At 46.0% G+C, this 71,025-nt stretch overlaps 2 protein-coding genes, 1 long non-coding RNA gene and 1 pseudogene across 10 annotated transcripts; 3 read left to right on the top strand and 1 right to left on the bottom strand.

Annotated features, from left to right (window-relative positions):
• Nucleotides 1-24,383: 24,383 nt before the first annotated feature.
• Nucleotides 24,384-48,685, bottom strand: LOC148121659 (phospholipase A2 group V-like). Of its 8 annotated transcripts, XM_087906983.1 has the most exons (8): nt 48,494-48,685; nt 36,002-36,113; nt 31,594-31,643; nt 30,283-30,369; nt 29,965-30,109; nt 25,579-25,685; nt 25,184-25,248; nt 24,384-24,895 (listed from the first exon to the last, which is right to left on the bottom strand). In XM_087906983.1, exons 5-8 carry the CDS (start codon nt 30,066-30,068, stop codon nt 24,638-24,640), a joined length of 534 nt encoding a protein of 177 aa, XP_087763109.1. In that variant the 5' UTR covers nt 30,069-30,109; nt 30,283-30,369; nt 31,594-31,643; nt 36,002-36,113; nt 48,494-48,685; the 3' UTR covers nt 24,384-24,637. The 8 variants fall into 8 exon arrangements, with proteins under 8 accessions (XP_087763109.1, XP_087763103.1, XP_087763108.1 ...); XM_087906977.1 differs by lacking the exons at nt 30,283-30,369; nt 36,002-36,113 and adding an exon at nt 39,593-39,666; XM_087906982.1 differs by lacking the exon at nt 36,002-36,113.
• LOC146894105 (uncharacterized) lies at nt 32,489-49,042 on the top strand. Its single transcript, XR_015738043.1, has 4 exons — nt 32,489-32,665; nt 44,324-44,444; nt 44,693-44,841; nt 48,765-49,042. It is a non-coding gene; the product is annotated as an uncharacterized LOC146894105 (long non-coding RNA).
• A 6,970-nt stretch (nt 49,043-56,012) lies between these two features.
• Nucleotides 56,013-56,167, top strand: LOC148121658 (U1 spliceosomal RNA; annotated as a pseudogene).
• A 744-nt stretch (nt 56,168-56,911) lies between these two features.
• Nucleotides 56,912-60,038, top strand: LOC125406362 (phospholipase A2, membrane associated-like). Its single transcript, XM_087906987.1, has 5 exons — nt 56,912-57,017; nt 57,678-57,729; nt 57,943-58,087; nt 58,391-58,500; nt 59,593-60,038. The coding sequence occupies exons 2-5, from the start codon at nt 57,687-57,689 to the stop codon at nt 59,733-59,735; spliced, it is 441 nt and encodes a 146-aa protein (XP_087763113.1). The 5' UTR covers nt 56,912-57,017; nt 57,678-57,686; the 3' UTR covers nt 59,736-60,038.
• The last annotated feature ends 10,987 nt before the right edge of the window (nt 60,039-71,025 follow it).

Raw genomic sequence — 71,025 nt, 5'->3', positions numbered from 1 at the left:
TTCCTGGTGCGGGACCCTGAGACCCAGTCTCAGGATCCTTTAAGAATGATGCCTTACTATGTCCCTCTCTCCCTCCTCCCTCTCTCATCAGACCCTAGCTATACCATGCTCCTGTCTGCTTATGGCATTGATAACACCTAATAAAACTCTCTTGAAGGATGGTTCTTTTCTCTCCTGCCCCCACCCCATTTCTTTCTCTAAAAATCCCCCTCTGTAATCCAGGCTGGCCTGGAACTTACTAGGTAGACCAGACTGGTCATGATTCTCCTGCCTCTGCCTCCTGAGTGCTGGAACTACAGACATGAGTTACTATACCTGAATTCTGTTTTCTCTAACCAACAAATTTAAATCAACCTGTGTGGTAGATAGTTGGCTTTGGACAGGTGTGGGGGGTGCGCGCTGTCAGTCTCAGCACCCAGGAAGCAGAGGCAGGTGGGAGAGAGCCTGGCTCAAAAAACAAGCAAACCAGCAGCCAGAGTCAAACAGCTCAATGGGAGACTCCTTTACAAACAAAAATGCGTTTGTTAAATGAGCTATTTTAACTTTAAGGGATGTGTGCTCCTCTGATCCCTTTCCCATTTGCCACTTTCCGAAAGAGAAGACCTTTCCTGCCCTGAGAACTGGGGAGATACAGACGGCTGCAGTTCCCAACCCTCAGCAGACAATCTGTGCTGTGGGCTGCAGTGAACAGCCAGATTCTCACAGGTCAGAGAAGATGCCTCTGCTTCCGAGAGCCTTCCAGCCATCATCTGATCCTGCCCTTTCCTTTGCAAAACAAACCCACTGGGTGAATTGCTTTGTGGTTTAAGCTTCCATGGCTAAGATAAATCTCTTCTCTTCCTCTCTGCGCAGGGGACAGATGACAGTATTATATAAAGTGATAAGCTGTTTTTTATTTGTGCCGTGTGTTTTAAAGTGGCAAAATGCAGCCAACGGGTTTGTTCTTGAGAAATGAATGCTGTTTGGTCGCCCACAGCTTTGAACTATCCCTTCTGTTGCTGGCTTGTGTATCCTTAAACAAAACAAAACAAAAACAAAAAACAGGGATGGGGAGGTAAGAGAAAAGGAAATAGTCAAAAAAAAAAAAACCCAACCAAACAAACAAAACAAAAAAATAAAACAAAAAAAAACAAAACAAAAAAAAAAACGACCCTGGACCCTCTCACCCCTTAGTGCCTGACCCAAGATTAAATGAGGTTGGCCTTTCCTATGCTGCCATCTACTGGATATGCCTGCATCTGGGGGCCCAGGGTGTAAATTATCTTCCAGTGCCCCTGGGACTCTCCAAGGATACAAACCATATGGTGTCTCCTTGCAATAACGTTTAATGCCTGTAGACATTGACAGCAAAACCAAAGGGCTGAGAGATGTCTGAAACTAAAGGCTTGACTGGGCCTTTTCAGATGCTAACTAGACAAAGGATCAAGCCCTAGGTCCTAGGTTTTCACATTCTCAACCTGTGGCTCACAACCCTTCGGAGGTCAAATGGCCCTTCCACAGGGATCGCCTAAGACCATTGGAAATATCATAAATTTACGTCATGATTCATAACAGTAGCAAAATTATGGTGATGAAGTAGCAACGGAATAATTTTATGGTTGAGGGTCACAACGTGAGGAACTGTATTAGGTAGGGTTGCATTAGGAAGGCTGTGAACCACTGTGATGGAAATAGTTACACTAGCAGCAGAGAATTGTCCACGAGATCCATAGCCAAGGAAACTTTGATACGTTTGGACGCTAAGATGCTGTTTACAGGGCCCAGCAGCGGTGGCATAAGCCTTTAATCCTAGCACTAGGGAGGCAGAGGCTGGCGGAACTCTGTGAGTTCAAGGCCAGCCTGGTCTACAGAGTGAGTTCCAGGACAGCCTGGGCTACACAGAGAAACCCTGTCTGGAGTGGGGGGGGGGACAACAAACAAAAAAACACTGTTTACAATGAATTTGCAGGGCTACAGATAAGAGGGGCAGAGACCCTGCTTGGAGGCCAAGTCCACTAATCCTAGCACCCAGGATGCTGCGCCTTGGGGTTGTAAGTCTGAGGCCAGTCTGGAATACAAAGTGAGTGCTCCTTTCCAAAGGGGAAATAGAAGGGGGAAAAAAGGAGGGAGGGATAAAGGGGAAGGGAAAACTTTAGAATAGAAGTGTTGGATCAGGAGCTCCAGTCTCACAGACCAAGCAGATCCTCAGCGGCTGACAGGTGCGCCCTATGTGACCTTGCCATTACTAAACAGATGCTAAAGGTCACCTGTCAACCAGAGTCAGAGGCGGCCTGAGAACAAGCAGGTACTCAGCACTAACTGTGCGGCATGGGGCTCTCCCCTGCTCTCTGAATCCATAAGAAGGGAACCCCACTTTGCTCTGTGGAACCAAACTCTAAAACTCCCGCCATGCTGCCTGTAGTATTAAATAACTTCTAATAAATCTGTTACCCACATGAGCAGTCTGGGGCCGGCCAGATTCAGTGAGCAAAGGGGCTGGCCACTAAGCCTAACTCTATGGTTTCCATAGAGAAGTCTGGTGTAAGTCTGATAGGTTTACCTTTATTAGTTACTTGACCTTTTTTTAAAAATTTATTTATTTATTTGTTTATAAAAATTTCCACTTCCTCCCCTCCTCCCCATACCCTCCCATTCCCCCCACTCCCTCTCCTCCTCCCCACCACTCCCTCTCCTCCTCCCTCTCCAGTCCTGAGAGCAGTCAGGGTTTCCTGCCTGTGGGAAGTTCAAGTTCCTCCCCTCTCCCTCCAGGTCTAGGAAGGTGAGCATCCAAACAGACTAGGATCCCAAAAAGCCAGTACATGCAGATAAAACAAGATCCAGTGCCCTTGTCAATGGCTTCTCAGTCAGCCCCCATGTCAACCACATTCAGAGACTCCGGTTTGATCACATGCTTGTTCAGTCCCAGTCCAGCTGGCCTTGGTGAGCTCTCATTCGATCAGTCCCCTTGTATCAGAGGGTGAACGCACCCCTCGCAGTCCTGATTTCCTTTTTCATGTTCTCCCTCCTTCTGCTCCTCATTTGGACCTTGGGGGCTCAGTCCAGTGCTCCAATGTGGGTCTCCATCTCTATCTCCATCTATTGTCAGATGAAGGTTCCCTCTGGTCCTGCCTTTCTTGCTCACGTTCTCCCTCCTTCTGCTTCTCATTTGGACCTAGGGAGTTAAGTCCAGTGTTCGAATGTGTGTCTCTGTCTCTATCTCCATCCATCGCCAGATGAAGGTTCTATGGTGATATGCAAAATATTCATCAGTATGGTTATGGGCCAAGGCCAGTTCAGGCACCCTCTTCTCTGCTGCTCAGGGAACAATCTGGGGACCTCTCCTTGGGCCTGGGAACCCCTCCAGAATAAAGTCTCTTGCAAACCCTAAAATGGCTCCCTTAGTTGAGATATATACTTCCCTGCTCCCATATCCATCCTTCCTCTCTCCCCTCCTCCCATTCTCCCAAGCCATCCCCAATCCTCCCCCTCTCCCTTCTCTCTAACCATCTCCCCTTACTTCCATCCCCCACCCCCCGAGCTCCCAAGTTTGCCTGGCAGTCTTGTCTACTTCCAAAATCCAGGAGGATAACTATATGGTTTTCTTCAGGTTCACCTTCTTATTTAGCTTCTGTAGGATCACAAATTATAGTCTCAAAGACCTTTAACTATGGCTAGAATCCACTTATGAGTGAGTACATAACATATTCCTCTTTTTGGGTCTGGGTTACCTCACTCAGTAAAGCATTTTCTATTTCCATCCATTTGCATGCAAAATTCAAGATGTCATTGTTTTACCGCTGAGTAAAACTCTAATGTGTATATGTTCCACACCTTTTTTAACCATTCTTCTATTGAGGGGCACCTAGGTTGTTTCCATGTTCTGGCTATTACAAATAGTGCTGCTATGAACATAGTTGAACAAATGCTTTTGTAGTATGATAAGGCATCTCTTGGGTATATTCCCAAAAGTGGAATTGCTGGGTCCTGAAGGAGGTTGACTCCCAGTTTCCTGAGAAACCGCCACACTGATTTCCACAGTGGTTGCACAAGTTTGCATTCCCACCAACAATGGATAAGTGTTCCCCTCACTCCACATCCTCTCCAGCATAGGCTATCATTGGTGTTTTTGAGTTTGGCTATTCTGACAGGTGTAAGATGGTATCTCAAAGTGGTTTTGATTTGCATTTCCCTGATCGCTAAGGAGGTTGAGCATGTCCTTAAGTGTCTTCTGGCCATTCGAAGTTCATCTGTTGTGAATTCTCTGTTCAGTTCAGTACCCCACTTTTTAATTGAGTTAATTAGAGTTTTAGTGTCTAGTTTCTTGAGTTCTTTGTATATTTTGGAGATCAGACCTTTGTCTGATGAGGGGTTGGTGAAGATCTTCTCCCAGTTTGAAGGTAGCCTTTTTGTCTTACTGACAGTGTCCTTTGCTTTACAGAAATTTCTCAGTTTCAGGAGGTTCCATTTATTCATTGATTCTCTTATTGTCTGTGCTACTGGGGTTCTACTTAGGAAGTGGTCTCCTGTGCCTACATCTTGTAGACTACTTCCCACTTTCTTTTCTATCAGATTCAAAGTGGTCGGATTAATGTTGATGCCGTTAATCCATTTGGACTTGAGTTTTGTGCATGGTGATAGATATGGATCTACTTTCATTCTTCTACAGGTTGACATCCAGTTATGCCAGCACCATTTGTTAAAGATGCTTTCCTTCTTCCATTGTATACCTTTAGCTTTCTTGTCGAAAATCAGGTGTTCATAAGTTTGTGGGTTAATATCCGGGTCTTCTATTCGATTCCATAGGTCGACTACTCTGTTCTTATGCCAATACCAAGCTGTTTTCAATACTGTCGCTCTGTAATAGAGTTTGAAGTCAGGGATGGTAATGCCTCCAGAAGTTCCTTTATTGTATAAGATTGTTTTGGCTATCCTGGGTTTTTTGTTTTGCCATATAAACTTGATTATTCTTCTCTCAAGGTCTGTGAAGAAGTTTGATGGGATTTTGATGGGGATTGCATTGAATCTATAGATTGCTTTTGGTAGAATTGCCATTTTTACTATGTTGATTCTCCCAATCCAAGAGCAGGGGAGGTCTTTCCATTTTCTGGTATCCTCCTCAGTTTCTTTCTTCAAAGACTTAAAGTTCTTGTCAAATAGGTCTTTCCCGTCCTTGGTTAGAGTTACCCCAAGATATTTTATGCTATTTGTGGCTATCGTGAAAGGTGATGTTTCTCTGATTTCCCTCTCTGCTTCTTTATCCTTTGTGTATAGGAGGGCAACCGATTTTTTGGAGTTGATCTTGTATCCTGCCACATTACTAAAGGTGTTTATCAGCTGTAGGAGTTCTTTGGTAGAGTTTTTAGGGTCGCTTATGTACACTATCATATCGTCTGCAAATAACGAAAGTTTAACTTCATCCTTTGCAATTCTAATCCCCTTGATCCTCTTATGTTGTCTTATTGTTAATGCTAGAACTTCAAGCACTATATTGAAGAGGTATGGAGAGAGTGGACAGCCTTGTCGTGCTCCTGATTTTAGTGGAATGGCTTTGAGTTTCTCTCCATTCAATTTGATGTTAGCTGTTGACTTGCTATATATTGCTTTTATTATATTTAGGTACGATCCTCGTATCCCCAATCTCTCCAACACCTTTATCATAAAGGGGTGTTGAATTTTGTCAAATGCTTTTTCAGCATCCAATGAAATGATCATATGATTTTTTTCTTTCAGTTTATTTATATGATGGATTACATTGATAGATTTGCATATGTTGAACCAACCCTGCATCTCTGGAATGAAGCCCACTTGATCATAAAGGATAATTTTTCTAATGTGTTCTTGGATTCGGTTTGCCAGTATTTTATTGAGATTTTTTGCGTCAATGTTCATGAGTGAGATTGGCCTGTAATTCTCTTTCTTGGTTGTGTCTTTGTGTGGTTTTGGTATCAGGGTAACTGTAGCTTCATAAAAAGAGTTTGGCAATGACTCTTCTGTTTCTATATTGTGAAATACATTAAGGAGTGTAGGTATTAGCTCTTCCTGGAAGTTCTGGTAGAATTCTGCATTGAAACCATCTGGTCCTGGGCTTTTTTTCGGTAGGGAGATTTTTGATAACAGCTTCTAATTCTTCACGACTGACAGGTCTATTTAGATTGTTCACCTGGTCTTGGTTCAACTTTGGTATATGGTACTTATCTAAAAAAATGTCTATTTCTTTTACATTTTCCAATTTTGTGGCATACAGGCTTTTGTAGTAAGATCTAACGATTCTCTGAATTTCCTCTGTGTCTGTGGTTATGTCCCCCTTTTCATTTCTGATCTTATTAATTTGCATGTTCTCTCTCTGCCTTTTGATTAGTTTGGAGAGGGGTTTGTCAATCTTATTGATTTTCTCCAAGAACCAGCTTTTTGTTTCATTGATTCTTTGGATTGTTTTCTGTGTTTCTATTTTGTTGATTTCAACCCTCAGTTTGATTATTTCCAGTCTTCTACTCCTCCTGGGTGAATCAGCTTCTTTTTTCCTAGAGCTTTCAAGTGTGCTGTTAAGTCTCCAATGTGTGCTTTCTCCGTTTTCTTTAATTGGGCACTTAGCGCTATGAACTTTCCTCTTAGCACTGCTTTCATAGTGTCCCATAGGTTTAAGTATGTTGTGTCTTTATTTTCATTAAATTCAAGGAAGATTTTAATTTCTTTCTTTATTTCTTCCTTGACCCAGGGGTGATTTAGTAGTTGACTGTTCAACTTCCATGAGTTTGTTGGCTTCCTGGGGGTAGCATTGTTGTTGAATTCTAACTTTAATCCATGGTGATCTGACAAGACACAGGTGGTTACTAATATTTTTTTGTATCTGTGGAAGTTTGCTTTGTTACCGAGTATGTGGTCAATTTTCAAGAAGGTTCCATGAGCTGCAGAGAAGAAGGTATATTCTTTCCTATTTGGATGGAATGTTCTATAGATGTCTGTTAAGTCCATTTGATTCAATACCTCCAATAATTCTCTTATTTCTCTGTTAGGTTTCTGTCTGATTGACCTGTCCATTGGTGAGAGAGGTGTGTTGAAGTCTCCTACTATTAGTGTGTGTGGTTTGATGACTGCCTTGAGTTCTAGGAGTGTTTCTTTCACATAAGTGAGTGACTTTATATTAGGGGCATAGATATTCAGGATTGAGACTTCTTCCTGATGGATTGTTCCTGTTATGAGTGTGAAATATCCATCTCCGTCTCTTCTGATTGATTTTAGTTTGAAGTCGATTTTGTTAGATATTAGAATGGCCACATCCGCTTGTTTCTTAGGTCCATTTGCTTGGAAAACCTTTCCCCAAACCTTTACCCTGAGTAGGTGTCTGTCTTTGTGGTTGAGGTGTATTTCTTGTAAACAGCAGAATGTTGGATCCTGTTTTCATATCCAATCTCTAAGTCTGTGCCTTTTTATAGGTGAATTGAGTCCATTGATATTAAGTGATATTAATGACCAGTGGTTGTTGACTCCAGTTATTTTGGGGGGGGGGTAGAAGAGAGTATGTGTTTCGCTTCTTTGAGTTGTGCTTGTGAAGGGTCGCTAACTGTCTGAGTTATTGTAGGCAGTGTTGGGAATGTTGGATTCCTTGGGTTGTGATTTTCCTTCTAATACTTTCTGTAAGGCTGGATTTGTAGCTGCGTATTGTTTAAATTTGTTTTTATCCTGGAATATTTTGTTTTCTCCGTTGATAGTGAATGATAGCTTGGCTGGGTATAGTAGTCTGGGCTTGCATTCATGGTCTCTTAGTTTCTGCAGTAAGTCTCTCCAGAACCTTCTGGCTTTCATGGTTTCCTCTTTTCTATCTAAATAAAAAGGAAGGTTTTACCTTTAACATAGAAAGATTACATATAATGAAACAGGTTTCAAGCAAGAATTACAGTTACAACATTTATATCTTCTCTATCTTTTATCATAAGAATCAATGAAAACTATAATTATAACTATCTATTCTTCAACTCCATCAAAGACCACAGAAAGATATTTATAATATTACCTAAGTTAACAGAAAGTGCATTGTAAACAACTTGCAATGTTCTAGAATTGACAGAAACATCTCACTGCCTGGACAGTCACCCAAAGTTCTTCTGTAACATTGGGGCATTGTGAATTCAGCCTACTGGCCCATAGTATCCAGCAGACTTTTCCATGAGGCAGGAAATCCAAAGGTCTGTTCTGCCTTTTAATGGCAAAGTCAATCAGTTGCTTTCTCTGTGTCCTGCAGAATGTCTGGCAGACTCTTTCATGAAACAGGAACCTCAAAGGACTGTCTCACCTTCTTTAGGCAACTTCAGCAGTCATTTTTCTGGGAGTCCTGCAAGTCCAGTCAAACAGTTCAGGCAATAGCAGTTTCTTGCCCAAATGGCTAACAAACTCTGTAAGAAGACTCAATGCCCATCAACCTCTTGAAACAATCAGTGCTGCAAGAGGCAAATGTGTCTCATTGTCATGAAAAGTCTAAGAAACCATTTTAAATGCCATATTCTGTAGTCTTTTAAAGAGCAGAAGAATATCTATCCATCTGAAATACTTTGTTGGGGGCCAGCCTTGACAAAAACACCTTTCTCCAGAGTGGAGACATGGTAATTTAGAAATATAGTAAAGAATATGAAGACATGAATGAAAACAATAAAATGCAGAAAACTATAGGATAGCATTTGCGGGGAATTTTTCAGTGAGTACTGAAAAGTCACTGTGTTTAATTTCCAACTGGTTAATATACCCCTGACTCCAAAAAGTAGGAGTAAAACAGAAGACTGCATTAACATACCAACTGAAAGTCATGGGTTACATCCATCACATTTAACTCGCTAGACTCATAACCTAGACCAAACACTCTGTAGGCAAACTACTCCCTGGGTGGAATCCCAAGTGATTTCCCTTAAGGGAACTGGAACTTAGTTGGCTCCTTAGACTTTTGTTTTAGGTAGTAACCAACTACTTCCCTATTTCAGGAGCACAAGGTCTGACAACTAGCCACACCTGTTGACAATTGCCTTGATGAGCAGAACTGATTTACTACTAGGTGGGACCTTTTTTAGAAGCACAATAACCTTGAATGAACTGGAAACAAGTCCTAAACTCTCTGACCTTTGGCCTCTTTGGGCCTACACAATACATCTCTGTACATCTAGAAAACCTAACATGACTACAAGTTTGACTATTATGGTTGACTCACTATTAACCTATATTTCTTAATTATACATTACATTTTTAAATGAGCTGCACAATCACAATACCTTAATCAAGAGCAGAAATATATATATATATATATATATATATATATATAAATTTAAGATATATATCACAAATTTAAGATCAATATATCGCAAATATAAGATATATATGTATATATAACAAAATTGTACTATATTTGTATTAATAAACCAAGATCTTGACCAATGCAAACTATTGATCTCTATATCACATCCCGCTTTAAATGTAAAGACACATTTAGAATCAATATTTGGGAAATTGGGCATAGTACTCTCCAAACTTCTTTCTGCTTATTTTGGGTGAAGTAATTTTGGGGAATTGTTTACGGCAACCTTTCAGAGGGTTTTGGTCCATAAAACGACATTAGTCTGGAAGCAATCCACAGGTTCTCATCTTCTGTGGAAACAAAAACAGAAACTCTTTTTCAAAGCAACAAATTCTTAGACCCAAATTTTGAAGTCAAGATACCTTTAAAATATATAGGTTGGTTTAGATTAGCAGCCCATACCAAAAAAAAAGTCTCTTTGTACTTATCTCATTCACAGTCAAAAAATTCAAAGAAAACACAATAATAAACATAATCCAGACTCTCTGTGTATATTCCACCTTCATGTGGTTTATTTTTTTTCTTTACCCCTTTAATCTGTGATTAAATCTGTACTCTGTGCCTTGAAAGACTTTGTTTTAATTTTTAAAACCATTTACTTCTTTTTATAACTGTCTATATTCTTTTTCTTCTCTTTCTCAAGCCCATGTGCATTTACCCAACATTGTGATCCATTTAGAGGTCTTTTCCATCTGGATTTGTATTTATTTCATGCATCTCTGTAATTATATTTTGACCAGGACCACTTCTTAAAATGCTAAGCAGCATGGCTAGGACTAAGGATGCTTTGCCTTTTGGCTCTACCCAGTCCAACATGGTGGAGGTCTTCACTGCTTCTGAGACTGCCTGGTGGGAGCCACGCTCACCACCTCAACTCTGGTAACCAGTTGGCCCATGCTGCCATCAAGTAACTTGCAGCATGCTGCCCACAAACCCCATTCAAGTGCTCGGCCTCCTGAAAGAGCCAGAGTTCATGCTGCCAGCATGAACCAGGAAGCTGCCATTTTAAAACCTCATGAACTTTTCTGTTTTGTTTTGTTTTGTTTTGTTACCACTGAGTCAGGAAGACCTCTCTTAAAGGAGCCACAGTACTCCTACTCCCCCCAGCAAACAGAACCCATAAAAAAAAGCACTCTCAGGTTTTATGAATGTAGTCACCACATTGGTGCCAATTTGTTGGGGGAGGTCACTTGTTCATTCCCAGCTGCCCAGAACTGAAATAATCACACAGAAATTTGTATTAATTCCAATACTGTTTGGCCAATAGTTTAGGCATATTTCTGGCTAACTCATATCTTAAAGTAACCCATTTCTATTAATCTGTGTATCGCCACATGGCTGTGGTTCCAGTGGGATCCAGTAGAGGTATCTGTCTCTTGTGGGCAGCTACATGGCTTCTCTCTGACTCTGCCTACTCTCTCTCTATATATTTTCCAGCCTGGCTATATTCTGCTAAGTCATTGGCCGAAAGCAGCTTCTTTATTCATTAAGCAATAAAAGCAACGCATATACAGAAGGACTTACCATACCCTCCTTTGTTGTTGCTATGATCAATGTACTGACAAAAGTAACTTCTGGGTGGAGGAAGGATTCATTTTAGCACTGTTCAGGGTACAGTCCATCGAGGTGGGAAGTCAAGCCAGCAGGAGCTTGAAGCAGCCAGGAAATCAGAGGGATGGATGTGTGCTTGTTAAGCCCAGCTAGCTTCCTCAGTTTTATACAACTCAGGAGCCCCAGTCTAGGGAATGGTTGTACCCGCAATCAAGATGGGTTTTTCCACAACAATCTACGTAATCAGGATCATTGCAGGCATACTCTGAGACCCATCTCCCAGGTGATTCTAGATTCTGTCAGGGTTGACAGCTAATATTACAGTTATGAAGAGGAACAGAACACACTACCCAAACAATATGCTGCTTCGATGTAAGGACTGTGTACCGGCAACTGAGAATGGATAGATTAGAAAGAGAGCACTTGGCCCTCCCCTTATCAGACCAGCAAGGTACCAGTTTCCCTTTGGGAAGGGGGCCCTTTCCTCTTGCGCTGTGGAAATCGGGCATGAACATCAAGATGACTTTACACATATAGACCTTAGTTTAGAAACTGTTATCTTTCATTACCTGCACTTCCTGATAATTTTGTCCTCAATTCATCATCCCTTGAAGACCAAACTTCTCTTTCTTAAAATTCTATAGATGTTAAACTTCATTTTACACTTCCATGAATGGACATGCACACACGTACTTATTGTATATATTATATATATTTATATTATACATACATACATATTATATATATTTCCTACCAATCTGTCTTTTCCTAGTCCAATTTGCTGGTCCCACAGTGACTGAACACAAGAGGGTAGAGAACATTTTCTCTCCAACAGTGGCCAGTAATTTCCCATCAACTTTCAAGTGACTAAGAAAAAGAAAAAAACTCGTACTAATAGAAAAATGACTAGATAGCCCCAAACACGTTACACACTACTGGGGAGATGTGCTGCATGGAAGACTGGCAGAGAACACCCCTGTCATGGCCATCTATGGGGCTCAGTCCCGTGAGCAGCTTGTCAGTGCTGGGGTCTCCTCATTTCCAGGCTGTAGAAGCATGGATAACAAGTTGTTGGCACTTTCTGAGCCTCAGTTATTACCCAGGAAGAAGAATTACAGTCCCGTCCCCACTAGTCTCCAAGTGTTCCGATGAAATGGAGTGTGTTTCACAGTACAGAGCCCAGTGTGGAACCCAGCAGCTGCAATCATCCTTGTTATCATCAGTGTTGGAGGCCACGGGTGATGTGTTTTATTGGCACTTTTTATGGCCGTGTCCTTCCGTCCTTCCCCGGGGCTCATTGCCACCCAGAGCAGCTTATTTGAGCTCTCTGAAGTGATCCAGCAAGTCACAGAGGAGTGATCGTTCTGCTGCCACTGTGACTTGGAGAATCAAGAGTAGCTCACAGATGCCACCAACATGTACTCTCCTGGGAGAGCAGCTACACTGTCCTGGTCCCTTGAGTTGCCCTGAAAATAGACTACAGGGAGCGAACTTAGATTGCTTGGACTGTCAACTCCAGGGTCAGAGAGCCTGTTTTGAGTGCTACCTTCATCACAAATCCTAGTGCAACCTTCCCCAAGACACTTCTTTCATCTCTCAGGTTCCCTCTCAGTCAAGTGGGCTTCTGGGAGATTCAGTCCAGGTCAGAATACTTGGAAAAGGACAACCCAGTGCTCCACACTGGGCTGAATCTCTAGAGTTCTTCATGTTCCACAAGGTGGCAGGCCTGTCTAGATGGAGCCATGGTCTGGAAGGTAATGACAGGTTCACAGTTTACAGCCCCACAGGTTTATTGGGACCCGGAGTAAACTTGGCACCCAGCAGCTGGTTCGCTTTGACTCATGGAAAACCAGTCGCACAACATTCTAAATTTCCCAGATCAGCAGTTCAGGGCTGATGACTCAACAAATTTTTGGCACCGAGAAAAACAGCCTTCAGAGTCTCAGAGCTGGGTGCTCAGACTCGACAAGTCTGATGGCTTGGCAGATTCCCAGAAACTCTGCAGAGGGGAATACATGACTTTAAAATGCAACCTTTCTTTTCTCTGAGTTATTTAGTGTTCTCCTAAGCTTCTTGCTGGGCTAGGAAAAGATCAGTAGTAGCATGATGGGGAGCGGGGGGGGGGGGGGGGGGATTGACCCTATGACCCAGAACCATTTAGGAAGGGTAAGGAAGGGCTAGTGAGATGGCTTTGTCTCTAAGCCGCTTGCTCCACGTGTGAGTGAGGTGAATGAGGACTGAAGTCTGATACCCTAGAATTTGTGTGAAAGATCCTTCACAGTAGCGGCTGGCTGGCACCCCAGCTGAGGTGGGCATGGGTGGAACCTGATGCAGGCTGGCTAGTTGGTACTGCTGAACTGATGAGCTCCAGATGCAGTGAGAATCTCCCAGCATCAGTATCACCTTCTGGCCTCACATACATATGTACATGTTGTGGGAGTACCTTCCGCTGCTTCAGCCAATAGTCGCTGAAGCACGAGCCCACGGTGCTGCGGGAGCGCCTTCCGTCAGCCAATAGCCGCTGAAATACCAGCCCACTGGTATTTCTTTTAGAAAGAGCCACAGGTCTCAGCTTGGGCCTCTTGGTTCTGGCGCTTGGTTCCGGCTCCTGTTCCCAGCTCCTGCTCCAGCGACTAGGCTCCCTTCCTGGAGGTTTATGGTGTATGTAAGTTTTACTCCCCAAAATAAATACCCCCTTAAAACATAACTGGTGTGGGATTGATTCGCCATTATTTGGCGCCCGGACATGGGCCCTTTTTCCCACCTCGTGGTGCGGGCCTAGCAGCCTGAGCGCACACAGCACCTTGGCGGTCCCAGGGTCTTTACAGTAAAGCCTGCACTGGATCCCAGCTACATTCAATAGAATTGGGCTGGGGACTTTCCGGCTTCTGCAAACACCGCGGAACTTGGGCAAGTGGCAACTCTACCCCCACTCAGGCAGTGTATACTCTGCCCCCCCCCCCCCCCGCTGAGTTTGGCTTGCACTGCTAGCCCGAAAGTAACCTCTGGATTTGAGTGTATATATATTTCAGTGTATATAATCTTTCCGGGTCGGTGCCACTGCCACGTGGATTAAGGTGCACCCCCGCCACTTACTGGCAGGCAAGGGTCATTACAAGTAAGATTTTTCTTTTCCGTTGAAAACAAATAAATAAATACAATTTCTTTTGATTGAACATGTCAGAAAATACTACTATCCAAAAATTCAATGGCCTTTTTAATTGCGCCATGGAGGATATCCTCCATGAGGTTTCTGATATTCCTCTTACTTGGCTATTTCTGGGACTTGTCGCTTTTCTGGTGTTTGGATATTTTATAAGGATGATGCAGTCCTTCAAGATTGAATCAGCAATGCTGAGGGCAGAGATTAAAACCTTAAGGATAATTCAGACTGACACCAATCACCTCAAAAAAGAGTTTGGAGATTTCAAGGAGTAGACTAGATCAGAGTTTGGAGTTTTCAAGCAGGAGACGAGATCAGAGTTTGGAGTTCTCAAGGAGGAGACTAGATCTTTGTCTGATATGACTCGGTCGACTGACCAAAATATCAAGAAGGTACAGTCTGATATTGCTTCTTTAGAAGGGAGCTTCACTGCTCTGGAGGAGGGGACAACCAAGATGATTCGTAGCCTCCAGTCCATGACTGTAAGTGCTGAAACATTAGCTGAGAGGATTAAAACCATTGAATGTGAAAATTGGACTTTATCAAAAGGATACGATAGATTAATTGACAGGATTTCCATACAAGAAGGCACAGTACATGCCATGAGGATTATGTCCAAGGAGGATATGGTATTTCTAAAAGACAAGCTCCACGCCTTAGAATTATCAGTGAAGGCGATTGTGTCCAAGGAGGAAATGGTGTCTCTGATGGACAAGGTCCATGCCTTAGAATCATTAATGTAGGCTTTGGAGCATAATACTGGACAGGAGATTCAGGACTTACAGAAGGCAATGGTGAGCAGATTTAATAAGATTGAGGAAATCCTAGACTCTGAAGAACAGGAGCAAAAGGTAGAAAGGCAACATTTACCTCAAAAAACTCTCAGTCTACATAGAGTTATACCTGCCTTTCCAGTAATAACATCAGAAAAGATAACTGGCTCCAAAAACCCTAAGGTCATTAAAGAACATACATGGGAGCCTATACGTATGAATGATCTGAAAGAATTTAAACAAGCAATTGTGAATTATGGACTACATTCATCCTTTGTTAGGGAGATGTTAAAATCCTGGGCTCTGAGCAGCAGGGCCACCCTCAAGATTGGAACAATTAACGTGAGCTGTCCTAGAAAATGGACCTTCATGGCATTTCAAATGCCTATTCAAACAAGAGGCCAGAATTTTACAACAACAAGAATCAGCGAAAGCAATTGAGGTTTCTCTAGATCAAATTCTAGGGGAAGGACTTTACTCTGATCCTCAGGAACAAGCTCTTTATGATGAAAACATTTTATCCATATGTGCTACAGCAGCTCTAAGGGCCTGGGACAGGGTTCAAGACTTAGGTCAGAGAGTAGAATCATATATCAAAGTCAAACAGGGTCAGAGAGAACCCTTTAGTGACTTTTTACAAAGACTAACTAAGGCTGTACAAATAGGGATACCTGATCCAGAAGCAAGAAATATAGTAATTGAGTCTTTGGCTTATGAGAATGCCAATGTAGAATGCAAAAGGATCCTGGGGCCTTTAAAGATCAGATCAGTGCCTTTGTATGAATGGGTTTTACATACAATGAATGTTGATACATTTGATTATGGCAATGAAACATGGGTGCAAGAAGCAATTTCCAAAGGTAAAAGGAGACATCAGATTACAAAATGCTTTCATTGTGGCAAAATGGGACACATGAAAAGGGACTGCAGACAATGGAATTCCAGGAATAATGCCTCTTCTAGGAATAACAAGAATAGGAGGACTCAGCCTTCTGGTTTATGTAGGAGATGTGGAAAGGGCAGGCATTGGACAAATGAGTGTAGGTCAACAAGAGATAAACAGGGTAACCCGTTGCCATCGGGAAACTCAATAGGGGGCCTCTCGACTGGCAAATGTGGTCCAGTCATTTCTGATCACTGCAGAGAACATGCCTCTTCAGGGAAATTAGAATGTCCCATGCCTGCTGTTAAAAGCAATAACGGCCTGAATGATGAGTTAAATGTGGTGAATGAATCAAGAAATCTAAGAGGACAAAGTAAACGGATATTCTGGCAGACTTCTACAAATGAACAAAGACCACAGCTAAGAGTGTGTGTAAATGGCAAATTTATTACTGGCTTACTGGACACAGGTGTGGATGTAAGTATCATTACTCCAGAATCTTGGCATCCGCATTGGCCTCTTCAGGAGGTAGATATTCAGTTCTTAGGAATTGGAACCCTATCTCGAGTAAGACAAAGCACGAGATGGGTCAATTGTATAGGTCCAGACAGACAAATAGGAAAACTAAGGCCATATGTAGCTAATATTGCAGTGAATTTATGGGGCCGTGACCTATTGCAGCAATGGAATACCCAAATTAACATTCCTGCTGCTTCCAGAGCCTATATTTCTGAGGACAATATTACAAGATATTACAGATGGCAGAAACCAGCCATTAGAGCTATACAAGAACACAATACAATTGATGGCCCTTCAGAGGTACCAGCAGCCATGCCTCTACAATGGTTGACTGAGAAACCAATATGGACTAAACAGTGGCCTTTAGCTGAGGAAAAGTTACAGGCTTTAGAACAGCTGGTACAAGAGCAATTAGATGCTGGACATATAGAAGAATCTACCAGCCCTTGGAACTCTCCTGTATTTGTTGTTAAGAAAAAAATCTGGTAAATGGAGAATGGTGACAGATCTTAGAGCTATCAACAAGGTTATTCAACCAATGGGCCCTCTGCAGTCTGGAATTCCTCTACCCTCCCTGTTACCAAAGGGATGGCCTCTTATAGTTATTGATCTGAAAGATTTTTTCTTCACTATACCTTTACAAGAAAAAGATAGAGAAAAGTTTGCCTTCACAGTGCCTACTTAAAATAACTCTCAGCCTGCAGGGAGGTACCAGTGGACCTTCCTCCCACAGGGAATGTTAAACTCTCCCACCCTGTGCCAATATTTTGTAAGCCAACCATTGAAAATTATACGCAAACAATTTCCTAAGTCCATAATATACCACTATATGGATGATATCCTGATATCTGATCAAAACAAAGATACCTTAGAAAGGCTGTTTGAAGAAGTAAAACTAGTATTACCTAAATGGGGATTGCAAATTGCTCCTGAAAAAAATCAGAGGGGAGATTCTGTTAATTATTTAGGTTATAAAATAGGTTTACAAAGAATTAAGACTCAAAAGGCACAAATCAGGAGAGACCGATTACGAACTCTTAATGACTGTCAAAGATTATTAGGAGATATTTCCAGTCTACGACCAGCTGTTGGGATAACACCTGATCTAATAATTCATTTAAACAAAACCTTAGATGGTGACAAAGATTTGAATAGTCCCAGAGAGTTAACAGCTGAAGCAGAAAAGGAACTGACAATGGTTGAGGAAAAATTACAGGAGGCACATGTAGATACGGTGGATCCAAATCTTAGTTGCATTCTAGTCATAGTGCCTTCCAGAATTTCTCCTACGGGAATTTTAATGCAGAGGGAAGATACTATTTTAGAATGGATCTTTTTACCACACAAACCAAGTAAAAAATTAAAAACTTATGTGGAAAAAGTCTCTGAATTGATTATAAAAGGAAAATTGAGACTTTGTCAATTAGCAGGTGTAGACCCAGCAGAAATTATAGTGCCTTTCACTGAAGATGAGATTAAAAAGTTGTGGGAAGACAATGAACCATGGCAAAGAGCTTGTGCTAAGTTTTTGGGAGAAATCAATAACAATTACCCAAAAAGCAAGAGACTTAACTTTATAAAGAGAAATTCTTGGATCCTCCCTCGAATTGTCCATGATGCTCCAATAACTGGAGCCCGTACATTTTATACCGATGCTAATAAATCAGGGAAAGCAGGTTACAAATCAGAAGAATTGAGTAAAGTGGAACAAAGTCCTTATGATTCTGTCCAGAAGGCAGAATTATATGCCATCCTTATGGTGCTTAGAGATTTTAAAGAACCTCTTAATATAATTACTGACTCACAATATGCAGAAAGAGTTATTTTGCATATTGAAACTGCTGAATTTATACCTGATGATACAGAACTGACCTCATTGTTTATCCAGGTACAAGACATGATCAGGAACAGGCTCTGCCCTATGTATATAACGCATATCTGATCCCATCCCATACGGGTCTGCCAGGTCCTCTAGCACAAGGTAATGCAGATATTGACCAATTAATGATTGGTATTGTGCTGCAGGCATCTGAATTTCATAAAAAACATCATGTCAATAGCAAAGGCTTAAAAAAAGAGTTTTCTATTACATGGCAACAAGCTAAGGAGATTGTAAAGAAATGCCCTACTTGCTCTTTTTATAACCAAACACCATTGCCTGCAGGGACTAATCCAAAGGGTATTAAAAGGAATGAAATTTGGCAGATGGATGTGTTTCACTTTCCAGAATTTGGCAAATTAAAATATGTACATCACACCATTGACACGTACTCAGGTTTCCAATGGGCAACTGCTTTAAGCTCAGAAAAAGCTGATTCAGTAATCACTCATTTATTAGAAGTTATGGCCATCATGGGTATACCTACACAGATAAAGACGGATAATGGTCCAGCTTATATTTCTAGGAAAATGATTTTCCCTAGAACGATTTTTTGCTTATTATAATATTAAGCATGTTACAGGTATACCATACAATCCTACAGGTCAAGCAGTTATAGAAAGATCAAATCGAACTATAAAAGATATGTTGAACAAACAGAAAGGGGTGGAAAATACCCCCAGGAATAGGTTACATAATGTTTTATTAACCTTGAATTTTCTCAATGCTAATGAGAAGGGGACAACGGCTGCAGAAAGACATTGGATATTTGAAAAGTCTGCTGAATTAAATCAACCAATGTATTTCAAGGATGTGCTGACCTCACAATGGAAGCCAGGAGATGTGCTGCGTTGGGGAAGGGGTTTTGCTCTTGTTTCCACAGGAGAAGAAAAATTGTGGATACCACCAAAATTAATAAAGGTTAGATCTGAAGAGAAGAAACCTCTTGGAAAGGAGAAATGACAGCATCTACAATGATGATGACCATACAGGTGGTAAGAAAAACATAAAATGAGGGCAGGGTTCTGTTCTTGTCTCCACAGGAAAACACTCATCTTTGGAAAATTCAAAGGACCCTGGATGTTTGAATACTGACAGATGGAAAAATAACTACCCAATATGGATTATCAAGAAAACTGAATAGGTTCTGTGAGTATGAAGCTCTGGAATATACTAAATCATATTTCTGAATTTATAGAGCTGGTTTTAGAGTTGGACTCTTGGCTCGGTCCCTCTCTAATTCAAAGCCTGTTGTTAAGAGAAAAAAACCAGAGTTTCTGGAGTTTCTGTCTTATGTCAAGAGCCATGATATGAGACAGAAAGAAATATGAATTTAGAAAACATCTTTGCTTTTCTTCATATCTATCATACTTTTCATTGAATATGTCTATCATACCTTTCATTGAATATATATTTGTATATGTCTATATAATTAATGTTTAAGTTTTCCACAATGAACAATGAGTTTTTCGTGCACTGACTTTTGAAGTTTCCAGGAAGAAGATGGGACCCCCCATAACAACAACTCCACTCGGTTGATATGACGTCATGATACTGATAGTACTACTTCAAGTCCTGTTCCGGGTATCAGCTACACAGATGATTCCAACTTGGTTAGCTGAAATGGTGCACATCTTGAACAACATTCTGGCCAGACCTCCGCAAAATACTCAGAGACTGTTTGCAATTTTAAAAGACATTGATCTTGAAATTTAACCATCATTTTACTTTCACAGGATCCTCCAGAAAGAACCTTACCCCCATGACAGCTAATTCTAGACGATGTCCCCTCTCTCAGCAAAGTTTGTCCTCGGGTTTAGGAACAATATTTAGGGATTGATTATAATTAGTATACGGTTGAGAGTTGGGAAAGGAATTTTATAAGCTCAGGGATCTTTTGGAAAAAAAACGGGGGATAATTGGATAGATAATTATGGTATTTGTGAGTTATTGTTTATAGATAATTACATCGGCATATATTGAATATTGTATGTATGCATGCATCTACCTATTAAAAACATTTTTATGTATTGATATATATTGTATTGATATATGTATGCCATATTGCAGTGTACATTTCTACCTCTGATTATGATACTCATATATTGTTTATGTATTGATATTTATTGTTTACATTTGGAGGTCATTGTCCTCATTTATTGCACAGTTGTTTATTCTCTTAGTCATTAAGTTAGATACATGTTAAGAATTGTAGATCAATAGTCATCTATGTCTGTCATATTTATGGTTAGACTAATCAGGTTCGTTAGATACATAGAGATTATATATAAATAGTCTTCAACCTCTTCAAAGAGCTGTAGAAAATGGCATTTAATTTAATCTTAGTGTTCTGGGTAGTGAGACACAATCATTCCTGGCAACACCGACCTATTCCCGAGAGATTGTTGAGCACCAAAGACACTCCACTTGGAGCTTGTCTTCTTGGCAAAACTGGCCTCTGGGTAAGGAACTGCCCATACCTCAACTACTGACAAATACACGGCATCCAGAAATGGATAAACAGAACTGTCCAATCTTGCCAAAACAGGGTAAGATGGTTTTGAAAAATCTCTTGCCTGTTAAAATCTGGAAATGGATAAAATCCGGAAATAGATAAACAGAACTGTTAAATCTTGCCAAGACAGGGTAAGATGGTTTTGAAAAATCTCTTGCCTGTTAAAAATAATCTGTCAGTTATTCTAGGCCTTAGTCAAAGTTGGTTGCTTCAACGCTACAAACAGGTCTTTGGTGATTGCCCAGGTAGCCAGTTGTCTCTGTGATTTGTTGCATGTTTTAGAAGTTCTTTGATTGCACTTCCTAATTACTCAGGTAACATTATTTCCCTTCTCGGATCTTCTATGGGGTTGAAGACTAGATAAATGTAGCTACTTTCTTCTCATGACTTGGCCAAGTTATTTATTATACAAGACTTTAGCTAGTTAGAATAGGATATTTGTACTTATTGTATATAATTGTGTAGGTTTGTACTTACTGTATATAACCATACTGATGAATATTTTGCATATCACCATAGAACCTTCATCTGGCGATGGATGGAGATTGAGACAGAGACCCACATTGGAACACTGGACTTAACTCCCTAGGTCCAAACGAGAAGCAGAAAGAGAGAGAACGTGAGCAAAGAAGGCAAGACCAGAGGGAACCTTCACCCGCTGATGGATGGAGATTGAGACAGAGGCCCATATTGGAGCACTGGACTGAGCCCCCAAGGTCTAAATGAGGAGCAGAAGGAGGGAGAACATGAACAAGAAAGGCAGGACCGTGAGGAGTACGTTCACCCACTGATACAAGGGGACTGATCTAATGAGAGTTCACCAAGGCCTGTTGGACTGGGACTGAACGAGCACGTGATCCAACCAGATTCTCTGAATGTGGCCAGATTCTCTGAATGTGGCTGGCACAGGGTCTTTCTGAAAAGCCATTGATAATGACACTGGGACTTGTTTCCTCTGCATATACTGGATTTTTGAGATCCAGTCTGTTTGGATGCTCACCTTCCTGGACCTAGAGGGAGGGGGGAGGAACTTGAACTTCCCACAGGGCAGGAAACCCTGACTGCTCTTAGGGATGGAGAGAAAGGAGGAGAGGGAGTGGGGGGATTGGGAGGGTGTTGGGAGGAAGGGCGGAAATGGAAACTTTTATAAATTAATAAACTTTTATAAATAAAAAAATGCAATCCCCATCAAAATCCCATCAAACTTCTTCACAGACCTTGAGAGAATACTGTATATAATTTCGTAGTAGGCTTAGAACTCTCTTACTTAAACAAAATGGGGAGGTGCTGCGGGAGTACCTTCCGCTGCTTCAGCCAATAGTTGCTGAAACAGGAGCCCACGGTGCTGCGGGAGCGCCTTCCGCTCCGTCAGCCAATAGCCACTGAAATACCAGCCCACTGGGGCGTGGTATATTTCTCTTTTAAAAAGAGCCACAGTTCTCGGCTTGGGCCTCTTGGTTCTGGCGCTTGCTCCCGGCTCCTGCTCCAGCAACTAGGCTCCCTTCCCGATGGTTTATGGTGTATGTATGTTTTGCCCCCAAAATAAATACCCCGTTAAAACATAATTGGTGTGGGATTGATTCGCCATTATGCACACATGGGAATATGCACACGCTCTCATACGTGCACACACACTCACATGCGGGAGGGAGTAAGGCAGTTGTGACAGGCATGCACTCTGTTTTAAAAGCAGAGGGGCTGGAGAGATGGCTCGGCAGTTGGGAGAGCTGGCTGTTCTAGAGGACCCAAGTTCAATTCCCAGCACCCACATGGCTGCTCACAACTGTCCGTAACTCCAAGATATGACTCCCTCACACAGACATGCATGCACACCAATGCACAGAAAATAAAAATAAATTATTTTTTTAAAAAAAAACAGAGAAGTTGAAGACCACATTGTAAGAAATTATTCTGCCATAACAGATGAAGGAAGCTATAAATAAGCCCTTAAAAGGTAATAAAAAAAACCAATAAAGTGTACCTGTGTGGGTGTCACTTGTCGTGATATCTCCTGTATTCACAATCAGGACATGTCTCCCACACACTGACCTCTGGGCTACCGTGCCAACTTCAGAGATCTGGAAGATTCATGCCAGAAACTCAAGTTGCCCCAGACTCTAACTGCCTTCAGTATATCCCTCTGATTCTGGGACCAGTCTCCCAACGTCTCCTGGCCCGAGTGGGTAGGTAGAGGTTCCTCGTGGTCCCATCCAGGTGTGCTGCTGTTTCTCTAAGCTCACAGCATCCCTGGCCTGGCTGAGAATCTTTGGATACTGGGGCTCAGAGCTGGGAGGCCCAGAGACAAGGACCCGAGCATCTGCCATTTGGTAGAACTTACCAGCAACATGACACCTAGCCTGCCACCAGACTGTGACAGAAGCAGAGTCCAGGCCTCTTCATGACATCGAAACAGACAGAGGGACACTTCTGAGTTCCCCACAAACCCACTCTAGGCTGAGCTTGGGAAACAGTTCTGATTTTGAGAAAGAAAACGAATGTTTGGGTACATGTGTTTGTGCCCATACCCATGTGAGTGAGCATGTGCTTGTGTGCGCGCCTGTGTGTGCGCGCCTGTGTGTGCACGCCTGTGTGTGTGCGCATACAGCAACTTCAGTAGTCATTTCTGGTGCTGACTATTGAGCCCCAGGAATCTGCCTACCTCACCTCCCCACTGCTGAGGTTAGAAGTATATACCCCCACAGCCAGCTTTTTTATGTTTTATTTTTAATGAGTCCTGGTGATCCAATCCAGATCTTCATGCTTGCTTGAAGCTGGCTCTTTACCAGCTGAGCCATCTCTCCAGGCCCTCCCTCACCCCAATTTTGAAATTTCCACGTGTGAAATCAGCTTGTGAGGCCCACTCTGGTGTTGTTTAAATATAGTCGCTAGCGTATACCGAAAACGTGTGAATTTGGGGTGATCTCATGTAATTACCTTAACTTAGAAAGTGTTCAAACACTGGAGTTTTCTAAATAGAGACCTCAAGTGTCCTGCACATATTTTGGAGATGTAAGTGAAGGAGCCTGGGCCCTTCCTTGGGAAGATTCCTTCTTTATTATTGAACAACGCATCTCTCCTCCCTGTCATATTGGTGTGAGAAATCTCTGCCTTTTACAAAGTGACAGGTAATAGGGATTTTCAATGCCCCTAACTTGGTGAAAAATAAACAGATTGCTAACCTGTTCTTTCAGCCTCCTTGAGTCTCATTTAAACTGTGTCTCCCCACCCAGTGACATCTCAGAACTCCAGCATCCCTGTGCCTGCACCAGGTGAGCTCTAGGAGTCTCATTTCAGTTAGCTAACTGGCACCCTTTGAGACACAGTCTCATGTAGTCTAAGCTGCTCTCAAACTTACTAAGGAACAGAGGCTGACCTTGAATCCGACTCCCCTGCCTCCTCCACCCACCAGGTGCTGGGATTAGGGGTGTGCACCCATATGCTCCCGGAAAGCGTCTCATTTTCTATTTCAAAGAAAGTCAGAGGGATTCAGACTACCCAGAGGTTCGAACCCACCCAGCTGCAGAAGCCGGATGCTGCCCTCTCTAGCCAGGGTGAGTCCCAGGTAGTACAGGGCTGTGCTTCTCTTCCTCTAGAAGAAACATGAGCTCCAGGTCTGGTTTGAAGAAAGCCAAGGTTTAAGAAAATGAACTCAGATAAAACATGAAAGTCTAAAAAGGCTCTCACCTGTTTCCACCTCCATCCCTGAGGGCATGCAGGTGCTGAGGAGATTCACAAAGGTTTAGGCAATCCTACCCCAGCCCTATCTGAGGAAATGCTGGGGGTGTTTTCTAGCTTTGCAAATGGGTTTATTTAATATCTACAGAGCAGATTTATAGAGTTAATTTGGCTTCTACTCGAGTAAAAGGTCTCTGGAGGGTGATAATGACAGTTCGGTTCCAGAAATCGAAGGAAAAGTCAATACAGCGCTGGCCTGGAGCTGGGGGAGCTCCCAGGCCCAGAGCCAACTTCACAAGTGCCAGCTCAGCCATCCTGGGAGCTTGCCAAGCTGGGGTCAGAGTCCCTCTCTAAGTCCTTGGGTTAAGTCCTGGGGTGCTGCCCAGCCCAATGGAACACAGAAGAAGAAAGGTCCAAGACCTTGGGACGTGCATCAGGAATACAGCAGAGGGGGCCTCCACTGTGGGAGGAACCCCCAGAGCAGAGCCCACACGGGGCATTAGCAGAGGAAGTTGGGGTAAAACTGATAATCAGGATTGTAGTTCCAGAGGTTTCTCCGCAAGCAGTAGACCAGCGTCCGATCACAATCACAAAGCCTCGTCGAACAGTAGGACCCGTATTCTACAAAACAGACACCAAGTGCCGAGTAAGCACAGGAAAATTGTGCCCCACCAATACTGACTTGTTCAAAGTCATATCAGAGGGTGTCTTCTAGTCTGCATAGACCCCCCAATCTTTGTCCTGCTCTGAGGGATCCCATAGTGGGTGGAGGAGGAATCTGCTCCAGGGTGAGACAGAATCTGATGGCAGAGCTGTGGCTCCTGAGTTAGGGAGATGTGTAATCTGATGGAGGAGGCTCGGCTCCTGAACTAGAGGGCCAAGATCTCGAGGTTTCCACTCAGGGAGTACCTGGTCTGGTGGAACAGACGCATGTCCTTTGGGTGGAGTGCCTAACTTGAGGGTGGAGACAGTTTCTGTGGGAGACATTAAATAGAGATGCACCTGGGGCCTGGCTGTGAACTCAGGGCCCTGGCACGAGCCCCTCCTGCTGCACACTGGCAAACCTTTGGGCTTCAGTTACACATGGGAAATAAGGGAGGTGAAACCTACTCTGTCCAGGAAGAGGAAATCTGCAAGCCCATAGCACCTAGTAAAGAATGGGTCTAAACCGGGCCCACCCTTCCCCAGAAACCTAGAAAGACTGCAACAGCCTGGCCCCTCATCCTCACTCTGCCTCACAAGATACAAGCTGGCCCATCTCTTGGGCAGCATGACACCCTGTCTGAATGGGAAGCCCCCCTTACCGCAGGTGACCAGTCCCCCTGTGACTCTGTAGTCATAGGACTGAAACCGGATGTCACAGCCTTTCTTCTCCAGTTCCCCATAACAGCGGTCATGCGCCCAACAGCACCTGTCAAAGTGAGAGATGGGGACGCTGAGTGGACAGGCACCCCTCTGACCTCTGTACCTGGGAGAGATTCCAAGATGAGAGAAAGTTCATGTCAAATCTAAACGAAATCAGAGCCAGAGGTGCTTGAGGGGTGGGGAGACACACGATGATGTGGTGCTTGGCTGTTTAAGTTCTCTCTGAAGGACTTTCTAACCTCCCGCCCCTACGAGAGGGTCTCTCCTTGTCCTGCATGCACCCCAAGCTTTATGCAGCTTGCCTGAGAAAGTTGGGCTTTCTCTAAGCCCGTGACAGTTCAGGCAAGATGCTCTACATAGAAGGCTTGCCTAGTAACAGCACCTCCACCAATGAGCCAATGCTAGCACTTGCCTCTGGCCTCCACGACCAATGAGCTTGGCATCCAAGCAGCTTATGTAAAAGCTCTGGTTCTCCTGCTAATTAAAACTTCCCCTTATCTCACCCTCCTTGAATAGGCCCATGGTGTCTACGGCATGCATATTTTCCTTACAGTGCACCCTGTTCCCAAATCAATAGTCATTCTTTGGAGATTCTCTCTGAATGTTATTTAGCCTGACATCCCGAGTAGGTGTGAAACTACAACCATATCCTCCTGGCAGAAGCTGTGGCAGTGAGTGTGAACTGGCAGGGATGGTGTCACCCACTAGAACTGCCACTGATCAGAAGTCCACGGGCCCGCTTCTGCCTCCTGGTGGCTAGGTGGAGTGTAGGTGTGACGGTTTGAATGAAAATGGCCCCCATAGGCTCACAGGGACTGGCACTATCAGGAGGTGTGTTCTTGTTAGCATAGGTATGGCCTTGTTGGAGGAAGTTTCAAATGCTCAAGTTGGGCCCAGTGTCACTCCCCGCCTGGCCCTTGCTAATGCAGATGTAGATCTCTCAGCCACCTCTCCAGTGCCATGTCTGCCTGCCTGCTGCCATGCTCCCCATCAAGACAATACTGGACTAAACCTCTGAACTGCAAATCCAAATTAAATACTTTCCTTTATTAGAGTTGCCGTGGTCATAGTGTCTCTTTACAGCAACAGAACTCTAAGACAGAAGTCGGTACCAGGGACTGTGGTACTGCCCTGATAGGCTGGGCCATGCTTTTGTCTGGAGGAATGTGCAACACTTTGGGACTTGGCACTAGAAAAGTGACTGAACACTTTAAGCGAGGCTTAATGGGCCATACTAGTGGCTAATGGAAGACAGTGGTGCTGAGGGTGATTTGAATGGGGGAGGGGTTTATTGCAGTGTAAGAGGGTTCAGAGCAGAACATCAATATGCGGCCTAGAGACTGCTCTTGTGATACAGAATATGACTGCTTCCTGCCCTTGTTCAAAAAATATCTGCCTGAAGCTAAACTGAATAGCTATGAATTACCAGCTTTGGCAGTAATTTGGCAGAAAAGAGGTCTTTCCAAAACGACTTAATATTGATTGTGTTGCTTGGTTATTACTGGCCAGTCTTATGCAGGTTGCAAGCTGAGTAAGGAAAAATTGGGGGGAAAAAGTACAGTTTGAGGTGAAAGGGGGAACCAGAAAGTATAATGGAGCTAAGTCCTGTATTCAAGGAGATAAAGAGGTTAAAGAAAAGTCTGCTGCTAGATGGAATACAGAGGGTGGTGACCTCAGAGAAAGACCCCACCCAGCTAAGCTTCCAATTTGTATGAAGGAATTAAAGCAAAGTTTAAGGCCAGGTGTGGTGGCACACACCTTTAATCTGAACACTGGGGAGGTAGGAGTAGGTAGATTGTAGAGGTCAAGGCCAGCCTGGTTTCAGAACAGCCAGGCATAGGCAGTGAAGGAGACCATCAACACCAGAAAACTGGTGTTTGAACAAGGGGCCCATGTTCCAGCCCCAGCAAGCAGAACCTGGCAGCTTCAGCCACGTGGTTCTGGCTTTCGAGTGAAGGATACAAGAAAGGAGCTGTGCAGTCTCCCTCCCGACTAAGGAAGGCCACTGAGGCCAGGTTTATGTCAGCGGTGCCCCTGCAAGGAGGCCTGGAGGTGCCATTGTGTGAAGCTGTGAAGGTGAAGCCTGGATTGCCTTGGAGACCCCATGACGTTGGAGATGCCAGAGCCGTGGGAATGGTGACACTCCCCTATCAAAAGGTAGAATCCAGATCTTTCCTCTCTCTTTTCAAGTTGACACACAGTAACTAGGCATATTGATGGGCACAATGGGGTACTATACATCCCATTAAAACTGTTCATCTTGGGATACTATACATCCCATTAGAACTGTTCATCTTGACTGTCAGCTTGACCGGATTAGTAGCTGTCTAGATGATTATAGAATCTTGAATGTGTCTATGAGGGATTCTCTAGTGATTCGATCATGGAGGCTAACGAGTGGCTTCATCCACTGATGGATTCAGAATACGATGGCATTATTAGGATGAAGCCAAAGGTGGAAGCAAGACCTAGTTAAATGAAGCGGGCCACTGGAAGTGTGTCTCTGGTGATGATAACCTTGCCCTGTCATCTTTCTGTATCCTTCACTCTGCTTCCTGCTCACCATGAAGGGGCTCCGGTGGCAGATATTCCACCATCATATCCTGCCTCAAAACAGGCCCAGAAACACGGCCCCAAGTGGCCATGAGCTGAATGCTTTGAAACTGTGTGCCAGAATAGCTGATTATGTTCTTCAGTTGTTCTGACAGTTATTTCATCACTGTGTGTGTGTGTGTGTGTGTGTGTGTGTGTGTGAGAGAGAGAGAGAGAGAGAGAGAGAGAGAGAGAAGTAATTAAAGTACCCATGACACTGCATAGCCATCATAGCGATGCAAATCACTTACCCATCACCTCAAACACACATTTCTTTGTGGCGAGACCATCCAAGATCTCTCTTGGGCTGCTCATCTCCTGAGCTGCTCACTGCCCATTGACTGCAGTCATAGAACATCGATGCTTATTCCTCCTCTGTTGGATCTGTGCAATCATTGGCTAGCCTAGGTCTCCTCCTGATGCATCTGTGCAATCATTGGCTAGAATAGGTCTCCTCCCAATGCATCTGTGCAATCATTGGCTAGCCTAGGTCTCCTCCCAATGCATCTGTGCACTCATTGGCTAGCCTAGGTCTCCTCCCGATGCATCTGTGCACTCATTGGCTAGCCTAGGTCTCCTCCCGATGCATCTGTGCAATCATTGGCTACCCTAGGTCTCTCCTCTCTTGAGCATTTGTGGTTGGACCAATTAAGAGGGCCACATAAGCAATACCGTGGAGCGTCAGAGGCCTAGGACAAAAAAATACTATCTTGTACTGTTGTTGTTGAGACAGGGTCTTGACAGGCAACTGGGACTGATCTAGAACTTGCTCTATAGCTCACATCAGCTTCAAACTCTTGCTCTTACTGCCTCTACCTCTCCAGAACTGGGATTGCAGGCTCACACTCCTTCACCTTGTAGTTTGGGAATGTTTGTTCATAACCTCCCAAGAGTCTACCATGCTGTTAGAAAGTCAAGAAAACCCTGCAAAGAACTCATAGAAAGGGCCCGAGATTCCACCTATCAGACAGCAACAACCCAAGTCACAGCCATGATCCACCTGTGGTGTAGATCAACCAGCCCCAGCCAAGTTTTGCAAAAGGAAACTGAACAGATAGGAGCCATTCTGCCGTGGCCTCCCCAGACATCAGGTCCATGGGCAAAGTAAACAATCGTGTTTGCATTAAGCCAACACGTAAGGATCATTTGTTATATTGCAATAAACCAAGTGACAAATTAAGCCATTGAGATATTGGGACTCTTGGGAGTTACATGGCATATCTTTAAAAGCGGTTTAATTCCTCTGAGTCTTAGTTCTCCTTATTTTAAAGATTTATTTTAGAAGCCAGGTGTAGGGGTGCACTTCTTTAATTCCAGCACTAGGGAGGCAGAGGCAGACAGATCTTTGTGAGTTCAAAGCCAGCCTGGTCTACAGGGTGAGTTCCAGAGCTACATAGTGAGACCCTATCTCGAAAAAGTTAAATTTAAAAAAATATATATTTTAGTTTCAGGTGTGTGTGTGTGTGTGTGTGTGTGTGTGTGCATGCACATGTGAGCACTGGTGGCCAAAGAGGCCTGAGATATCAGGTCCCCAGCAGCTGGAGTTACAGGTGGTTGGGAGCTGACTAACATGGGTGCTGAGAACTGAACTCGGGTCCCCTGCAAGAGAAGTGTGCACTCTTAAGCACTGAGCCATCTCTCTGGTCTTGAGCCTCAGTGGTAGACTAGACACAGAATCAAAGGGGGTAATGAGAGCAGAGCCCAGGGCATTAAAGGTGGTAATGTCAACTCACCAACCAGTATTATCCTTGGGCATCCCTTTGCCGCCAAAGCCACAGTAGCAGCCATAGAAGCCAAAGTCCAATATTGGATCCATCCCAGTCACTTCGTCGATCATGGACCTCAATTCTATGAAGCCTCCGGGCACTGCAGGCACACCTGCAAAACAGCCCAAGCCTCCAGGTGACACTGGGCATGCTGCAGCAACCCCACTTGGGGGCCGGGGATGTGACTCAGTTGACAAAGGGCTCGCCTAGCATGCGTGAAGACCTAGTTTTGACCACCAGCACTTTGCAAACTGGGTGTGGAGCAGGCCTTTTCCTAGCACTCACGAGGTGGATGCAGGAGATCCAGAAGTTCACGGTCATCCTTGACTACGTAGAGAGTTCAAGGCCAGCCTGGGTTACATGAGATACTTTCTTTAAAAAAAAAAAAATCAAAAATCGAATTTAGAAGCAGAGTTTGGAGCCAGCTCCCTTGCGTCACAAATTGGGAAACTAAGACTCCTATAAGTCTAGAAGGAAGGATGTTGCCTAGGGTTTTCAATGTAAGGAGCCAGGGGCTCCTTTCCTGCCTTGGGTCTCAAGTTCCTCCTAGGATCTCCAGATAGCTGGAAAGGCATCAAAGAGCAGAGTTGCCCATCAGGGACTTGTATGAGGGGCTAGGGAGCTACAATGAAGCCTAAAGTCAGATGCATTGTACCAGGCCCTCAGACCTTAGCATGACTGACTCCATGAGGGAAGTACCACTTGGGCCATAAAAAGCAGCACATAGACAGCACCACCTGCCAAAATGAAAGCAACAGCCTAATTCATTAAAGTTCAAACTGGGAAAGTTTCTAATTGTACTAACCTTGCTTTTTACCTTCTGTTGGTTCCGCTTCGGGCTAACTGTTCTTGTTAACTGAAGTCGGTCAAGCCAGGATATGGTTTTTTGTACTTAAAAGCACACCCGGGGAAAAGTTCAAGGCTACACTGTGAATATCCAGTGTGGCTGCCAGCCCCACTAGTAGACGTTCTATTGACTTAAACCCAGGTCCAAGTAGTCTTCTCTGAGGGCTGCCCTGCAACTTTTCAGAACCTTCCAGATGGGGTAGTATGCAGAAATACTGAACAGAGAATGACTCCAGAATCATCAACTGGAGTCTGTCTGTCTGTCTGTCTATCTATCTATCTATCTATCTATCTACCTATCTATCTGTCATCGACCTAGCCATTGAACCTAATGCACCACTGTGCTGCAAGCGCCCTGCTGCTGAGCTGGCCCCCAGCCCGGGGCTGGGATATTTCTGAAGGATTTTGTGCTCTACTTTATTCTCGTTGTTTGTCCTTATTCTATTTTTATACTTCGGGGGGATATCTGCCTCCCACATTTACAAGCTCCACGTCTTCATGTTCATAGCCGTCACACCCTGACCTACAGTATCCAAATCCTGCCACAGCACCATGTCCACCAGTGCAAACGCAGGGGCCCAGGGAGATCAAGGCCTTTGCTGATATCTTTGTTTGCCCCGTCAGCACAGAGCTGAGGCTCAGACGTAGGTCTCTGAGCCTCAAAGGCTGCTGGTCACCTTTCTTTCCTCTACCCATCACTCCCAAGGCTGGGGGAGGAGGACATCCAGAGATCAAGGAGCCAACACTTACTGCAGACCAGGAACCAAGCCAGTATGAGGAGGCCCTTCATCTCTTGGGTTCTGGAAAACAAAACACATCCCATGGTGTCTTTTAAATCATCGCTGCTGAGGCCTGTTCGGTCCACACCCAACTCCAAATTAGGTCTGGGTGTTCCCTCCTTCATTGGGTAATCCACAGACAGCTCCAGCCGGAAAAGACAGGCAAAGCCTACAGGCCTTGATCCTCCGAATTCCCTGGAGACAGAAGGCCATTACTGACTCTAGCAGAAAGTGGGGATGACAAGTACCCCCTACGTTTGTGCCCTGGCAGATGTGTAAGTGGATATGGCTGGCACAAGATTAAGGGCAGGAACTGGCAGGCCCTAGGTCCAGCTAAGGATCAGTGTGGCGGGCTGTTGGTGAGGTGGCTCAGTGGGTAAAGGTGCCTACTACAAGCCTGGTGACTTGAGTTTGACCCCTGGGTCCTCCGTGGTAGGAGAGAACTGATTCCCACAAGTTGTCCTTTGATCTCCAGGAGCACACCTTTATACATACACACCGTGTACCAAACAGAATGTAAATAAAGGGAAGAGGAGCTGGGGCGCTGAGGGAGGAGAGAGCTGGAGCATTGAGAGAGGAGGGAACTGAAGCACTGAGGGAGGAGGGAGCTAAAGCGCTGAAAGAGGAGGGAGCGCTGAGGGAGGAGGGAGCTGGAGTACTGCGGGCAGAGGGAGCTGGAGCACTGAGGGCAGAGGGAGCTGGAGCATTGCGGGAGGAGGGAACTGAAGCATTGAGGGATGAGGGAGCTGGAGCACTAAGGGAGGAGGGAGCTGGAGCATTATGAGAGGAGGGAACTGGAACTTAAGGGAGGAGGGAGCTGGAGCACTAAGGGCAGACGGAGCTGGAACGCTGAGGGAGGTGTGATGGAGGAGGGTTATCTGTCTATTGTGTTATTTTCATTGGTCAATAAAGAGACTGCCTTGGCCCCTTGATAGGACAGAAAATTAGGTAGGCGGAGTAAACAGAACAAAATGCTGGGAAGAGGGCTATGAGCCAGACGCCATGGAGCCAGCCACCAGGTCAGACATGCTGAATCTTTTCCGGTAAGCCACTACCTCGTGGTGCTACCACGAGATTATTAGAAATGGGTTAATATCAAGATATGAGAGTTAGTCAGTAACTAACTCTCTAGAGATAATGGGTCAGGCAGTGTTTAAATGAATATAACTTGTGTGTTATTATTTCTGGGGCTAAGCTAGCTGTGCGGGAGCCGGGCAGGATGAAAAGCAGGCCTGCCCGCAGCTCCTTTCTACAGAGGTGGGCACTGGAGCACTGAGGGAGGTGTGAGCTGGAGCGCTGAGGGAGGAGGGAACTGACACTTGTATCTTGCTCCTGAAGTTCATGGGACTAATGTCTCTGAGCTCCCTGATGGTTATTTGAGGGCTGTAGCTGTTGGTTTGGGCACTATTGCCACACTGAGAATGGTGGCTGGCCAGATAGTTGCTCTGGAATGGAGTCCAGGACCCATAGTGAGTCCTGGCCTTTGGGGGCTTCACTATGGCTTTGTGGCCCCAAGGCACACTGCAGGTCTCTGACAGTCTACAGGTGTCACTGTTCCCATGGGAACAATGGGGCTCAGAAACTGCCCAGAATCTGCCAGAGGTCACTCAGCGAATGGAGTGGAATCAGAATGTGAACCCGGGTCTGGCCCCTCTCTACACTGTGCCAGCCCTCCTCCAGAGGTAATGTCTCTCAGTCCTGGCATTCTGTCTTCCTTGAAACTCATCCTCTAGGACTCTGCCTTAGTGTCTGTCTTTAACAAAAACACAGTTCCCGGCTGGAAGTTTGCTGGCAGTCCTGGCCAATAGGCCGAGGAAAGGTTTCCAAGGTGGCCTCTAGAAGGTTCCTCTGCCAGAAGCTGTCTGCTCTTCTCCACTCCCAGAATCCCTGACCCCTGAGTGTGCACAGCTTTCCAGCTGGTCTGTGGCCAGCTAGGACTTCCTTTCAGATGCCACACTGTCTCCAAGCCCCCCAAGGGGCCGGTGCTCTCTGCCCAGGTCCCTGGAACCCCGCAAAGGCCTGGTCTCCAAACACAGCATTTTAGACTCCTGGGACTTCTGGCTACTGAGCTGGCCTTTGTCCAGCAGCACCTCTGAGTTCCAAGAACATTCCTGAGAGTGCTGTCCCCACACAGCCTGTGCTCTGAGGCCTCCAGGCACCCAGATCCCCAGATCAAACCACCCGAGACACAAGTTCCCACAGTCATCCCCTCTGCTGCTTTCCTGAGGTTGTTCTGAAGTAAAGACGCCAGAGGCTACACACTGGGCATCTCCAATGTGCCAGACACTGTTCATATCACTCCCAAGCCAGCCATGGCCCTGACAGGGTACCTACAGACAAGCCGCTGTTTCTCCCCTTCAGTGGGATTTGTCCGATGAGAGGATGAATGGATAACAGTTGTTGATTTGACAGATTCAGGAACTGTGAGGCTCTGGCAAGGGGCTGGGGAGATGGATCCATGAGTTAAAGCCTTGTTGGGCAAGTATAGGGATGTGTGTGGCTCTAGCACCCACCTAAGGCAAGCTGGGTGTTTGCATCTGCCTCTACCCTAGTGCTGTGGGGCTCAGCCCTGGGATTGGCTGACTTATTCCAGATTCTCCAGATTCACTGAGTAAGTGACCCTGTCTCAAGGGAGTAAGGGGGCAGGGTGATAGAGCAGGTCACCCAGTAGTGCTCTCAGACCTCTGTGCTCACATATAGAATGTGCACACACGCGCGTGTGCGCGCACACACACACACACACACACGAGGGGGGAGGGGAGGGGAAGGAGGCAAGAGAGGGGGAGGGAAAGAGAGGGAGGGAGGGAGAAAGGGAGAGAAAGGGAGGGAGACAGGGAGAAAAGGAGAGAAGGAGGAAGGGAGAGAGGGAGGGTGGGAGAGGGGAAGAGAAAGAGAAAGAGAGAGACAGACAGAGAGAGAGAGAGACAGAGACAGAGACAGAGAGAGAGACAGAGAGAGAGAGACCTTGCATGGGTGAAACAGTTACCCAAAGATTTAGCCCAATCTGGTGAATCCCTCCTACTGACTCTTCACTTCTCTGAGTTACCAGGTGGTTAACTCTGTTTTTCTTTTCCTGATTTCTTTTAGTCTTAACTTCTTTCCCTCCCCTCCACTCCCCTCCCCTCCTCCTCCTCCTTCTTCTCCTTCTCCATCTCCTTCTCCTTCTCCTTCTTCTTCTTCTCCTTCTTCTTCTTCTCTCTCTCTCCCTCTCTCCCCGCCTCTCCCTCTTTTTTTTTTTCTTTTGTAGGGGTGTCCTGAAGTCCAAACTGACTTTGAACTACATAGCCAAGGCTGACTTTGAATTTTTGATCCCCTTCCCCCCACCCCTCGACTGCAGGCACGCACCAACCACTGGTCAGCTTATATGGTGCTGGGCGGCACCCAGGGCTTCATGCATGCTGGGCAAGCACTCTGCCAACTGAGCTACATTCCCGGCCCATGTATTTTCTTTCATAAAGCCTTGACATCTCAAGGATCTTAATGAATAGAAGGTGCCCATGTAGGCTAGCCAATTCCTACACAGCTAGCACCCGGCTCTCCTGTGGGCATGCTTTTCACATGCCAGTCAAGCAAGTCAAAACCTTCAGCCCCAGCTCCCACACACTTAACTCTCACAGGCCAGTCCAATCAATGTTAGCCCAATGGACCCTCGAGAGAAGCCCAGAGCTGCCCAAGCGAATCTCACTAGCCAACCCATTCTGCTCCCTCTCTTGCCCTTCAGACTCGCTCATGCCAGTGACAACCCCACCCAGTGACCCTTGGCTCTGTAGCCCTCTTCTCCTGTGTAGGGAAGACTCTTAAATAATCATTGTCTTTCTGACCTGCTCTCCTCACCCGGGACTCTACAGAGCTCCTTGGGCTGCACCATTGCTGTGTGGATAAGGGAGTTCCTACAAAAGAATTGCAAAAAAAAAAAAAAAAAAAAAAAAAAAAAAAAAAGACACGTTGGGGAGAGGAGCTGGCAGTAGGGCCTGGAGACAGCTGTCCAGCTGACCATCGGTAGAGCCCAGGGCAGCCCCGAGACAAGGCTGTGGCTTGTCTGTTTTTATCTGATAATCACAGGGGCACTGGCTGATAATTTCAGAGTGGAGTAGGGCTGCAATACTGAAAGGTGGGAAGGCCAAGGCAGACGTAAAGGAACACAGAGGAGAATGTGGAAACCAGGGAGCTGCCAAGGTCATGTGAGGAACAGGCCCTTCAAGGCCACATGAGGGAGCCCCTTAAGCCCCAGACCCCCACTCCTATCTCCTGCCTGGAAAAGAATACCATGGTCCAGTTAGCTTTGAGATGACGGCAGCACCCTGTGCTGCCTCTGCTCCCCCACAGAGGGGCAGGCCCCACTCACCCCTACTGGGAAGCCCCAAGAATGATAGCCTCACCTGAGGGCCCCTCTCTGTCCTCAGTTCCAGAGAATGGGCAGCAGCTGGGCCTGCTTGGTTTTAAGCCGGACTTGACGCCTCCCACAAGCTGCCTGGGCCACCTCCAAGTTTCCTGGGAACTCAAAGAGGCCCACTTCAAAACCCCCTGTTGCTCTTCCCTCTAGATTCTTGCTGCAGGCCTCAGGGCTGGGTAGCTTTCAGGAGAGATCTCTGAAGGGACTGGCTTGAGCTGACCTGGGTCCAAGGCTGTATTTCCCACCAGAGAGGGAGCCCTGGATCCCCACCCAGACGCACTTCCTCTGCGACAGTAGGCCTTTGTGGAATGATCCAGTCTCTGGTTCCTTGTGGTTTTCCAGCCACAACTTCTATTAGAAGCAAAATAGAAGCAACAACTTCTATTTTGTTCTGTCTTCTTCGGCCTCAGTTCAGAGCCAGGTCAACTCTGTCTTCCTTCTCTCCTTCAGCCTCAACATTCTCTGGAGCCTGTAAAGCCCCTCCCCCCACTCTGGGGACACTGCAAGATGCCACTTCCTTAGTCTAGATGGTACCACTGTTGACATCTGACTCACTCCCTATGGAATTCTTACACCAGCTTGTCCCCAGTAGCTATTTAGTAGCTGTGTGACCCTGGGCAAGTAACGAAACCTCTCTGTTTCTTCAGATGAAACACTAAACACAATGACGCCCCCCATAAGCCAGTTCTGGACTGTTGGGGAATATTATTTTCAGGTGTGCTGCTTTTGTTTATGCTGCATTTTTTTTAACTCTGTGGAGCTGTGATTATTTGCCTGTCTAAAACACCTGATGGTCTAAGAAAGCGCTGAATATCCGAGAGCAAGGCAGGGGCAAGGGTAGGCGGGGCTGGCAGACAGAGAGAATAAGTAGAAGGAGAAATGAGGATGAGGAGGAGCAACACGACAGCGAGGGGAGGTGGACATCAGGGGCCAGCCGGCCAGTCACCCAGTCACCCAACCAGCCATGGAGTAAGAAAGAAAGTCAGGCATACAGAAGTAAGGAAAGGAAAAATCCCAGAGGCAAAAGGTAGGCAGGATAATTTAAGTAAAAAACATTCAAGAAACAAGGCAAGCTAAGGCTGGGCACTCATGAAAAAGAATAAACCTCCACGTGTGTGATGGGGGACTGGGGGGCTGAGTGGTGGATCCTTTAAAAAAACCAAAAGAGTAAAGCATCACACAACACTGAACAAACTATTAAGTAATGTCACACAGAAGAGCATGTGGCTCAGTGGGTAATGTCACAGCTTCTACATCTTGGGTTCAAATCTAAACGTGGTCACTGACTGAAAACATCGTCTCAGGTAGTTTGCCTGCTTGGAGAAGCAGCCCTGAGCCTTAAAGGAATCAGTGCACATCTTAACACTGGTCACAATGGTCAAGGCCAAACGCTGCTAGCAAATGAATGATGGAGTGTTCTAGAAACAGTACAGCGTGCACTAGTGTGAATCCAGAAAGCTCTCTCCATCCATCATCATCACGGCCATTATCACCTCCTCCTTCTCCTTCCGCTCCTCAGTGCAGCTAAACTGGCTAGCCGTCAAGCCCCAGAGATACCTAGGACAATCAGTGTATGCCACCATGCCTGGCTTTATTTTAATGCTAGGGATCAAAGTTGGAGCCTCATTTACTTATTTACTTGTGTGACAAGCACTCTGCTGCCTGAGCTATCTCCACAGCCCTCCTGACTCTCTACCCTGCCCCCCTCCTATCTCTCTCTCTCTCTCTCTCTCTCTCTCTCTCTCTCTCTCTCCCTCTCTCTCTTTTTTGCAGGAGCAACAGCAAGCAATACTCATGACCACTTCTCTCCCTAGGGCCTAACCACAGGAACTTCTACATAGCCCTGGGAACTCAACTCCATAAAAAAATACTTGTCTACTGTCTGCCAGACACCGAAGGGGGTTCAGTGCTGAAGGAGACAGAGCCCCTGCCCTCTGGAGGAAAGAGACCATTAGCAAAGGCACATGTTTGGTAGTGGCATGCGCTGCAGCCAGCACCATCTATTCTGCGTTCTCTTCCTCCTCCTTGACCGAGTGTCTTCTCCCTGGGGAAGGCTGGGTGGGGATGCGTGGCCATGGGACATGCAGAGATCAGTGAACAGCTCGCAGGAGTTGGTTCTCTCCTACCAGGTGGGCTCAGAGACAGAAGTCACAGAAGCAGGCTTGGCAGCAAGGCTTTACCTGCTAAGCCAACTTGCCAGCCCCTCAAATCACTTTCTCTGTCACAAACACCTGCTGGCCTCGCCATTCGATATGGGACAAAACGGTCTAAGTAACAGAAGACAAGGACATACGGATGCGTGCTCTTACATGTAACACTTATAACAATGCAAAGGCAGAACACTGTTAATAAATGAGTGATGGAATGTTCTAGAAATAGGACATGGTGTGCCTGTGTAAATCGTGTGTGTGTGTGTGTGTGTGTGTATGTGTGTGTGTGTGTATGTGTACGCGTGTGTAGCAGAGTACTATCTGGCCTGTAGGAATCTCTATGTTTGGTCCGTAACTCCAATGGTTCTGGTGGCATGCATCTGTAATTCCAGCATCCGGGAGGTGTAGGCAAAGAGGGCCATTCCCAGCTACATAGCAAGTTCAAGGCCAGCCCAAGATATTGAAACCGTATCTCCAAACCAAAAAAAGTGCCACCTCCCTTTGCCTCTGATGGCCTTCTCTAGCTTTTATTTTTCTCTAAACATCCCATTTCTGGGGAGACACCTCCATGTCCCCTGATCTTCACCCTCCCTGGCCTGGATTCTGCACTGCTGCAAGCCTGGCACCCTGTACCTGAGGTTCACTCCAGGGGAGCCCAGGGCATTTCACCTCCTCCAGGCTCTCCCTCTGCTGGCACAAGCCACTCGGAGTCAGCCCCCTGTCTAGATCCTTCTCTGATCCTGCTACCCTACCCTAACACCCCAGACACGGGCAGACGCCCCACCACACATACACACCCTGACTCGCTCTCAGGAGTGTCTCTCCACTCACCATCAGCGCTCAGGGACTTGCTCTTAGTCCTGAACGGGTGTCTAGGTGACAGGTGTCTAGGTGGGTGTGAGGGCTAGGCTGAGTCCAGTAGGAGTTTTGACTTAGCAAGATAGGCTTAATGACCAAAGGACAGGGTATGGGAATGAGAGGACACAGTGCCAGTCAGGGGACCCAAGTTTCCAGTCACACGCCCCGATTCCAATCCGCGCGTTGTCACCCTCGCAGGGTATTTAACTGCTCCGAAGTATAGTTCTCTCACACAAACTATAGCGAAGCTATGGCTGTCTTTAGCGCTGGCAAAGCAAGCCTGATGAGATGGGTTGGGCTCTTGAGGCCAGAATTCCTGTGTGATCCTGTCTGCTCAGTCACAAGAACGGCTTGTCACACTAAAAGGGTCCCCAGGAAATCCCCATGGGTTGAACCAGGCATCTCTTAACATATTATCTCTCTGGAGTTTTCTGGATCTAAGAGCAGCAGGCCTAAGTTGCTTAAGTCAGTGCGCAGTGGCGTACGTAAGGGGTACCCACTCCAGGGGAAGAGGAGACACTGTATGGAAACCCGCAGGGTGAGGTGGTCAGTTGGCAGAGCTTTCCTACCCTGCCTGCAGCCCTGAGTTCAGACCCCAGCACTGTAAACCAGGCCTAGTGGCACACGCTGACATTCCCAGAACCTGAGATGGAACCAGAAAGACCAAAGTTCAAGGTCGCCCTCAGCCACAAGTTCTAGTTCACTAAGAATACATGAAACCCTGTTTCTAAGGGCATGAACCGGGTGGAGGGCATTGACATTGAAGGGTGTCTGGGGTAAAAGGAATGGACTATGTCAGACCCACAGGCACCTTCAGGGAACTGAAAATAGCTGTGGAAGAGCTGGCATTTATGAATAACTGCAAGGGAAGAAATTGCTCTTTAAAACCTCCCAGGCTCTGTAGCAAACACATTCCAGAGTGAACCACCCCCTGCCACCAGCACAAGGTCCCTGAACTGTGTGTGACCTTGGACAAGTTGTTCAACGACCCCACATCTCAGTTTACCATTAGGAGTAATGGGGGGCAGGGAATCTTCCCCATTCTGAGATGCCCTAAACCAGGTGTTTAGGCACACAGGATGGTGTTGATAAATGTTGCCTATTTTCAGTGTGTGTGTGTGTGTGGACAGGGGGACACTCCAGGTTCACTAATCACAGAAAATGATAAATGTCTTTACTAGCAAGTAGGGATCCCGGAAGAGCTTTGGGGAGGACAGGTCTAGCATGTAGCTACGGTGTCACAGGGACATAGGAGACCAGGCAGAGTTCAGTCTGATGTCTTTTGTTGTAGAAGGCCTTGATCGAGTCCCTAGGAAGAGACTCTGGTTGTCCCAGGCTTGAAACACACAAGGGGAGGGGGTAACCCAGCTCAGCCATCACAGGGGTGACACCACCCCCAAGCCAGTTTCCATGATATCACCTGCAAAGGGCACCTTGAACAAGGTGGCAGAAGGACAAACCCATGGGAATCCAGTAGGCCAGAGACCACCCCTGGAAGGCAGGAGGAACCACAGAGCCCAGCCTTGGGCTGAACAGACTTCCGGAAGAGCAGGGGACATCTGGGTCACAGGACATAGGTAGAGGAAGTGGCTGACTGGCCTTGTGAAGGTGGCTCAGGGAACCATTGTCTTCAAATCTCTGAAGGACTGAGGACATCAAGAAGATCACAGATATAACATGGGGCTCAGATGGACGAACCAACACCAGCTTCCCAGCTTTATGGAGTTGAAGTTGGCCTTAGGCCAAGACATCTCATGTGTCCTGGGAAGAGAATGAGCTGTCATGGGAGACTCTCTTGTCCCTAGTGTTCTGGGATATTTGCACACTGTGTGAAGATGTATTGATGTGGTTGGTGTAATGAAAAGTTGAATGACCAATAGTTAGGCGGGAGGTAAAGGTGGGACTTCCAGGCGGAGAGAGAACTCTGGAAAGAAGGAAGGCAGAGTTGGGAGCCAGACATGGAGAGAAAGAAGGAGGCACAAAATGGAAGTTGTAACATGAGGAGGCCGGGCCTGCTTGTTTAGATTTTCTATCCTGCCCAGCCCCCAGCTGTTTAGTCCCAGAGAAAAATCACACTGAGATCTCTGTAAGTTATAAAGCTGATTGGCCCTTTAGGTCAGGCTACTTATTAGCTAATCTCTCATCTTGATCAACCCATTTTACTGATCTATTTTAGCCATGTGGCTCAGTACCTTTTTCAGTGGGGCAGCTCACATCCTGCTGTTTCGGTGATCTGGGCAGGAGTGGAGGAATCAACTTCCTCCTCCCCAGAATTCTCCTGCTCTCCTTGCATCATTTCCACTTCCTGTCTGGTTTTCCCACCTACACCTCCTGCCTGGCCAATCAGTGTTTATTTAAAACATGATTGACAGAATACAGACAATTCTTCCTCACCAGGAAGTGAGCTAACACCAAGTGGCAGAACATAGATTAATATATCTGGGTTAATTGACATTATAAGAGCTAGTTGAGACAAACCTATGCTAAAGGCCAAGTTTTCATAATTAATAATAAGTCTCCATGTCATTACTGGGGAGCTGGCAATCCCATAAAAGATAGTCGGACAAGAAAGTTTGCTACACTATAGGACACTTTCTATCTGCCACTGGTCAGGAAAAGCAACAAGGAGCAGGATGTAGGGAGGGATAGAACAAGTGGGACACTCCCCAGTGCTCTATCAAATCAATCATTGCAACACCTCCATGCTACTCCGTAAAGCTGTCCATCAAAGACCCAGAAGTGTGGCTCAGCACTTATCTATATAAAGCCCCTTCTCCAGCACTGCCTTAATGAGATGTGGTAGTGAGCACTGTCAGGAAGCTCCACCCAGCCTTGCTCCTCTCATTCCAGACACTGCCCTTGAGAAAGTCCAGCTCCTCCCCCTGAGATGCACAAGACCATACCTTTAGGCTATTAAAGAGGCTGACTCCCAACCGGCCAGGTGGTTCTCCCTTGTGGCTTTCTTCTCTCTCCACCTCCGCCCCCACCACCTGAGAGTTGCTTTACTCATTAAACCTGGACTTTTAAATCTTTTTTTTTAAACTTATGCAATGTTCTACCTGCATATATGGCTACAGGCCAGAAGAGGGCACTACATCTCATTATAGATGATCGTGAACCACCATATGGTTTCTGGGAATTGAACTTGGGACCGCTGGAAGAGCAGCCAGTGCTCTTAACCTCTGAGCCATCTCAATAACCTGTGGGCTTTTAAATCCTAATTCGAATTAAGAGAGACTTAATATTGGGGTACAGAAACCTTCCACACACCTATGATCCCAGCACTTGGGATGTGGAGGCAGGAGGATATAATGTTTAAGTTGATTGGCCAATATACCTCAAGTTGAAGACCAGCCTGGGTTATAGGGTACAATGTCTCAAACAAACAAACAAACAAAAGGTGTGGGGGGGGATAAAGTAAAAACATTTTCGTATTTTTGTTATTGCTTGTTTGCTTTGCTTTTGGCATTTGGTGTTTCTTGTTTTGGTTTTTGCTTTTGTGGTCCAGGCTGGCCTACACACTATATATCTCAGGCTGGCAATCCTACTGTCTGAGGCTCCTGAGCATTGGGAACACTAACTTGTGCCACACAACACAGTATTAGTATATTTTATTGAAATTATTATTATTTTATTTTAAATATATGGGTGTTTGCCTGCACATATAGCATGGATAGTGCCCACTGAGACCATTAACCAAGTGTCCAGTCTCCTGGAACTGGAATTGCAAAGGCTGTGAGTCACCATGTGGGCACTGGGAACAAAACCCAGGTCCTCTAGAAGAGCAGCCAGTGCTTTTAACCACTGAGCTGAAGAAAAATTCTGTACCTGTCAGTCAGTCAGCAACCATATGACCTGGAGGGGTCTATTGGAAGCATCATTCCCTCTGTACTCTGGAGCCCTCCCCACTTTTTCTTCAGGCCAGAGTCCTGTTCAGTGACATGGCAAAGAATGACAAAACCCACGAAGTGGGAGCCAGACTGGGCATCATGTACCCACCATGTCTGCGGTTGCACCAGTGGGGCGACTGGGTTGTTCCAGAACCTTCACGTGTTTTCTACTCAGATTTCTTCACAGAATGCCCTCTAGAGTACTCAGCAGTCATAGTGCTCTTGGTTTGTTAAACTCTGGGACTCATCTTAAATGCCACCCCTTCCAGGATGTGTGAGAGCCAATGCTACATCGTAAGTTTTAATATCTACTCCATAGAGATCCATGAAACAAAAATGTCTCTGCTCTGCCAGCCCCTTGCCCAAGGACAGACGTTCATGAAATGCTGGAGGCTGTGGTTTTTTATGGGTGATAACAAGCCACGTGATTTCACTCCCCAAGTGTCAAGTTCTGCAGGAAGGGGTGCTGGGACAATGTCATGTCAAAGAAGCATGTAATGGTTTCAAGTTAAGAAAGCAAGGTTGCTGAACTTAGGGAGGTAATCTGAGAAGCCAACTGTTCATCCCACCGGTCTAGAATAAGAACACTACCACAATTTAAATCAAATTTTAAGGAAACTTTAATTACATATTATCCAGAACTTGACTTTCACAGACAACCACACATCTGTCTTCTTTATTGTATGAAGAATTTGATAGGATGAAATCTTGGAGCTGGTGGAAACAGTGGCTCCCCCTGGGCTGGAGCCCAGCGTCGGCCTGGCAGCCAGTCTTACAGACACACACGGCTAGCCCTCCCTCTCCGGTGGTTCATGGCATGTCACAGTCGGGTGACAGTCGCAGCTACCGCTCAGTCACTGGTTCCAGTCCACCTCTGTAGCCGTCCTGGGGAGGAATGTGTAGCCATTCATACCCTTCCCTTTGGTTATCAGACTGCTGAGGCAATGGATCCCAAGCTTCTGCTCTTGACTGTCCTAGATGGCACCTAGGGTCCTGGATCCCTGAACCTGAGTTACACACATCTCCAGTCCAGACCATTCATCTCTACCTTTTCCAAGCAGCATGTGGTCCCCAGGGGAGGGGCTGTGGCCAAGCTTATCCAGACCCGGCAGCCCCACATCACGTTTAGAAAGCAATCTCTTTCCTTGGGAAGGGCAGGGTGAAGAGTCCTTCAGAATGCCTGCAACCCCTAGAATGACACGACCTTCCCTGGGCCCCTGCTCTTCTGTAGCTTGAATAATAGAAACCAGAGACAGATATTGGGGTTCACATTAAAGATCAGAAAAGCAAAGCAGTCAGCCACTGGCTCTTACCTCTACCTCAGACCAAAATGGGCGATCCTGCCTCCACCAGTCCTAAGACTGAGACCGAGCTAAGACCTGTCTCCTCCCATTTTATATTCCTCTCTAGTGTTGGAATAAAAGGCGTGTGTCACCAGTGCCTGGGCTGTATGGCTAACTAGTGTTGTTGCTGGGATTAAAGGTGGGTGCCACCGCTGACTGGTATGGCCGCTTTGCATTCAGATCTGCAGGTAAGCTTTATTCATTAAAAATTATTATTATTAAAAGTAATAAACCATCATACGCTTCTGATATTCCCTCTTGGCTGCCCAAGACCATCCTTCCACCTCTCCCACCCCCATGAGAGCACACAGCATGTCCTGCCTCCATTTTTTTCTTTTTCCACTTCTCATTCTTTCTTTTTGCCTCTCTCCCCTCAACCCCTCTTCACCTGTTCCGCTCTTAGCTGCCTTCTATCCTCTTGTTCTTATCTTTGTAGATACAACATGCTCGTCCCTCAATAGCTCCTTAGTAAGCACTTGGACACAGCTCTGAAGGAAACAAGCATGGGCTATCTTAAGAATACTCCATGCAGGGAGAAGTGCGGAGATTCTGGGGAAGAAATCTGCCTGGGAGCTGGAGCGACAGGTAAGCCAGGTCTCCCTTTGGTGGAAAACTTTCTTAGAGTTCACCTTACCCTGAACTACAAAGACCCAACTCTGAGCCCTCTGGGCACCCTGAAACTGTGAAGGCTAAAATTTTAAGTTTAAATTGCTGTGCTTAAGAGAGCTATAAAACAAAAATGCCTCCAATCTGTAGCCCCCACCCACCACGCTTGCCCAAAGGCAGATATTCCTGGAATGCTGGGGCTGTTGCTTATGGATGATAATGAGCCACGTGTTTTCCCTTCTATAAACAAGGTTGGTTGCCCCAATTGCAGAGGATGTGCTTGATCACAAGTAGGTGGTGGCACATAGGCAGGAAGTACGTCGTGATGTATGCTTGGCCCTGATTGGACGAAGGCAAGACGTATGTATTCTTGTGAATTTTTGCCTTTATAAGTACCTGACCGATGTAGCTTGCAGCCATTCTCTGGGAATCTCAACTATGGACCTGGGTAGTATCCATGATCCTGGTCAGTAACTTAAGAAAGCTTGGTTCAAATTTGACCCAAAACTGTGGAAGCGAGCGATCTTATTCTCACCCGGTGAGATTAATAGAACCTATTTGTGCTGTGATGCCCACTCCAACAAAATCCCTAGAGACAGAAATTGTGTCTTGTTTTGACATTCATGCCTCGTGTGGGGCAAATCCTTTCATCTATAGGGTAGAGACAATTGTGTTGCTAAATCAAATGTTTTGTCTGACACCACCTCTGTAAAGTTTGCCTCAAAGACTTCTCTCTAAATAGTGAACTGAAGCTTGACTTGACACACAAATAAAACCTACTTACAAAAATAGTCACCCACACAACAAGTAATGGAACCCCCTAGACGCTCACCAATAGAAGAGTGGCAGGTGTGCACAATGGAGAATTATTCGGCAATAAACGACATTACATCATCTGCAGGGAAACTGACAGAATTGGAGATGATCATGTTAAGGGAAGTGGCAGGGACACAAAGACAAATGCCATGCTTCCTCTTGTGTGTGGAATCTGTCTCTCCATCCATCTACTCGTCTGTCTATCAGTACCTCATCTGTAATGATCCATACTACATGAAAGGACGAGGGAAGGGTTGAGATACAGGACCAGTAGGGGAGGAAGAGAGAGAAGAATGGCTAATAGTGGTGAGTGAGCAGAGGGTGTAATGCGCAGGCCTAAAAACGTCATAGTGAGGGCAGCAAGATGGCTCGGTGGGTGAAGGGGCTTGCAGCTAAACCTGACAACCTGAGTTCAATCCCAAGGACCCACATGTGTGGAGGGCCACAACCACATTCTCCATTGCTTCAAGGGACAAAGGTAGAGATTGACCTCTGTGAACTCAAGGTGTGGTAGTACACGCCTTTGGTCCCAATGCCTGGGAGGCAGAGACAGGCAGATCTCTGTGAGTTCAAGGTGTTGTAACACATGCCTTTAATCCCAGCACATGTGCTTGGTAACTTTCTACTGTTGCGTCCCTGCCTACTTCTGAGGCATCATCTGGGATAATGGGCAGCAGACCAATTCAAGAGTGACACGTCAGAAGCGAGGACTGTTTCCTTTATAAGGGCTGGGTTCCCTCATTCTTGGTCTCTGCCATGTAAGCTTATGCTCTCCCTCTCAAGACACATTAAAGCTTTGCTGCAGAAGGATCCTAAGTGTCCCGCGTCGTTCTTGCTGGCGAGACGGTAGCGCGGGACACACATGGTGGAAGGAGAGAACTAGGTCTCACACATTATTTTCTCTCTCTGTCTCTCTGTCTCTCTGTCTCTCTGTCTCTCTCTCTCTCTCTCTCTCTCTCTCACACACACACACACACACACACACACACATACACAAACACTGGCTTGTGCAAGTCTCCACAATCCCAGAAAAGAAATAAATATGCATGATGAAATCCATCACTTTACACAATGAACACATGATAGTGAAAAAGTTAGCATATTCTCAATGTAAGAAGCCAAAACACACTGCCTATGTGAATATTTAGACTGGAGGTTTAAGTATTTTGTTTGTTTGTTTTGTTTTTAATAACACAGTCCTTGGGCCTTCACAAGCTCCCTAATGTTCAGATCAGGCACTCACAACCCAGTGAATTCTACCCAGTCAGGCTGACTCCCTCTCTTTCCACACCACTTCCTTTCCTCTGGCTATAAATACAGCCTGCCCTTGTCAGGGTGGGGCATCCTGAACCACTCTTGCTCTGGAGTGTTGCCTGACTCGAATCACCACCACAGTGAAGGCCTATGGCAAGTTGCTAACAAGGCTTGTCACGTTCCCCTGCAGCAGTACGGTTGTTGCAGATCTGAGCGCAGAGAGGCTCCTTCTAGTCACAAAGCACTTAATCTCTGGGTTGAACCCAAATGCCCCAATGTCAAGGCTGAATACCGTCCAGAGCGGGGCACTCAGAGAAGGGAGGATGCAGAAGGGAAAAGAAAGAGCTCCTGTAAGATCCAGCCAGCAATGGTGTGGCACACTTCTCCGGATTGCCTGGTTTGTGCCCTAGGTGAATGGCACACAGAAGGTAAGGGAGTGTTAACTAAGGTGGATGAACCCTTCCCCAAAGGGAAATGTTTTCTTCTGATTTGGATTAAGAAGAAATCCAGGGTGCTGAGGAGATGGTTTGTCCATAGAAGCGTGTAAGCATATAGACCTGAGCTTGCTCCCCAGAACCCATGTAAAGGAAACGAAATGAAAGAATGCAAACAAAACACAGACACAGCGTTTGTGCCTGTCATCCCAGCACAGAGGAGGCAAGGAGCTTACAAAATGGCCAGTGTATTCAGTCAGTGAGCTCCAGGATCAGAAAATGAATTGGAGATGTGATTGAGTCAGACACCTGAGTTAAACCTCTGACCTCCACATGCATACAATGCATATGCATGCATGCTTGTACAAATATATGTACATACATGCCCACACAAACATGTTCATACATCTGAGAAAGCTGGACAAGCCTTCAGGTGAACGTCAGCGTGAGCCATAACCCACCCTGCCCATAACCCTTTCTGCCCTGGCTTTGTTCATTTTAGGAATGACCATCTGAGTACCCTTACTTTAGACATGACCTGCCTCAGGAACTGCCCCAGCCCTGGTCTGATAAAGATGCGTGTAAGGGATCCTGAAGCCCTAGGAGCTTCCTCTGGCAGAAGCAGTATCCACCCCTCCCCTGGCCCCCTCTGGTTTCTCTCTCTCCAGTCCATTGCCTCCCACTCCTTGAGGCCCCTCTCTCCCCATAACTGACCTCTTTGGCCTGGTCTCAGCTCCTGCTCCGAGGGCTGTTCCCATGAGCAGTCTTAGTAATCAGAATCCCCAAGTTTATGGCCTGCAGCCCAAGCATTAGGCCCCCAAGCTGCGAAATAGGATGGACAGACTCGGACGCTGTCTGTGGGAGCACACAGTGAACACTGGCCTGCAGTCACCCTGTTCAGCCCCCAACAGCCTTCAGGGTGGCAGAAAGTCCAACAAAAGAAGAGACTGGCACAGCCCTGGCTCTTCTGCCCCAGGGCCCTGGGCAGTCACCCAGCACATCCCAGCAGGGAGGGGAGTGGTCCAGTCCCAGGTTATCCAAGTCACAGCCTTCTTCTTGTCACAAGCATGTGCTCTTCCCTGCAGTCCTGACTGACCCCCATGGAGCCTGCATTGAAACTTAATTACCTGAGAGGCTGCTAAGAGCCTTGACTGTCTGAGGCCCCAGGTGCCTTGGTCTTGTCCTGGCCCAGAGGGTGGACACAGATCCTGCCGTTGGGATGGCTCCTGGGACAGTGGAGAACTAGGTGCTGCTAAAGCTTCTGAAGAGGCCAGAGTGTCTCTGGATATTGGGGTTAGACCTGTAGATCCCTGGCAGAGAAGCACAGTTTCAGTTTCGATTACTCCAAAAATGCTTTTCTGAATAACAAGGGAAAATTTCTGTCTGGTTGGGGCTCAGATTCACAGGTTCAGGGAAAGTCATGACCCCTGGGGATGTCGAAGTCCAATCCTGGACAGTGTACAGAAGCAGGCATGCCACCAACATCAACAAAGTGAGTGACAGATGAGCTAAGAGCAACAGAGGAAGCAGACATTACTCCTTACCCTGCCAAATCAACAACCAAGGAAAAAAGAGGAAGGCCCTCCATGGCCTCTGCATCAGCTCCTGCCTCCAGGCTCCCACTTCATGCTCTGGCTTCCCTAATGATACCTGTGTAATCTGTGAGTCAAATAAACCCTTTCCTTCTCGAATTGCTTTTGGTCAGAGTTACATCACACCACCGGAGAGACAAAATGACAATAACATATTGTTATTCTTTTATAAAGATATGGTGGTAGGGGACCGGTCCCTTGAGGGATAGTGGTCCCACCAGGAGCATTGGCGGGTCACGGGAGTCCTCAGTGGGTTCCCTTAGCGGGTGGGAGACTGTGGAGAGTGAGAGACAGATATGTCTTGCAGAGAGAAAGTTTGAGTGTAGAGTTTATTTAGTGGGTTAGGGAGGGGAAGGGAAGGGGAGAAGAGGAGAAAGAAGTTACCTCTACAGAAGAGGAAGGGGAAGATAGAGAGCCCACTGGAGAGGAGGGGGGATCTGCTAACCTTGGTGCAAGGGGGTTTGGGAGTGGGCAGAGCTTGTCTCTTAAAGGCACAGAGTACCCAGGTGACAGGGAAGGTCAACAGAATAATAACCCATGTGCACTAAACTCTGTCACATTCCTGTATGCAAAGGCAGAGACAAATCCAGATACAGTGCTAGTGGGAGCTTTGATTTCCCCGCTCCCATTGATGTATCCATCGATCCTTCAGGAAAAAGGAAACACCTAAGACACTCCAGACTTAACCTGACAAAGTTATCAATGCAATCTCCGACAAAATTCCACCAAGATAGACAACAAAATCCAGAACTTCATGTGGAATCAACAAAGTCCTAAACTGTCAAGGGCAGCAGGACCTTCTTAGCATATTAGACTACAGACTGTGGGACTCCAACATCACGGACACTCTCCACATTCCAGAAAGGACTCCACATTCCAGAAAGGAATAAAGGCCTGAGAAAGTGAAAGAGGCTGTCCAGCTGGTGTAATGATTTGGATTTAAATGTCCCTGAAAAGCCCTAATGATGAAACCCTGGTGTCCAGCCTTGACATATTGTGAAATGATGGAAATTTAGCAAGATAGTGGACATCAGGGAAATCCCTGGGGCTATGTCGGGAAAGGGCTATCCGAATCCTTGATTCCTTGATCTCTCTCTCTCTCTCTCTCTCTCTCTCTCTCTCTCGACCATTTCTAATCTCTCACCTTTCTTCCTGGGGATAGCAGCCTAGCTCGGGCAGAGCACAGCCTGTTGTCTGCAGCCACAGAAACACAAACATCATCATCTTAACCGAGTGGTTCCACGCGGCTGCCTGCAGCCCGGGCAGTTCCTTTCCCCTCTGTGACTTCCTCTCAAGTAAAACCATGTTCCTGTCTACACCATAGAAAAGAACTTCAGGATAGTGTAGAGGTCAAGTTCATTAAAAGGCGTTTTTGACCTAGATTTGAAACTCAAGTACCCACCCAAAGGAACAGTGAGACACCCCCAAGTATGGGTAGAGGCTCCTCGAAGGAGAGTCGCTCCGTGTCTGGGCAATAGCTGCACATGTAACCCCTCGGCTTTCTAATTCCCATCACTAGGAGAAAATAGTTCACAGCAAGTTGAAAGGTTAAACATTTCTGTAGTTGACATTTCATTTGTACTTTAATAAATAAAGCTTGCCTGAAGATCAGAGAGTAAAACAGTCATACTGATCAGCAATACAAACTAGACAGTGGTGGCAAGCACCTTTAATCCCAGCAGAAACCCTAGGTAGCTATTGACGCTGGGTGGTGGGGTGGTTCATGCCTTTAATCCCAGTACTAGAGAGGATTACAGAATGGGAAGAATAGGTCTCAGTCTGAGGATTCCTGGAGGCAGGATTGCCATGATCTACAGTAGAGGTAAGAGCCAGTGGCAGGCTGCTTTGCTTTTCTGATCTTCAGGTTGAACCACAATATCTGTCTCTGCATTTCTATTATTTGTAGTACAATTGGTGCCAAACATTTGGAGCACAAATTCATGAAAAAAGCAACCGGAACAGGCCGCAGCTACACGTGGGGCACCTACTGAAGCTGGAGCCTTACCTGGCTAGGCGTTCTTTTCTCCCTGCTCCCCGAGACTCTGAGCAAGTTTGGTATTTTTCTGTCAGATCCTTCCTGCAGCCCTCTAACACATGTGCCTGAACCGTCCCCTGGGTGTTTTTCAGAGATTTGCTGTATTATGTTTGCTTGAGTTAATCTGAGTGCTAAGATACAGGCCTTAGAAAAACGTAATGAAACAGTTCACAGAGATATTCAAATCCAGACAGAAGAATTTAACGGAGAGGCAATTTTAGCATTGTCGAGGCAAATCAGCGCAGTTCACACGGTTCTGAGAAATGAAGACTCAGAGACACACTGAGAATGAACTTAGCTCTGTAGCCACAGGACTCAGTCCTGGTGAACTGAAGCCTTCCCTTCACCTCCCAGCTTCTTAAATTTTCCTATATTAACACTTTGGCTAGAAAGCTTTCCACATCTCAAAACAAACTGAGAGAAGTTTCTGATAATACAACGCCAGGTACAAATCCCTGATTCATGAAATACTGCAGTTTTCCGGGATTCGCCTGAACCAAGTTTTTTTTTTTTTTATTAAAACTTTCCACCTCCTCCCTTCCTCCCATTTCCCTCCCACTCCCCCCCAGTCCCCCTCCCCCTCCCTCTCAGGTCCTAAGAGCAGTCAAGGTTCCCTGCCCTGTGGGAAGTCCAAAGTCCTCCCCTGCTCCATCCAGGTCTAAGAAGGTGAGTAACCAAACAGACTAGGCTCTCACAAAGCCAGTCCATGCAGTAGAATCAAAACCCAGTGCCATTGTCCTTGGCTTCTCAGTCATCCCTCATTGTCCGCCACATTCAGAGGGTCTGGTTTGATCACACGTTGGCCCTGGACTAAGTTTTGCATAGGCTTTGTATCCATGGGAAACTCTCACTCAAAATTCACATAGGACAACAAAAGGGAAATGTAACACAAGCTAAGGCCTGGGGCTGGGGTGAAAATTCCAGGGTCCAGGCCAGGTATAACCCAAGGGGGGCTTCATGGTTAGTGGAGGTTGCTTGCTATCCCTCTGGTACCGGGCCATCAGGACATTCTACCACACAGCACTGTATTATAAGAATAGAGAGGAACAGCCAAAGGTTTTCAGACAACCAACCTTCATATAATCAGTAACGCTACAGGAAGTGTCAAATACAGAGGATCTGTTACAGCTAATAAGACTCCTGGGCCAATGTTAGATTTAAGGGGATTCAAGGAAGCAATCGTCTCATGTGGCATGCAGTCACCTTTTGTGGGGCAAACGTTAAACTCATGGTCAGTTTGTAGTAGAATCATCCCTAATGACTGAATAGATTCCGTTAAAAGTGTTTTAGAGCCTGGTCCACGATTACAATGGAGTGCTGGTTCAGAGAAGAGGCTAAGACTATTGAGCAATGGTGTAAAGCAAGAGGTAGGGAAATCTTCCAAGATCAAATTCTTGGAGGAAGAGACTATGCTACTACAGAAGGGCAAGCTGTATATGATGACCACACCCTGGATTTATGCCATGTCGCAGCTTTGAATGCTTGGGACAGAATTGGAGAAATAGGAGGGTAAATTAAGTAAATTTAGTAAGAATCACTCACAAAAGTTGTACATGGCCCAAAGGAAGATGTTACAGATTTCTTACAAAGACTGACTTCTGTAGTAAATAGAAGGATGCCAAATTCAGAAGCTAGACAAATAATAATTGAATCTCTGGCTTTTGAAAATGCCAGTTCCCTACACAAAAGGTCATTAAAGGCAAGGCCAGCACCTTTGGTGGAATGGATCTGAGATACAATTAATATTGAATTTCATGAAGATGATGATGCGTGGATAGGAGAAGTGATTTCCAGAGGTTTGAGAAAAAATTGAAATGTCCAATGTTATACCTGTGACAAACAAAGTCACCTTAAAAGGGATTGTAGACAGGGTGTTCCTAGGGACAATGATTTTTCTAAGAATAATCCATTCAAAACACCCTTCCCTTTTGGATTATATGGAAGGTGTGGCAAAGGCAGGCATTGGACTATGAATGTAGGTCAACGAGGAATATTCATGGTAATCCTGTGCCATCAGGAAACTCCATGAGTGGTCACTTTCAGGCCCCTATGCCAAATCTGGTTCAGTCATTTTCTGCCCTCTTAGAGAAAACTCATTCCCAGAGCAATTGAAGAACCTAATGCCTATTGTAAGAAACCATTCTGCTCTGAATAATAGAACAGCTCTAGAAGAGAGTACGAAAAATTCAGGAGAAACTATAAAACGAGTATTTTGGCAAACTTCTATAAATAAACAAAGACCAAAATTAAAGGCAACAACCACCCTACCTTTAAAATAGTTGACAGACAACCTGTATGGGTTAAACAATAGCCTTCAACAATAGAGAAACTGCAGGCTTTAGAACAGCTGGTACAGGAGCAACTAGATGCTCAACATATTGAAGAATCAACCAGCCGTTGGAATACTCCTGTATTTGTGATTAAAAATAAATCTGGAAAATGGTAACAAAACGAAGCTGTTAATAAGGTGATTCAGCCAATAGATTCTCAACAGTCTGGCATTCTTTTGCCTTCTCTACTGCCTAAAGGATAGCCTCTCATAGTTGTTGATTTAAAAGCTTTTTTCTTCACTATATCTTTTCAAGAAAAATATAGAGAAAATTTTGGCTTCACAGTGCGGCACAGTGCCTACTTACAGCCCTTCTCAGTCTGTTAAGTGATATCAATAGAAGATTCTCCCAAAAGGAGCATTAAATGGCCTCCCCCTGTGCCAATATTTTTATAAATCAGCCATTGGAAATGATATGCAAGCAATTTCCTCAGTCTATAGTTTACCACTACATGGATGACATTTCGTCACCTGTTTCAAATGTATATACTTTAGAAAGAATGTTTGAAGGAGCAAAGGAAATATTGCCTTGTCAGGGATTACAAATTGCTCCGGAACCAATATAAATAGGAGATTCTATTAATTCTTTTGGCTATAAAATAGGTTTCCAAAAAAGTAGACCCCAAAAAGTGCAAATTAGGGGAGATTGATTGCAGATTCTTAATGACTTCCAAAGATTGCTAGAAGCCATTTTGCATCTATAGCACATTATTGGGGTAGGTCTTGATGACTTGATTCCTTTAAACAAAACTTTACATAGTAACAAGGACTTCAATAGTCTCAGGGAATTATCAGCTGGAGCTGAGAGAGAATTGACTTTGATTGAAGAGAAATTACAGAAGGCACATGTGGATCATGTGGATCCAAAACTTAACTGCATTGTAAGCTGTAAAATGGAATTGTTAGGGTGTTGTCAGGAAGAAATATACAAAATCAGAGATAGAAGTTCTTTGAGCCTAGAAAAGTCACCATTTGCTTAGTTTAGTTATCTTTAATGGTTTTTAACTTGAGATGTTTTCAGGAAAAAACGCCCATCATCAATGCAGGCAATTTTGGCTTTATCAGCAGTGTGCGACTCTGACAGCTGGAATGACAAATCAACCACATCTCAGGACACAGGATTTCTTTTCCCTATCCCACCTCCTCAATATTCCTTCTATCCTACCTTGCTATGAGTGACAAGTCTTGTTTTGCCTTAGAAATGTTTCCATCTTCCCAAGAACATTGGCTACGGCTTTTGCAAACATAGCCTTTAGGATTTTATCTAATTTAATGAGGGTTTTTTATCATAAACATAGTTTGTATGTTACAAAGTTGATATACTACATCTATTGAGATGGACAGATGGCTTTGCTTCCCCCTCTGTTGACACAAAATGCCTTCTTTCATCAATTTGCAGATACCAAACCATCCTTGCATTCTAGGAATGAATCCCATGGGATCCTGGGTGTGACCTTTTTAACCTAATGTTACATCTAGTTTGTGAGCATGTTGCTGAGAATTTTTGACTCTGGTCATCAGAGAGCACATTTTGGTCTTCATTACCCTCATCCATCCTGTGATTCCCATTTGAGCAGACATCTTGTCTTGTTCAGAGATGCCCAAGAGCTTAGGTATAGACATGGGTGGAAAGAACACAAACAAGTGGACAGAATTCTAAGAGAAAGTACTGAAAATGAGAAATGAAGAAATTCCATCTGGTGTCACCAGGGTCCTTAGTATTGATGGAGTCCTAAAGACTGGACTTGGTGGGGCCACCGGGATATATGGAGGGGGAAGACACTTCTGACTATTGCTTAGTAAGTGCTCAGGAACCTGAGAGGCTGAACCAAGGGGGAATGTCCACCCCAGGGGATGAGGTCTCTGAAGGAGATGAGATCTCCCTGAACCTTGATGTAGGCTTCACATCAGCTACTCAGGGGAGGAGCCTGGCCAGAGAGGAATGCAGGAGCTGGCAAGGAGTCACTTTACTTCATTGTGCCTTCCTTCCTCCCTCCCTCTGTCCCTCCTTCCCTCCTCCTTCCTTTCCTTCCTTCTTTCCTTTCTTCCTTCCTTCCTTCCTTCCTTCTCCACATAGAGCCTTGCACTGAGGTGAAGCTGGGTTCTTGGCTTTGCCATGGAAAGTGTATCAGGCTTAGCCTGCAGTGAAACAGGCTCATGGAAGGACTCTTAAAGCAGAGGCCTCAAGCACAGAAATTAACAGTGAGGTGCCCAGGGGAAGAGAGAGATCCTCAAGTGTGGATGTGGGTTTCTCATGGGAGTGTCACCCTTGGCCCTGGGTCTCTCTAGTTTCCATCACTCTGGGTAATTCCCAGCAAGTTGGGAGGTCAAACGGTGTCCTGTTATGAACAAAGTTGGAAAGTGGGTTTACAAGGTGTGTTGTTGGGAATAAGAAGTGCGAAAAGTCAAGGGTAGCAATCATTTGGGTCCTCAGTAGGCATGGCTGAATTTGTCTTTAACATTTTCGGTTGAGATGTCTCAAGGAAACTGCCTGTCACCTATGTGGGCGCTTCTGGTGTTATCACCAGTGTTGGAGCTTCCTGGCTGTGCCAGCAGGAAGAATAAACCAACCAGATCTCAGGTGAAGGGGTTCCTTCTCATGTCACTCCAGTTTTGGGTCTCTCTATCTTGCCTCCTTTAGAATACTCATTTTGAGGAGCTTTGGCATTAGTAGAAAGCCACGGAGAATACTATTTTCCTGACAGGGGAGACACCTTGATCATGAAGGTAGTTTTCTCAGTGAGGCTTGTCCACTGCACCCTGGATGTGCTGACCCCTGCCATTTCCCCAGATGTGGGAAACTTGACTATAATTTGTTGTAGTGAGAGGAATATTTGTACTCACCACTTCCAAGGAAGAAACAAACATGTGCACACACACAGCTGCACACACATGCACCTGCACACACAGGCACAACCACAGACACATAACCACACAGAGAAGAAAATCACATGGGATGAGAGAGGGGGAGGACCATGAAGGGGAGGAAGAAGAGAATATGGAGATGCTGGGCTGTTTGGGGAACAGAGAATCCAGCTAATCCAATCCTTCCCGTGCTGGAGTGGTCTGTGGGGCCCCAAGAACTTGACTCCAGAACGTCCTTATCACCCCCTCAAGAAGTTTGTGCAGCCTTGAACCTCACAGAGGCTTAGCATGTATCTTTTGTGATTGAATGAATGATAAATGGATGAAATGAACAAACTCTACTGAATCAATGTCCTCTTTCCTATTTGCAAATGTCAAAATCCGTTAGAAAAAGGAACATTCCTGGCTTACAAACACTCTCATTCCCACTGCTTACACAGACCTTGCCCACTCCTGGGAGTGGCTGCTAGGAGGTGACCTGTTGGTTACACCCAGATTGGATAGAGAAACTTCCTCAGCCAGGAACTGAGCCCTTTTCTCAGCAGCCAGAGAGTTTCAAAATCGGCTGGATTTATTATAGTGTCAACCTATGTTATGAGGAGTTTCCAGCCCTCAAGGCTGTCCAGCCAGATGATGAGGGGGAAAAGGGGGGGATTGCTCAGGGACTTCGGTGTCCTATTTACGAGTCCACTATTTGACCACGCCCACCTATCTATCCCGGTGTCTCACCACCCCCCAACCCTGCAGAAGGAAAGGCTATTTAAGGGCAGCTGACGTTCAGGGAAAACAAGACAGGCCCTTGAGGAAGAAGCTGCGGCATCACCCGAGAGGTAAGTGCCCAGAAACTCCAGCCTTGTGACTGCATTTGAGTGGTTGTCTAGGTGCATGCATGTGTGTGCTAATGGACAAGCCTATGGATGTGAGCCTCCATCGTGTAAACATGTAAAAGACAGTATTTGTATGCTAGTATGTTGTATGGGTTTGTGAAGGTACTGAGCAAGAATTCAAGAGCACGTGTGCACACATGCGACCTGCATGGGGTTAGAAAGGCTTGCAAAGAGAATGTGCAGTTTAGTTCAGGACAAGAACTGTTGGGAAACAGACCCCATAGCTGGAGTTCCCAAGCCTTCACTCTAATGTAGGGATGCGGGTTGAGTATCTAAGGAGGAGAGGCGTTGCCTTCAGCCTCCCAGTGTTGTGGAATGAATCCAGTCTCCCAGGAGAACTGAAGGAGGTGCTGGGTGATCCCGGTACTGTATCATATTCCCCAGAGCAGGGAAGGGACAAGAGGTGACACGCGTGAAGGGACAAGAGGTGACATGCGTGATGCACTGTCTGAGGCCACCCTATGCTCTCTATGACTTAGCCCCACGCAAGAGCACGTCTGTACTCCAGGGTTGTTACGTCAGACAGCAGAGCAGGGGCTGGGGCAGAGGATGAGACTCCTGTAGGAAACGCCCGGGCCAGTCGTCTATACTTGTCGTTCACAGGCTGACAACATGAAGGTCCTCCTGCTGCTAACAGCTGTGATCATGGCCTTTGGTAAGACTTGTTCTGAACTCAGCAGAGTGGGGCGTAATCTAAGGAGGGGGCACCCCATCCTCCAGTGCCCCTTCCCATTGCCCCAGCCCTCTCTCAGTGGGAATGGGGAGGAAGGCATTTGTGGGGAGAGAAGCAGTAGAGAGATGCCAATGCGGAGGAGGAGGGGCACAGGGCTCACTGCCCTTCACTGGCCATTTCTCCATCTCCTTTCAGGCCCAATACAGATCCAAGGGAGCCTTGCAGAGTTTAGACAAATGATCTTACTTAAGACGGGAAAGAGAGCTGAGACAAGCTATGCCTTCTATGGTTGCCACTGTGGCTGGGGTGGCAAGGGATCCTCCAAGGATGCGACAGATCGGTGAGGACACCCCTATCTTCAGTTCACTCTGTCTGGGACGGGACTAGGACAGAGGTGGTACCAGTTGCCTCAGGGCCCTGGTGGGGTCAGGACTAGGACAGACCTGGTATTTTTCCTCAGGGCCATGGGGTACCCCCGCCAGTAAAACAGTCAGTGCCTTGGGAACTCTGTTCTAGACCCCTCCAATGTTTCTGAGTCTCTGCTCAGAGTTAAAGATCAGGGGATGTGGGGGAGGCACCAGGATTTCAGGGCTGTGAAAATGCAGCCTCAACAGGACATGCCCCCCCTGCCCCCACCGACCAGGTGCTGTGCTGCTCACGACTGTTGCTACGCCCGGCTGCAGAAGCACGGCTGTGGCACAAAATTTCTGACCTACAAGTTCTCCTACCGAGGGGGCAAAATCACCTGCTCTGGTAAGAAAAACCCTGAGATCCTGGGAAACGGCCCTCACGTGTTTATTGAGCAAATAAATGCTGGGCAGTGTGCTGGAACAGAAGGGGAATTTATCTCTGCTTAGAACCTCAAAGAAGACTCCAATGGAAAGGCAGAAACAGGTTTTGTACAGCCTGAGGCTTGCAGGGTGGCCTGCAAACTGTGGTACCTAAGCTGAGTCCTAAGAGAGTCAGTGAGGCTCACAGTGGGAGAGGAAGGTTGGGCCATCCCCCAAACAAGGCACAACATGGCCAAAAGTTCAAAGAGGACCGTTGGCCACTCTGAGCAGTGAGACAAAGAAGGGACAGGGACAAGCCGGGCCTTCCTAGCCATTGTCTTGAGGTTTGGGGACCACAGCGACAGAGACCTATTATTTAGCAAAGCAGCAAAAGACACTTCTGCACAAAGAGGGCTCACCCTGGCTGGGGATGATGGGCAGGAGCGGGGGTGGGGGGCAGCGAGCCATGCTGCCTGCAGGGTGGTGACACATGGAGTAATGGGGCCTCTGTCAGATGGGAAAAATTCTAGGGCAGTGTGGTGCCAATCTGGGCAACTGCTACAGCCCGGGATCAAGCCTGCTCCTCAGCTCCGGCATGGTGCCAACATCTGTGCTTATACTGCAAGTCACACTAGAGCTCCCAGAATGACCTTGGCCACCCACGACAGGTGGCTTTCCCTCTCCAAGACTCTTTGAAGATGGGGAATGAACACTTCCCAGAAGCCCCTGCTGACTTCTTCTTTAGCACTTCATTCAGAATAAAGCTGCATATTACCTAAGACCAATCACAACAAAGGGGAAGGAATAGACCACACAGGTTTTCACCAATTCCATTCATCCTGAGGTCAGTGAGGCTGGGTTTCCTTACACAAGCAGGTCTGTTAACACGAAGGTGGGGCCAGAGATATAGCTCAGTTGGCAGAGTGCCAGCCTCACATACACAAGGACCTGGCCTATCCAATGGGGTCTGCCTTTCCAGTGGCCCCAGTACTTGTCTCAGAACAGGCCGGTCCCCAGCAGCAGCCATAGGATATTAACAACCGTCAGCTCAGTGTCTGCTTTCCTCTAATTTCAGCCAACCAGAACTCCTGTCAGAGACAGCTGTGCCAATGTGACAAAGTCGCAGTTGAATGTTTCTACCGCAACCGGAAAAGCTACAATTTAAAGTATCAATTCTATCCCAACAAGTTTTGCAGTGGAAAGTCGCCAAAGTGCTGAGGGAGTAGCCTTGTTCAACATCTGGACACATTGTCTCCTTTAGCAACCCTTCCCAGCCAAACCAAGTCCCCCCAGTGATAAAAACACCCCTCTCCCACCCTACAGACAGAGTGGGGGCCCTTCTGTACTCATCCAGAATGAGACCCCAAAGCCTGGTGTGTTACACTGATCTTTCCTCATCACTCATCTACCTTCAACGGGCAGATTGTTGGCCTCCAGCTTCCCCTTTGCATGCAACTTCCTGCCTTGCAGTACCAAAGAGAACCCTGGGAGGCTCTTACAAATAAAGTACTTCACTAACAACCATGTGTGTTCTCTTACCATGGAATGAGGCTGATATAAAGTATATATGCTAAAAGTATAGGGGCTGCGACAATAGCTCAGTCCATAAAGAACTTACCAAGCTTGAGGACCTGTGTTCAACCCCAGAACCCACACACATGAAGCACACACTTGTTTACAACCTTAGAGTTGGGGAAACAAAGACAGGTGGATCCTGCGGCTCCATGACCAGCCAGCCTACTTGAATCAGCGAGTTCCAGGTCGGTGAGAGACCCTGCCTCCAAAACCAAGGTAGATAGTGTCCTGAGGACCAAAACCTGAGCTTGTTCTACAGCTTCCACACATAAATGTGCACACATATGCATGTATGCATGGGCATGCACACACACAGACACAGAGACACACATGCACACACACATACACACATGAACAGGCTTCCTGGTCAGTCAAAACGGGTCTAACTATAAATACCCCACCACTTTAAGCCCTGATTCTCTTATTCAGGTGGAGCTCCTTGTCAGAGCCTCCTGCTAGGGCTTGTTTGGCAATTTAGGGGGGACACAGATGTCAAGCAGTGTCCAACCACTACAGCTGCCATCCCTGTCAAAGGCTGAACTCCCTCTCCCCGCCCCCAGGCTAGAACTGTTTTTCTTAGCCTATGGGAAGATGCAGAAGCTGAAGCAGGCAGAAGAAAGTGGAGTTGCTTCTGTCAAGGCTCTGCCACTTTGAACTTAAAGACAACAGAGATTACGGTGGATGGCACCATGTGCCCACACGCCTGGCGCAGACCCACTTCCAGAAGACTGCCAGAGCCATGGCGTGTGCAAAGCTGCCCACCGAGCAAAAATAAACTCCTGGGCCTCCTGCACTTGTCAAACTGAGAAGCTTTGCACAGATCCTTAAGATGTCCTGACAGCTCCACACTTCTCTTTGCCTGGAAAGGAACAGTCAGAAACCAGTGAGGTCCCCCAGTTCCTGGTGCGTCTGTGGGAGCAAGGCTGATGAGGGGCGGCACTCAGTTGTCTCTCTCCGCTGTCCCTTCTGCCTACGTCGAATCTGCTAATTTTTTCACATATTAAGATAAAGACAAACTGCAATAAAAAAAATAAAACATGCCAACCCCCAGATGAGAGGTTTTTTTTTTTTTTTAATCCAATAGAAGATGAGATTTTTAACTCCTCCCACCATCGGATAGTGATCCTGCAACTTACATCAACTCCTTGGCAACCCAGGCGCCTGAGGCACCCTCCTCAGACATGAAAACTTGGGATTTGAGGCTTGAGATGATGAGCTTCATGAAGCTGTTCTGCCCTTTCAAGTCCCCCAATGCCGGAGCCTGAGCCTTGTGCAATAGTCAGATCTCTGGCACAAGAAATCCGTTCCAAGTGTCATGCCCACACCAACACTGCCAATAACCTTCCAAAACTCATTCCCAAAAACACTTCCTACCCAAACTGAGGAGTCAAGTAAACATTCAAGAAAAGCAAAAAAATAAAAATAAAAATAAAAAAAAAAGGATTGAGCCAGGTAGGGGCATTGGCAGGCCGGCAATATGGCTTTCGTGAGTTTAAATGTTTATTAACAGGTTTGCCAACCCGCTTGATCTCTGGAACTGCTAAAGTGAAAGGGGAGAAAGTTGTCCTCTGACCCAGACATGACGGGTGTAGTGGGAGGCACCTGTGTGCTCATACTCACATACGTGTGTGTGTGTGTGTGTGATGTGTTTATACGTATATATATATATATATAATTTTTTAAATGCAATTTTAAATGCAATAATAGCAATTACTATTATTATTATTATTATTATTATTATTATTACATTTAGGATGCTCTTTTGGCAGTGCATTATCATCTAGTGCTAGTTAACATATAAACTGAGTGACTTAGAGGAGAGCCAGAGCTATACAGAGAAACCTTGTATCAGGGAGTAAAAGAGAGCCATCCCCACTGCGTCCACTGCACAGAAGCTGGACTCAGCCTGGCAGCAGAGCCTCTGGGCATGCCTATGCATATATGTATATTGTCTTCATTCCATTAACTGACATGGGAAGACGCATCCTCATTGTGGTTGGCGCCATTCTCGAGATCAGGGGCCCTGAAAACAGTACTAGGGAGCGTTCTTTGCTCTTTCCTTTTGTGGATGCACCGGAACCAGCTGCCTCACGCTCCTGTGGCCTTGATGTCCCCACCGCAATGAGCTTACCTTGATCTGTGAGCCAGAGTGTGTGCCTTCTCCCCTGAGCTGCTTCTGTCCAGGTTATCACAGCAAACAGAAAAGAAGCCAAGACAGCCACCGAGAGGCTAACCCACTGTGTTCCGTTACACTGGGGCTACCGGCTTGCTCCCTCACACCCAGCAAGCTGGCCTGGGTTTGTAATTACATTCTCTATAATTAGTGTTTATACTCACGGGCTTTCAGGCAGTTCCTTGCCCTTGCCTTGGGCGGCTGACATCGTCCCTTATCTGGCAGCTCTGAATCAGATGTTCTGTGTGGTCCAGTCAATGTCCTGTCTCCTGATGACTGTCAGTAGGGGACAGAGAGGTGATAGGCCATCTTTCCCATCATCCCCTTTGCTGCCACCATAGACAGGTACTTTGTTCAGCACCTTGCACCAAGCACTTGAATCGGCATCATTGACTGAGATCCTCATCCTGCCATCCCGGTTAAAAGTATACAGGAAGAGGGAGGAATGAACTCGGGGGGCAGGAGAGAGCCTGCATTGCTCTCCGCATTTCTCACCAGCAGTGGCTTGGGCCAGCTGTCACTGTGACAGAAGGAAGATACCCTAGACAGACACCTGTGCCCACCCTTCAGTGAAGGTCCCAAGAAATGGGAATCTCCATGGGAATCTCCAGTGCCCGCCAGAGGAAGAATCTGACTCACACAGTTCTGAGAGCTCGCCAGACCACCTTCTGGGGGTGGCCAGAGCAGAGGGGACAGTGGGACAGTGATACGCAGGACCACGTCTTGACCAGGGATGCTGAGTTAGGCAAACCTCTTGCACTCTCATGTCAAGACCCTGAAGACAGGTTGGGCTTCACTGGGCCCCTTTGCTCCTCTTCCCACTGTGGCTACATTGGTTATATAATTCTCTTCTCTTTTACTGAGGTTTTCCTTTAATTGGCCTGCTGTGGTTGGGTGACTGAGCCTGGCTCATTAGAGCTGCCAGGATCCAAGCCTCTGACCCTAAAGACTCTGGTGACATCATCACACCTGGAGCTTGGTCATCTCAGAACCAAAGAGCAAAACAGAAGAAAAGCACAGTCTAGAAAGTTCTCTAGTTAGGTGTGGTAACCTGAACCTGTAAGTCCAGCACTTGGGAGGCTGAGGAGGAGCCCGAATCTGAGACCAGCCTAGGCTACATGATGAGAGAAAAGAAAAGAACAGTTTCCTCCACCCCCACCCACGGTCTGACCCTGCTCATCCCCTGCTCCAGGACCCTTGGCTCAGCTCCCTATAACTGCACCCTGCAGTCTAGGTTGTCCCCAGCTTCCTACAGAGTTTGGCTTAGGATCTTTTGTTATCTCCTCAGATCCAAGCTCCTCCCTCAGGCCTGTCATTCTGCCAGACTGGTTTTGGCAAAGGAGCCAGGAGCCTCTGCTAATTTGCAGTCTTGGCACACACAAAAAAGGGGGTGGGGTGTACAGTGCAGCATCGTGTGTATAATTTAGCACACACAGAGTTCCACAAACACTGAGTCCTTTTCGAGGAACCATACTTCTAAACAACATAAAGAGTAGTCCCAGTGGTGAGTGGAGGACGAGAGAGGAAAACAGATGCAGTATAGCACAACTGTGTCTTCCACCAGCCAGGGATAGTAGCATGTCGTGAAGAGAGGCCTCTGGCAGGGCAACTGGACCATTAAAAAGGTGCTTAGGGTCGGCTAGCTGGCTCAATAGGTAAAGGTGCCTGCCACCCAGCCTGGACCTGAGTTCGATCCCTGGAACTCACAAAATAGGAGTGAAGCGGCACCTACAAACCAGCCTCCAGCTTCCACACATCTGCCAAGATTCAGAGATGCACACACTCACATAAATAATGAATAAATAAATTCAATGATGGTTTTTAAAAGAAAAGGCAAACATTTATCCCTGGATCACTTGTGGAAAAAGGCTCTAGACATGTGGTCACACAGGCACCCAAACAAATACACGGTGACATGTGGGATTGTTGGGAAGGGTGAAAGTCAAAACCAGAGCCATCTGGAATAAGGGCTGGTCTTTGAGTGTCCCCTCCCAAAGCACCTCGCTGGGCCTCTGAGAAGTTCATACCACCTAGCTAGAGGGAGACACTGATTTCTCTCTTCTGTTTTAGTCTTGAGCTCATTGGTAACACAAGAGTCCATTTTATTTCACCCCTGTCCCCAGTTTTACGACAAAGGCAACCTAGTCACAGGTGGACCTGAGGCAGGTTCATGCTGAGTGACACAGAAATGGCTGAGCACTTTCTCTAGGACTCCTAAGGAGACATGTGAGGCCGGAAGTACCTGTGTGACAGACGTGGATGCTGTACCCAGCAGAGACCAACCTTGAGACACTCAGACCCACCCCCGTCCCTCCACTCCACCCAGCATCCATGACACATGCTACACCCAGGCTGTCCCACTGACAGGCACTGAGACACAGTGATTAAATGTACAAATATGTTGGACTGTGTTTGTAGGTGGTCTGGGGCACACGTGGCCACAGGTTGGATGTACCTGTTACAGCTTGTGGGATCCCTCAGGATGCCAAGAGAAAGGTCCATGGGCAACACCAAGCCCCAGGCCAGATCTTCTACGGGAATCGCTAAAAAGAGAAACCTAGGCAATTAAAATCTAGCAAATTTGATTTGTGCAGAGATCAGGCAGCTCAAGATTATGAGAGGTTTGTCGCTGATGGGGACAATAGAAAAAGAATCTTATAAAATGTTTGAGAAACTAGGAATTGAAAATGCATTTGTTAAGATGGAAAGCCACAGTGAGGGACTCTCTAAGGTTTAGCGTCTGTTTAGTATTTATTTGGGCTTCTGTTTGTTTATGGAGTGTTAGGGCAGGAGACCTGCTTGTTCTTCCTGGCCACCTGGCTAGCTTAGTCCCCGAAATAACCACACAGAAACTGTATTCATTAAAACACTGCTTGGCCCATGAACTTTAGTTTCTTATTGGCTAATTCTTACATCTTAACTTAATCCATTTCTATTAATCTGTGTATTGCCACGTGACTGTGGCTTACCGGCAAGATTCTAACCGGCATCCATCTCAGGTATGAGATGGCTTCTCTCACTCTGCCCTTCTTCCCAGAATTCAGTTCTGTCTTCTCCGCCTACCTAAGTTCTGCCCTATCAGGCCCAAAGCAGCTTCTTTAGCCATTAACCAATGAAAGGAACACATGAACAGAAGAACCTCCTACACCAATAGAGGATCTCAAAGTCCTGGCATTATCTCAGCTCCATGATATCACAATTTAAAAAAAACAAATAAGCAAAAACCTTCGGTACTGCTAATCAAATCCGGGCCTTAAAAGCTATAACATCAGCTCTAATTTAAATGTTTTAGCCCAGCTGGGGATGTGGCTCAGTGGGTAGAGGGCTTGCCTGCCATGCATAAAGCCCTGGGCTCAAAATCCAACCCTACATAAACTAGCCATGGTGGGGCATGTCTACAATCCCAGTACTGGGGACACAGAGGCAGCAGTTCGGAAGTTCAAGGTTCTCTTTGACTACAATGTGAGCTGAAGCTAGCCTGGGCTACATGAGACTCTGTATCCATAAGTATTATTTTGACAGACTTAAGTCAAGAAATTTAGTAAATATCACAAGCTAGTTTGAAACAACGACTAGGTGGCATATTTATAAAGACAAAAGAAATAAAAGAAGAAAATATACTAATTCTACTGGAAGGTGACCCAATTTTCTCATTTTTTTCATCTTTTACAGACACGCTCTGCCGCTATCATTTCAAAACAGCTTGTTCTGATCAAAAACAGCTTTGCGGTAATCGCTGGGTGAAGTATATGAAGGGCAAAATACAAAGTAATAAGCTAGCATTCAAAATAGACTTACTTGGGCAATTATAAAAGGAACCCAAACCAAGAGAGAGAAAGTGTGGTTATCAAATTGTCCGTTTGAACACATCCTGCTCTTCCAGATGGAAAACCCCAAAGACTCCATGATAAAGTAAAAAAAAAAAAAAAATCAGGATACAAAATTAAGGCACAAAACCCGGCAGCTTTAAAAAGCCCCAGCAGGGACTTTGGTAGGAACTAGAAGTGAAGGGAGCAAACATGTATGGTAGTGACAGACCCTAAAATCCCCAGGAATGGTTTTGTAGGAGCTCTCAAATGGAAACTCTGAAACACTGAAGCTTTGAGGAGATTATAGAGGACGAGGGGACAGGAGATGCCCTGTGCTGTTGAGAAGGAGGAGCAGCCCCATCCAAGGGCCCTTGCCACCCAAAGGGCCCCGCTAGTCCAGCAGTGTGCTTGCTGACAGGCGCCATCCAGGGGCCGAGGACTGGCCCTGTGGGCACAGGGCTTGTTGTACAATTGTGAGGACCTGTGCCTGGGTACCCAGCACCCACGCAAAAATCTAGGCCCACCTATAACCCCAACATCTAAGGGTGTGCGGAGGCAGAGATGAGAGGATTCTGGAGCAGCCAGTCTAGCCAAGTTGGTGAGTTCCAGGCTCAGTGAGAGACCCTGACTGAAAAAGTAAGCAGAGAGTAATTGAGGAAGATACTCGATGTCACCCTCTGGCCTCTACATGCACATGTGCACACATATGTACAAACACACAGAAGAACACACAGACACATACAAATACACATGCACACCCACTAACAAAAACACAGTGCACAAGTAGACTAAACACAGAAGTGAACAGACGCAAACTAACCACCAGCATAAACACACAAACACACAGGCACACACGAATACCAACACACATACACATGCACACACAAACACACCTAAATGCATACACACTCACCAGCATAAACACGCAGGAGTATAAAAACATGCACATAGACATTTACACATACACAGGTACATACAACAAACTAAAAAGGGACAGATGTAAGATCATACAAACACACAAAATATACATGCATAAGCACGTGCACACTGAATGCACATCCAAACACATTGAAACCAACATTCAGATGGTAACAAAAACCACAAACACAGATGCATGCAAAACAAGCCCACACATGCACACAAGATACATACACATGAGTACATATACACACCAAGTACACACTAGCATAGAAACACATGCACACATACAAACACATAGATGCATGTGTTTACACAAACACACAGGCCTACACATGTGCACAAACATAAAGTCACACATGCAAATAAAATAGTGTACACGAAACACACACAAACATAATGTGCACACATGCAAATACAACACACACAATGTGCATGAATGTATATGAACACATACAAATGCATAGAGACACAACACAGACACACATGAACACACGAGCACAGATGCACAAACACACAGAAAATATATAAACACCCAGACACATACACACACAAAACGCATGTAGATAAAAATGCACACCCGAAAAAGCAACAGAAACATAAGCACAAATGTACAAGCTCAACAACTACATTTCTAGCACAGGTGTACACAAACACATGCACACACACGCACACATACATACACAAACACATGAACACACACAGAAATGCACACACACAAACACTAATATCCAAGAGCCAAAGTCAGCTCAAGCAGGAAGACTCACACAGGAGACATTACTCTGCCTAATTAAATTGCATTCCAAGGCTGGAATAGGACACACTGCAGGTGTAAGAGCAGACGCACACATCAGTGAAACACAACAGACAGCCTGCTGGGCAGGGCGGGGGAGGCTGTGTTTTGATTTTTGATTTTCTTACAAAAAGGCTAAGAACCTGTATTGGACACTCCAGTCGTTTCATTAAAGCTGCAGGGAAGGTTGGAAACCCAGTGTGTCAGGTCATGGCTACCACTGTCTCACAGATGGGCCACACAGACCTTCAGTCCCACCCCCTCCACGGTTGCTGTGCAGAGCTAACAGGCTCCCTGCAGTGCCTGCTGTACCTCGGACCTCTTCCCCTTTACCCCTTCACTAATGTAGATGCCCCCCTCACCACCATCCTTGAGTCCAAGCAGCTGACTGTGGGCACACTTATTAACCGAACCTTCTGCTTCCTGGTGCGGGACCCTGAGACCCAGTCGCAGGATCCTTTAAGAATGATGCCTTACTGTGTCCCTCTCTCCCTCCTCCCTCTCTCATCAGACCCTAGCTATACCATGCTCCTGTCTGCTTATGGCATTAATAACACCTAATAAAACTCTCTTGAAGAATGGTTCCTTTCTCTCCTGCCACCCTTCCCCCATTTTTTTTTTCTCTAAAAATCCCCCTCTGTAGTCCAGGCTGGCCTGAAACTTACTAGGTAGACCAGATTGGTCATGATTCTCCTGCCTCTGCCTCCTGAGTGCTGGAACTACAGACATGAGTTACTATACCTGGATTCTGTTTTCTTTAACCAACAAATTTAAATCAACCTGTGTGGTAGATGCTTGGCTTTGGACAGGTGTGGGGGGTGCGTGCTGTCAGTCTCAGCACCCAGGAAGCAGAGGCAGGTGGGAGAGAGCCTGGCTCAAAAAACAAGCAAACCAGCAGCCAGAGTCAAACAGCTCAATGGGAGACTCCTTTACAAACAAAAATGCGTTTGTTAAATGAGCTATTTTAACTTTAAGGGATGTGTGCTCTTCTGATCCCGTTCCCATTTGCCACTTTCCGAAAGAGAAGACCTTTCCTGCCCTGAGAACTGGGGAGATACAGACGGCTGCAGTTCCCAACCCTCAGCAGACAATCTGTGCTGTGGGCTGCAGTGAACAGCCAGATTCTCACGGGTCAGAGAAGACGCATCTGCTTCCCAGAGCGTTCCAGCCATCATCTGATCCTGCCCTTTCCTTTGCAAAACAAACCCACTGGGTAAATTGCATTGTGGTTTAAGCTTCCATGGCTAAGACAAATCTCTTTTCTTCCTCTCTGCACAGGGGACGGATGGCAGTATTATATAAAGTGATAAGCTGTTTTTTATTTGTGTCGTGTGTTTTAAAGTGGCAAAATGCAGCCTACGGGTTTGTTCTTGAGAAATGAATGCTGTTTGGTCGCCCACAGCTTTGAACTATCCCTTCTGTCGTTGCCTTGTGTATCTTTAAACAAAACTAAACAAAAACAGAAAACAGGCATGGGGAGGTAAGAGAGAAGAAAATAGTCAAAAAAAAAAAAAAAAAAACCGACCCAGGACCCTCTCACCCCTTAGTGCCTGGCAATTGAGGTTGGCCTGTCCTATGCTGCCATCTACTGGACATGCCTGCATCTGGGGGCCCAGGGTGTAAATTATCTTCCAGTGCCCCTGGGACTCTCCAAGGATACAAACCATACCGTGTCTCCTTACAATAACGTTTAATGTCTGTAGTCTGGACTGTGACAGCTGAGAGATGTCTGAAACTAAAGGCTTGACTGGGCCTTTTCAGATGCTAACTAGACAAAGGATCAAGCCCTAGGTCCTAGGTTTTCACATTCTCAACCTGTGGCTCACAACCCTTCGGGGGTCAAATGGCCCTTCCACAGGGATCGCCTAAGACCATTGGAAATATCATAAATTTACGTCATGATTCATAACAGTAGCAAAATTATGGTGATGAAGTAGCAATGGAATAATTTTTATGGTTGGGGGTCACAACGTGAGGAACTGTATTAGGTAGGATTGCATTAGGAAGGCTGTGAACCACTGTGATGGAAATCTTTACTCTAGCAGCAGAGAATTGTCCACGAGATCCATAGCCAAGGAAACTTTGATACGTTTGGACGCTAAGATGCTGTTTACAGGGCCCAGCAGCAGTGGCATAAGCCTTTAATCCTAGCACTAGGGAGGCAGAGGCTGGCGGAACTCTGTGAGTTCGAGGCCAGCCTGGTCTATAGAGTGAGTTCCAGGACAGCCTGGGCTACACAGAGAAACCCTGTCTGGAGTGGGGGGGACAACAAACAAAAAGACACTGTTTACAATGAATTTGCAGGGCTACAGATAAGAGAGGCAGAGACCCTGCTTGGAGGCCAAGTCCACTAATCCTAGCACCCAGGATGCTGCGCCTTGGGGTTGCAAGTCTGAGGCCAGTCTGGAATACAAAGTGAGCGCTCCTTTCAAAAGGGGAAATAGAAGGGAAAAAAGGAGGAAGGGATAAAGGGGAAGGGAAAACTTTAGAATAGAAGTGTTGGGTCAGGAGCTCCAGTCTCACAGACCAAGCCGATCCCCAGCAGCTGACAGGCGTGCCCTCTGTGACCTTGCCATTACTAAACAGGTGCTAAAGGTCACCTGTCAACCAGAGTCAGAGGCGGCCTGAGGACAAGCAGGTACTCAGCGCTAACTGTGTGGCATGGGGCTCTCCCCTGCTCCCTGAACCCACAAGAAGGGAACCCCACTTTGCTCTGTGGAACCAAACTCTAAAACTCCCGCCATGCTGCCTGTAGTATTAAATAACTTCTAATAAATCTGTTACCCACATGAGCAGTCTGGGGCCGGCCAGACTCAGTGAAGGGGCTGGCCACTTAGTCTGACTCCTGACTTAGATCCCAGGGACCCACAGATGGGAGACGTGGCTCCCACAAGTAGTCCTCTGGGCTCACGTGCACACACCGAATTAATTAATTTAAAATGTCCTTACCCTCTGAGCCATCTCGCTGGTCCTACAGGTTTGTTTTAAATATATTAAGGTTGCTTTTTACATAGACAGCTTAGTCATCACTTTCTGTTTAAAGATTGGAGTTTTTCCATCCATGAGTTGCCTGGCTTTTATTCGCCTTCTTATATAGAGTCTTTTAGAGGCAATATTTTCAACCCTGAGATATTTTTAGACGTTTTGGCATACGAACGAAAAGCACATCTCATTGTTTCTAAGGTGTGGGATTCCCTCCTCTACCTCCCAAAGTGAAGCACTTGGATGAGTCATCTGGTC

The sequence above is a fragment of the Myodes glareolus genome, chromosome 6, assembly GCF_982192425.1.
Source record: "Myodes glareolus chromosome 6, mMyoGla1.1, whole genome shotgun sequence".
Lineage (NCBI taxonomy): Eukaryota > Metazoa > Chordata > Mammalia > Rodentia > Cricetidae > Myodes > Myodes glareolus.
This window is presented reverse-complemented; position numbering and strand designations above follow the sequence as displayed.

Coding starts and splice junctions, on each gene's coding strand:
- LOC148121659 (XM_087906977.1), bottom strand. CDS start 39,657: ATGTCAGCGTGTGCCACTAGGCCTGGTTTACAGTGCTGGGGTCTGAAC. Junction 25,249..25,578: donor AGGGGGACTGGTCACCTGCG/GTAAGGGGGGCT, acceptor TGTCTCCCACAG/AAACTGTCTCCACCCTCAAG. Junction 24,896..25,183: donor CGTCTGTTCCACCAGACCAG/GTACTCCCTGAG, acceptor TCTGTTTTGTAG/AATACGGGTCCTACTGTTCG.
- LOC125406362 (XM_087906987.1), top strand. CDS start 57,687: ATGAAGGTCCTCCTGCTGCTAACAGCTGTGATCATGGCCTTTG. Junction 58,088..58,390: donor TCCAAGGATGCGACAGATCG/GTGAGGACACCC, acceptor CCCACCGACCAG/GTGCTGTGCTGCTCACGACT. Junction 58,501..59,592: donor GGGCAAAATCACCTGCTCTG/GTAAGAAAAACC, acceptor CTCTAATTTCAG/CCAACCAGAACTCCTGTCAG.